Here is a 61,542-nt window from a genome sequence, read left to right on the forward strand (position 1 = left end):
GTGCAGTCGGGGGATTGAAATTTTTTCTTCGTGACAGAGCCGTGTCTCCTCAACATTATTTTCGTGACGTGTCTTCTCAACATTGTTTTCATGACAGAGCGGTGTCTCCTGATTATAAATTTTTTCCTTACCCTTAACATTGTCTATAAAAGCCAAAGAAAATTCAAAGAAAAAGAAGGAAAAAAAAACTAAAATTATTACTATTGATGTTTTTTTTAGTTTTTCTTTGTTCAAGTAAGATATTGATTTTTAAAAAAATAATTTAAAAAATACCAAAAATATCTTAATCATTAGATCTAATAGTATTTAGTTCTGAACCTTTGATTTGATAGGATCTAATAGGGCTTACCACACTGGATTAAAATCCAAATCCATCTCAGCCCTTACAATAATCTGCTATGATCATGTCGTGCCACATAACCCGGCGTACCAAGCTACTGGTATATCTCACCACACTACAACAAAGATCGGTCCATCAAGACCGTTCGATCAACTTTTAGATCAAGTCAACCGCAGTTGAAGAATCAGTTTATCAGTAATCCAGCGATTCCCAATCTTCAGGTGCACTAATTTACCATGCTAATGTCCGCACTCTAGCTGATCTCACAGATTCTCTCTCTCTCTCATCAGATCTTCCATCTCCGATCACTTAAAGACTCCGGAGCACCAAAGACTGATCCCTTTCTTATCCAAGAAAGCTAGCTAGATTTTATGGGCAGCAGCATCAAAACTTGTTCCGGTACCAGAACACTCCTTTCTCGGGGGCTCCGTCGTCTGGCTCAACATACAGGCATTCTTTTGCCTCCCTCCATATGGCTTTGTAAATTGTGTAACCATCAAACTGGTAGAATTACTCACCGAGTATTGGCTTGATTGCTTTAGGAGCCTCCATGGCATGATAATAGGAATAATAGGGAAGAGATGATGAGCTACATGTCTGTCTGTCAGGTGATGGAAGACCTTGAAAGGGAAAATTGTTGGAAATAATGAATTTATTTATATAGAGAATGCTCAAATCACCAATTTCAATTCTACGTACAAACAACTTGTATATTTAATACACACACACACACACACACACGTAGAATCGTCAATTTTTATCGTATATATAATATACTAACAACTGTTTTAATTCATAATATATATAGATATTCATATTGGACAATATTAAAACGATTGAATATTGGTGTGTGTTAGTTTGGTGATTTCACATTGAAACAATTCTTTTGAGAGATACATTAGATATTCTTAATTAGATTTCTTTTATAGAACTATCACAGTGTCAAACATGTATTTAATCTGTGTTGTGTGGTGTGATTGATAAACAAAAAGAAAACAATTTTCCAATTAATAACCTTCGGTTTACTAAAAATTAATTATCCTTCAAACATAATTAAAAGGAAGTTTGAATATATATATATATGTGTATTAGTTTTTTTTATTCAAAGCAGGTAATTCAATTAGCAAATATTTAGTTAATTTTTAATTCAAAGCAAGTAATTCAAATATTTAGTTAAGCTTTCGCATCTGCTTAGCAAGACTGCATTCGTTTTTATCATGAAATAATGATTTCTTTTTGTACTTCTTCAAAGTGAAAAACAAACTCTCCCTAGCCTTGTCTCTAACTCTAAATTTACCATTCACTATATATATAAGAGATTCTGGAAAGCATCTTAACAACTCTCTCCTTTCAATCCCAATCCCTCCTCCTCCCAGCCGGCAATGATGGCAAATAATGTCAACAGTTCTAGGTTTCGTTCAAGTTGAAAGTAAATTAATTTTTAGAAATTAGTTGCGGCTGACCGATTAGGAATATATTGAGCGGTTAAAATTAAATAGTCAATTAAATTAAATAAAGTAATCGACTAGTTGAGAAATGGTCAATCGGTATAATATAATTTCTATTTAAATTAGGATTTTTTTTATGTTTAATTCTTAATTATTTAGGATTTTATGTTTATAAAATGATTTTTAATTTAGTATTATTAAACAGTATAAAAAAAGAAAGAATAACTAAAAAAGCTAAGAGAAAAACATTTAATAAAAATATATTTTTTTCTTAAACTTCTTTTTATTCTAGAGTTTTTTACTTTGTTATAGTTTTTTTTATTATTATTATTTTATATCACACCTATTTTTCTTCGAACAGTCCAAGTTCCCCAGTCTCCCCACCTCATGGCTTTGGATCCACCCAAGAATCGAATCCAACTGAACAGGGAGCTCTTAAGTTAGAGCCTTTGTCGATTCCTCCATTGTGGTTCACCACAAGGACCACTTCTTTAAAAGATGAATTCCTCTACTCATCACAACCCTCGCAGCCACCTTAGCTTGAGAGAAGTCGGTACTAAAGCCAAGAATAAATCTATTGCATCAAATGTAGTGACAGTAACAGTAAGTGGTGAAAACCACACAGGTTGTCTCTTCAAGCCCAAAGCCAAACCTATTGGTCGGGCATGCGGGTCTCCCTGACCTTAATGACTCGGTGTTCATCCGCCACCAGGATCGGTCCTTCCTGCATAGCAGACATTTGTATGCGTCGCACTCCTCAAGTCACTACATAACAGAAAGTACGTATGTCACGGAGAAGGAGAAGAGTTGCAGCAAGAAATAAGAAGAGGTCTCTCCAGCTCGTTCAATCACCAGATGGGTTAACAGTTATGCCTGAAAATCTTTATGGTCAAGGAGTTGGAAGACGGGGCAGACAAAGAACCGTGGCTCCTGGCCAACCAGGTCAAGCTGGGCCGAGCCAACAAGCAACTGCAAATGGTGGTGAGGAGGCTCTGATAGAATTCGAGATCCAGTGGGAGATTATATATAGTGTGGCTTTTTTATGATTATATTTTATTAAAGATTATATATAGTGTGGCTCTAATTATGTTTTTTTTAATTGCATTTATAATTAATTTAAATTTTAGTTATTAAGTATGCATAAATTCAAAATTTTATATTAATAGGTTATATATATAAGTGGCCCTATCCATTATATCTTTACGTTAACTAAAAAAATAGAAATAGAAAAATGACAATGAATAAAAAATTAATATTTTATCATTCTTGACAAGGCAAAAATCAAAATCAAAAATCAAAACAAGATATTAGAATTGTTTGTGGATATATATAATTAATTATTAGTAATTATACCGTTACATCACCATAGTCACCACAACAATCACTAATGAAAACTCCATAAAAATACTTACGGTCACCATATATTACCATCCTACTTTTCTCTTAGTAGAATTCAGTTTGAGAAGGTGAAATTCTATGTAGGGATATTGGTTTTACGGGTGGGGAAACAAGGAAAAAATATTCTTAACTTCTTAAAACTTTCGTTTTCCAAATATTGTTTTGAATAGCAATATCATGAGCTTTTTGTTTTGAACAATAATTTCATGTTTCATATTATAATTTATATTTTACAAGGAATCCTTTTATGTCTGCTTTTTTTTATTATTTCATTTATAAATTTAAATTTTAGTTATGACATTGAATATATAACACTTATGAACATAAATTACGTTCTATACAAATTCAAAAATTTTGTATTGAGTTAATGTTTCTACTATTACAAGAGAGTTACATTAAATTCTTTTCATGTTAAAGTTTTTTTTATGATTTTATTTACAAATTTAAATTTTTGTTATGAAATTAGCACGCACGAATAACGGTAATGAAATTAGTGCGCATAAATAATGATTATGTATAAATTCAAAAATTTTGTTTTAAGTTAATGTTTTTTACTATTAAGAGAGTTACATTAAATTCTTTTCATGTTTAAGTACTTTTTTTCATGATTTCATTTATAAATTTAAATTCTAGTTATGAGATTGGCTCACATTAACAGTTATGTATAAATTCAAACTTACATTTTAAATTAGCAATTCTGACCGTTAGAAGTTTAGATTTTAGTTATGAAGTTGACGCACATGAATAACAGTTATTTACAAATTTAAATTTCTATTAAGTTAACAGCTTTGACAGTTATAAGTTTAAATTTAAATTTTAGTTATGAAATTGACGCGCATGAATAACGATTATGTATAAGTTCAAAAGTCTGTTTTAAGTTAACAGTTCTATCACCGTTATAAGTTTAATTTTTAGTTATAAAATTATCATATGCAAATTATAGTTATTAACGGTTCTTGGCGTAATGATATGAATTTCTATACCTGTATAAAATACCATAATTAAAATGTTCACTTGTGATCTAAATTAGATTTTATAATAAAGATTAGATTTAAATTTCAATTATGTCTTAGCATGCACCTTAGTCATAGATGTTCCTACTCATATTTGATTAAAAATAATGGCATTTAGCTAAATTAATATATATATATATAGCTGACAAACTCTAATTATGAATTTTCATTATTTTTAAAATGAAGAACCCTATATGATTAAAATGTCCACCTCAATAAAAGTTTGGTATTGTTGTGCAAAGTGTTTTTCACTTGGAAATGTATTAAATAATTTTTTTATTTTTTATATTTTATATTAACATATCAAAATCATTGAAAAACTCTAAAAATATCAATTTGATGTTTTTCAAGCTAAATGCATTTTTAAAAAGCACCCATACACGTAACCAAATGGTGCTTTAATTAATATGAAATAACCTTTACAACTAACTTTATAATTTAGTTGCACCTACTATGATTTTAAATTTTTATTTTCATTTTTTAAATAGGAAAAAAATCATAAATAAATATTTGCTCCAGAGATAAAAAATTAATAATAACTGATTGATGTAATTAGTTTGGTGATTTCTCATGTAATTAAACAATCCTTTCCTTCATTTGGAGAGTTACACCTTAAGTTCTTGGTCACAAAAGGATACACAGTATATATCTCACAAAAGGATATGTATATCTCACAAAATCCAGCAATACCTCAAAGCATTAAATAGTTTTTCGTTTTGCAATAAATGTTTTGCCATCTATTTCGAAATGGCTAGATAGTCTTCCTTATTTGATGACTAATTTTTAGTCATTTTGCTTAGACGAATCTGAAGTTCGTATAGCGCGGCATGCTCGTGGCACGACTTACCAGTGTTTGGTTCTTGAAGATAACATATATTTTCCTATATAATGGACTTATAGTTTGATGAGCCTAATGCACCCCGCAAATTGAGCCTTTCGATCACTCCTTGTAATCTTCTTCTTGAATTTCATTGCCCTCACATAGCTTTCTCAGCCCTCCCCTTATGGCGAACAACAACTTCAATGTTTCAAGCAGTTCCATCGTTCATGAGAACAGTCTTGTTCTCTCCCTCAACTCCAATTTAGCTCAAGATCATGTGAATGGGCACGGCAGAATCATCCCACAGAGCCTTGCTCCAACCATTGGTACTGTCCAACCAAACAACCTTTTTGTCCCTCAAAGAGCTGGTCTTGGCCAAATTGCACTGGGCCAAAGGTTGAGTGAAGTAAGGAGAACTCATGTTTCTTCGTTGAGTGTAAGGATTCATACTATCATTGAATACCTCCCAACTGAACAGAATCAAATTGAAGCTCTTCCCCTTCACCCAACAAGTGACTATACTGTTACTGAAATTCCAAGAACTACGTATACCCAGTTTCTTCCCCCAGCCTCACCTAGGGAGCTTCTTTTTACTCCAAATCACAACAACATCCATCTCCAAAGCCTGAATCCAAATGATGGTTTTCGCATTCAAGGCCAACCCAATTTCCAAAACCACAACCTAACCATGTCCAATCAAGTGAATCAACACAATGCTTATCGTCCATATAGCCCCCCAAACCGACAAATGATCAATTTTATGAACCTTGATCATCTTAATCATAGTCATGGAAACAATGACGGAGTTGTTTTGAATCCTGAACCTTTGAGTGTCTATGCACCACCTGGAATATCTAGGGCTCAAAACCCTAACCTAAATCTTGGCCAGAACCATAATCTTGAAACCAGCCAACTTGATATTGATCAGGTGAGAATAAATCCAAGGGACGAAGCGAGAGACATCCCTAACAACCAAAGCAGCACAAGTTCTGAGGATGAAGAAGAAATGGGGCTTAATGATGGAGTAACTCATAGCCTTCCTCATCAGAAATACGGGCCATACATTTGCCCTAGATGCAAGAAAATATGCGAAACTTCACAAACTTTCGCGGCTCATATGCTAACACACTACAGAGTGGAAAACAAGGAACAAAGGAAGAGAAGGCTAGCAGCCAAAAACAAGAAGAAGAATCTTCACCAAATTCATTCACGTGGCAATGGACTGACAATATCGCCTGCGGGTACTGAAAATCTTCAGGAGGTTCATTCACGTGGCATTGGACTGACAATATCGCCTGTGGGTACTAAAGGCAAGGTTCCATCGAAGGTGTATGTGAGGAGAAAGAAGGCTGCAGGTGGGAAGGCAGAAATGGCGACTAGCAAGAGGGTTGTGGAGGATAAGGTCCAAAAAGAAGGACAAGGAAATACTGTCCTTGACGAAGCAAGCAGCTCGTCTCCCGTCGGTGTGGTGAACAAGGGGTTAACCATGTAAGCCTTCACCAAAAAAGTCAGCTTTCTAAAGCAATATATTTATATATATGGAATGCAATAGTGTTCTGTACTCCTTTGAATTCAAAAAATAAACTTTGGATTTTCATTTATCATTTTGAAAGATGAATGTTTATTAAGCAATTTAAAATTTCAAGGATAAAATAAATTGGTGATGATTAATTTTGATGTTTATCAATGAACATACTGGAATTTTGGTGCCAAAATTTTTAAATGTATGTCTTAAAAATTAGATTCTATATTTTATTTTTGTAAATTAAATTATAAATTTGATGAGTTAGATTTATAATAGGCTCAAAACATATATAGCTATAATCAACAATAGCAGCACGGTTTACAATTTTAGAGGTCAATTCCTTTGAGAATAAAATAATATATACCTTAGGGATAGTTTAAAATTCAGTTATTATATATAATGATTCTGTGCAATTTAAATTATTATTAATTATCATATTTCTACCAAACAAAAAATATATAAAAAGGTAATTAATGAATTATTAGCAACTAGTTTTTTTAAAAAAAGTTGTTGAAATTAATTTGGATTAATATATATTTCTAATCAATCCATAAAAAAAAATTTATATGTATATATAGACAAAGAAATGATATTAGTTAAAGTCTTTAAACAATTATTTAATTCTAAAAAAAAAATTGGATGTCAATTTTGATTGTTTCCGAGATTGATTAATTCTTACAGTGCACTAAATCCTTCATATATATTTTGTTCATTGTAAAGAGATTTTCTGACGGAAATTATTTTTTATTTTTGTAATTAAAAAATATAAATTAAAAAATTTCTGGCGGAATTACCGTTTTTAAGTTCCACCACTATTCTGTTCGTCGCTAATTACTAATGAAACTAATTTAGCGGTCGAATTTTTCCGGAATTTAGCGACAAAGGTAGTTCTAATTCTGTCACTAATGATACTTCCTTTTATTTTGGTAACCACAGTGTTGGAAATGGTATTGTCAATCACATTCCACTTTACTGCCTCTATGTATGGGAAGACTTGATATGGGAGCTGACTGCAGCAAACGTCTAGGTTGCGAGAATCAACGAGTTGAGAATTTGGTTTTGATCAAATCAATAGATTAATCTAAGATTTTATTTTTTCAACCTAAACCGGTTTAAGTCCATAGTTAATTAGGCTTTGTGTTGATATATTGAACCGGTTCAGACTTTATCACTAGATCTCAAGATATATAAAACTCAATATTTTCTTGAGAATATGTGAAGACTTTAGTTTGAAAAGTTTTGAAAATCTTTTGAGACACAATTGAGATTTAAAAAAAAAACTTTGAGAACTGTATTAGCCTCTTTGTATTATAGTTTGAGGGCTAATTTGAAGTTTGCTCAAAGAATAATCACTGAGATTTTTTGAGAACTGAGTAATACATACCAAGACCAGACATCAGAATTATTTTATATCAAGTATCGAACAATGTCCCCCAATATTGAAGAGCTAGTGTTAGCATCATGTGATCAGTCTTTTTATATTTAAGAGAGAAGTAGGCAAGTCACAGTTCCTGAACCTTCAATCCCTTTGGAAACAAGAGAACAATGTGAACTCTCCAAGTTTAAATGGCTGTATCAGAAATGAAGCAGGTTCAGAATATATTTACAGGGGATGAATTCATGCCAAGCATTCATAAGACAGAAAGGTTTTTGGCTTCTGATAACTTGACTGTTTAAAATGGCATTGGCTTGCCTTGAGGTTTTCTCGGTATGATGCTCTGCCAGCTCCCTCCAGGTTTTGATGACAACAATCAGAGTATCTGACCCTTTGACAAGTTTTCTTGCTTCGGTGCTCAACTATCAGCAACTAAGTGGAGACCAGAATGTTGCTACTAACCACTGAAGTTTCTGACGTGTATGCGAATAAGGAATTCGAAAGCCGGAAAAATTGTGAAATTTTGATGAAAGTGGATGGATTTTTTTCCTAACAAGCTAAGGATCTTCTCCAGAAATGATGGCATGTAGCTCTTTTGCTGTCCATGTTACTTCAGCTAGGCTTTGTAGTGGAACCGAAATTTCTTCTGCAATTATCATTAGCAGACTCCCGCATTCTGCAGCAGAAAAAAGCATGTTATATCATACTTAAACTCACTATTCTAAGAACAGGAAATCACAAGGTGATGGAGCATCATCTGTCATGATATGCCTGAGAATCCAAAAAGAAACACTGGAAGTGGAAAATATCAGTAACTTCTTCCAGGGCTTTGAACTTTAGGGAGCAACTTTTAAGCTTGTAAATGATAGCCTCATAGTTTACCATATCGATGGAATGGATAAAATATCCAAAGGAAAGTTACTGACCTGGATTTTTACTGAGATTTAACAAGGACATTGAAGCAAGAACTTGGTGCTCAATCTGCTCATCATCTTCCAAGATTTCCTTGAGCCCAGAGATGAGAGTGGGGAAGCCAAAGAGCTGGAGCTCCGAATCCGGTAGCAAAGAGATTCCACAGCTTAACCATGCAATTGTGGTTAGGCATGCCCTCACTAAATCCAAGATTCCTGAACTTAAACACTTTGATATGGTCTCTAAAATTGACATTTTGCCATTAGCAAGCAATGATTCTGACAAGTTCCTCAACCATTCTTCACTGGACTCTTCTTCATCTTCCTGTTTTTCATAATAAATAAAAACAACTATAAATAACATCAAAAACTTCGTGTTTGTACTAAACTTAATAAACTCAGATACCGAATATATAATCAATATAAGAAGATCATTCAGGAGAACCAACGTACCGGCGAAAGAGGATCATCGAGAAGTAAATTATCTTCTCGAGAATTTACTTCATGATTTTTATCAAACCCTGCTTGCTTTAGGATCCAACTTTCTGTTGATGAGTTCCCAGAAGCAGAAAAAATCCCCCCCAAGACATTAAGTGCTCTGCAAGACTGTTCCCGGACCTTCTCATCAGTTAAGCTACTTTCCAAGGCCATTGAAATGGCATCAACGGCTTCCTTTCTGTAGATGCTATACTTCCGAGGTTCAACCTGCAAAAATAAAATCATCAGTAAAAACATAGTCAAAGTTCTGAAGTGGCTGTCCGGATGGAGGAAAGGGTTCGAGGAGCACACCAGAAGATCCAAGTGTAAGATCAGAACAGCCACCAAGGGTTCCTCAGCTGGAGAACTCTGAAGATAGACGAGTAGAATGTCCATCGCATGCACTATTGTCTCACTAGGTAAGCCACTTATAAATTGTGTAACCCCTTTCCTCCTGTAAATAATATCTGTTAAATGTCTTTGATCTTGCTAATAACCAAGATTAAAGAAGGAGCAGATGATTCAAAAAAAAAATCAATGGCAAACCAGGTCATAAAATATGTATAGAAACCCACTTTCCCCTTCATTGAAAAATTACTCAGATAATTGCAAATGCACAAGTACACACACATGCACAAATCAAAAGAAAAAAACAAAGAAGGGAAAGATTGTCTCTTCATCACTTCCATAGTTCATCTACAAATGTTTAAACTGCGCAAAGTAGCACAGGAAGTGAAAAAGGCAGCTCAAGTAGAAATCATTACCAACCTGCTCAGACAAACTAACTCAATCAACAGACCTACAACATTTCTTGCAGACTTAGATTGGTTGCCGTGGAGTAACTCGAAGAGACATTGTTTATCAATCTTTATAGCTATATGGTTTCTGCAGCTTGACTCTGCCTCAATACAACATGATAAGAGAGCTGCAACCAGAGTTTTCTCTTCCAAACTACCAAATTCAAACCTTTTAATAAGAAATTCCAGGACTCCAAGAGAAATGAGGTGTTTGGCATTTGTTAATCTTTCCTCCCTACTGGAAGAAGCAAGAAGCTTCTCAAGTATGAATAAAGCATCTTCATTCCTTTGTCTTGAATCATATGCCTCAGAGTTCTTGAATATTTGAGATGCAAAAGACAATAGGTGATTACATCGCTCCAACTTCCAACTATCGATCATACGCTTCAAAATAAAGTTGGTGAGTGGTATAGTTGGACATTCTAAAGTTTTTCCTGTTAAGGGACATGTTCTGTTTCCCTGATTAAACCATTTCCTGATGGCTTCTCTCTCAAAGGTTTGACCAGTCTCCAGTGTCACTGGATCCTCAAACAACTGTCTAGTGAGAGGGCAAACAAAGTCCTGTGGAATGCTTTCAAAAATGGATCCTTCATCAAAAGATTCATGACTTCCATTTAACCCTGCACTGGGAGAGTGCAATATGAGCATTCAATCAACATTTTGTAAAGGGAGAATTAATCTTAAGATGTTCTGACTCACCTTCGATAGAAGCGCTTGCGTTGATTGCCTGCACTTAACATGATAGTCAAAGAAACTATTAGAGAAATTTGTAGGCACATAGTAAAATGCAGAACAGTCAGGAATTCAGTATATTTTGCCAAGAAAAGTGAGATCACACCTTTTTGGGATGTAAAAGGTCTGAAACAGTGAGATCACCAGAATCCTCAGTTCGTTGAATTTTGAAAACAGATTTTGCTAGGGTCTTGAGGGTTAGCTCATTTTCTTTTGTATGTGAAGATGAATTTAGCATATGAGTGTCTCCAGCAGATACTTGCCCTGCACTGGATTTGCGATTGTCATCTTTCAGATCTGTGTCTGGTGAAACACTCACATTAACCAGCTTCCATTCTTCGTCAGACGCTGATAAGAGCCCATTATCCTGCAGAAATGTTAAAATTCTTGAGAGCATGAAAAAAAAATTGCAGAGAGAAGGTGAGAGGAATAAATTTAAGGACTACCATTTTCTCATCCAAATGTTAATTATCAATAAATACCATCCAAATATGTTAGATATATGCAACTCATAAAATTGAATTGAAGTGACTAACAAAGCAAATAATTAAAATAAATCATGTAAGGAAACGTTATAGAGATACGGAAAATCGCACGAAAATACTCACAAGAATGGACGTGTTATCATGTAAATTCTCAGGGGAATGGTTTTCTATATCTTGACCAGGATATTTGACCATTTCGGAAGAGCTTGTCAGTGTTTGTTTGACTTGAATAGGAGATGAACCAGAGCTGTTTGCACCATTATTGAAGTTATCTGCCTTCCAATTTTCTTCAGCATCATAAACTCTAGGTTTACTTGAATGGCCAAATACAGCATCGTATAATTTCTTACTCACCATTGGCTGGGGTAAGAAAGGAGCAGCCGGACTAGCTGGTCCTGAAGAATGATCTTGCGTGCCTCCCTGCTGTGAAATGAAAGGGATGTTGACTGAAGGAATAGAAGGAGCTTCCACCCCCTCTGCGAGCCAATCCTTGTAGTAAACTGCAAATTGGTAAGTACAAGAATCCAGAACTTCATTATAAACTTTGTCAAGAAACTTAAGTTTCGTAATCTTGCTTGCCGTGTTGAATAAAGGATCTGCCTCTTTTTTGTACCAAGTCTTCAAATGCGAAAGATGAGGGAAGAATAGATAGTCCCACAGTTCAGACAACAGAAGTGTTCTTGCCAGAAAAGGAGAATCACAGAACACTTGCAAAAGATGCTTAGCTGAAACCTTATCCTTCTTTCGTAGCTTGTATATCACACTAAGGTAGATGTGAGCACAAGCTGACAACCTAGAATTTGGAGTTCCTGATGTGTAGTCATCTTTCAGATCATTTGAGTTCAAACTTGTGATCACACTAAGTAGCAAAGCAGCTGTTTTCAAATCCTTTGTCCCTGCAGCTGCCTCAACAGCCTTTTCCACTGTTTCAATAGCTTGTTCAAGATTGGCCTTGGCCTTGATCTCAATGCTGTTGCCTTCTTCTATTTCGATAGAAGCAAGTGAAGAGAAACAATTCTGGCGAAGCGTGGTTCGGAATTCTGCATCTTTGAAAAAACGCTTGATATAGCCATTTAAGATGGAGATTACAGCTTTAACAGCAACTTCATCAAGAGCAATTTCAGGAACTGCTGGTGCCCTTTTCTGATTCTTTGGTCTCTGATCATCTTCAAAGCCATTGCCAATCTTTGAGCCTCTAACCGAACTTTCATAAACCGCCTCAGACTGGTCCACACTTCTCCTGTTGTCATTGCTAAATTCTGAGTGTTTTTCCAAATTTTCATTAGAAATGCTGTGATGCCTCTCAGGAACTTTCTTATCCTTTCCTTTCCCCTCTCTCTGCCTCTCCTTGCTCCCATTACCTTTCGATGATCGTTCAGTTCTCTCTGAATAATATGCTATATCAGAGTGTATATCCTTAAACGTCTCATTTTCTTCTACACCAACCTCAACAATCTCACTACCCTTGACATCTTCCAATGTTTCAACTTTCAGGGTCTTATCTTCCTTCACATCTTTCGAACCTCTGCCGCGATGTTCTGCCTTCAATCTTGAATCTAATTTTTCTCGTTTAACCAAGTCATCCCTAGGTCTCCTACTCAAACTACTATTACTTCCTGGTGATTCACCTCTCAAGGTATACCGAGTGACATCAGACCTTGTCCTTTCGGTCTTGATTCTCCGCATAGATGGACCAGATGGAGAGTCTCTTTTGCCTTGGTCACCAAAAGGGTAACGAGGCATACTTGCAGCTTCTGCTTTGAATGAAGGTCTTGCCCTTGTCCCTGATCTCCCTCCTCTAAACCCTTCCTTTGCAAGAAGCTCCTCCAAAGATGTTGCCATTTTCTTGATAATATGATCCCCTCCCTGCACAGAACTTCATAGAAGAAAAAAAAGGGATAGAAAACAAAGTAGAGTCCATCACAGATATCAAAAGAAAAGAAAAAAATCAGTGTTTATCTTACCTCCAAAATCCAACTTGCTCGAAATCTAGAAGCACAACATTTCTATCAAGAATTAAAATCCAGGCTCAATCACTTTACGATGATAACTGAGAAATGAGTGGAATATTGCAAGAATATTGGGGAATCTTGGGGGGAGAAAAAAAGGGGAGATAAAGAAGATGCTTGACAAGCAAAAGCCATGAAGAGTTTCTGGATTGCCTAATATAAAGGACAGCAATAGCAAGGAAAAAACAAGGAAAAAAAATAAACATGGAGCTTGGAGGGGTCATTGCAATAGGCAACAAGGGAAAGAAGCAAGGCTGAAGAATGACAAATGCAAGACGACAAATGTGAAAGTTGTTGTTCCTTGTGAAATGGAGGTTTGTGATTCAATCCCATAAATATATACATGTGATCAATGTAATGTGAGTTCTATATGTTACAAGACTGATTCAAGGTGGTTTCTTCTATTATGAACTACCTAATATACAAAAAGGCTAAAATCATGAGTGGTCACTTTACTTTGTACATCTATTCAAATCAGACCTTCTACTTTAAATTTAGACAATTTCATATTATCTTGCTAATCTTGTTATTCTTCCGAAGTTCACTTTGCAATGAAGTTGATAAAAGCAAAGTTGTCGAATCTAATTTAGATTCTGACTTAATAAAATCTTGTATCATTAGATTAATTCTTAAACATTAATTTAATTAATTTTTTTAATTAATTTTTAAATAAAAACTTTAAACACCGTTGTTTTTATTTATTTTTTTATATATCTCACAATTGATATGATTTGGTTTGGATTAAGATAAGCTAGGTTGATTAGGTTTTGATTTAGCTGATCGAGTTTAATTGAATCAACTCCTTACTTGATTTAACTTTTAAATTAGTGTTAGATTCTGGGTTAATTTATCGAGTCAAACTGGTCTCGACAAATATAGATAAAAGAGCTCTAGTAACAATTTAATGGGATGGAAGAGGGATTGATTTGAACAAATTTAAAGTAGAGAATTTGGTTTGATGAAACTTGAAAATTATAGGGACAACATAAATAAGGCAAAACTATGTTGAGGTGGTTTTTGCAGGCGCGAGGTAGACAGGCTTTTCAATATCGTAACTGTTTCAACGGCCGCCCTCCCGCTCTCTTCTTCGCCAGTTGGCTATTGGCTGCTTGGTTTCCATATTTGTTTTTCTAAAAAGAAAGGGGACGCTTTTTTATTTAGGAGTGCAATTGTATTCATAGTAAAGATATTTTGTAAGTTACAAAAAGAAAAAATTTTAAAATCCGAATTATCGTAATTATTTATTTAATAGATTAAACTTTTAAAGTAAATTTTTTTTTTGAATATGGTATCAGATTTTGAATAATAGATAGTTTTTATTTAACTAATCTTGAATTGTAAATCTAATTTCAATATAATAAAATTAGTAAAAAATATAATTTAATGGTAATTTTGTTTAATATAGTTGGAATAATTAGATAAATTGAAATTTTCTTATCATGAATTGACCATCATTTATCAAGTTCTACAATTAATGTGTAGCATTGTAGTAGTTTTTGTGATTATAATTTCAAAAAATTAGATTAAAAAAAAACTATAAACTATAGCTTTTTCTTAATTAATATTTTAAGAGAGGTTTTTAACGAAATTCATACAAAACTATGATATATATTAATTAACTAAATATTTTTAAATTTATAATTAGAATAAAACCACATTTCACTGTATAAACAAAGGAATCCATACACCATGCAGTACATGCAAGAAGTAGAAAAGATGAGACCAGGGGCGGAGTTCGGTGCATTTCACAGGGGAGGCTAAAATTAATATAATAATATATATTATTAAAAAGTTTATTTATTTAAATTAAAAAAATATTAAATAAAAAAAATTAAAATGTTTTGTAGGGCCGGGCCCTGTTTGCCTCGCCTAGTTCCGCCCCTGGATGAGACCACTGCCTGAATTTGCCACTAATCATGGACTTGGCAATTTAATTTCCTTTTCTTTTTTTTTTCAAAAACTTAAAAGTTCACCGTATCTGCAACTTACTGTAAGTGTCGTTCTTGGTCAAATTCCTAATAATCTCTTATTTTCCAAGAAGACAAAGGCTTGATGGGAAATGCCAATTTCTTTGGTTTTAGTGGGCACTTTCCTTGTGAAGAGAGAGTCTTTTAGGCCTACAAGGACAAGAAAAGGGGGGAAGTGGACTCAAGCCTGGATCAGCGTGGAGGGAAGAGAGGATGGAATTGCCGCACAACCAAATCCAGCTACTATCCTTGGCCCTTGAAGAGATCAACATTCAGAACCATGACAAAACATGCAAAATATAATAAAAATGAAAGAATAAATTTGGATCTCTCTCTCTCTCTCTCTCTCTCTCTCTCTCTCTCTCTCTCTCTCTCTCTCTCTCTCTCTCTCTCTCTCTCTCTCTCTCTATATATATATATATATATATATATATATATATATATATCATGGATACATTTACACCACTCACAGTAAACAGCTATTTTTAAGAACCAAACAACGAGGAAAAAAATTCACTAACTCGAGATCCTATTAACGATCACATACTTACATGTCAGTTAAGATACACAATGATTCTCATGAGATTATCTATTTTGATACTGCTTTAATTCAATCACGTTTAATTTTAAAATTCTTATAGGATATAAAAAAAATATTATGTTAAATATACAAATGTAGATTTAGATACTTGTGAATCTTAGTTTTGCTAAATCAATTGTCATCATGTATTTTTTATTATTATAAAAAATGGATGTAAAAATAAAATTACCCTTTTTATTTTCATATTTATATATATATAAGAATATTGTTTGTTTGTTTATGTTAACAACTACAATGTAAGATTTTTTTTTGGTGAATAGAGTTAATCATATGTGAATAGGTTGTTTTTAAAGAACTCGGTAATTAAACGTGGACATAAAACTTTTGGATTAAATAATTTTTTTATTGGATTTGAACTAGCTTACTATCATCTTAAACTTATAAAATTCTTTTTATCTCGTAATGTTTTATTTAAAAAAAAAAAAAAAAGATGTTGAACTTGTAAATGACCATTAAGTCCATCTAGATGTTGCTAAAATTAAATTAATTTTCTTATTAATAAAAAATTGTCATTGCTCTAAACCATTCAAATCTTTGATGTTAATGACATCTACATCTACCTATATAAGGCCAAATTAGTCGTATTAATTTACAATTATTATATATTAGATTAGAACACTTGGCAACATCGAAACAAGTTATAGGAATGTCCGGCAAAGCTTGTACATCTCTGTCATTTCTTATAAAATATTAAAATTTGTTATTTTTAATTAATCTATGATTAAAATTATCCATTCTATTATTTTGGACAAGAACAAATTTCATGTCATCAGGGTGAAGTGAGAGAGATGAGTGTGTAGTGTAGGCTTATGGAATTGGGAAAGTTTCTACATAAAAATTAAAAAATTATGGAAAAAGAGGTAAAGCTTTGAGAGAAAATGAAATGGACCAAACTAAATATTAAAGTAAACTAATTCGAAATGTTTTTGATTTGTAATTTAATGTGTAAGCAGTTGTGGAATCCTTTAAACTAATCCATTATCTTGTTTTGTGGTTTCATCGTGAATTCTATGTTGGATTTACTTAATGGATAGTGGGTTTTTTTTTTTTTTTTAATCTTTGGACTAGTGATTGAGGTTAAGATTAAGGTTTAATATTATGTTTAAGATATTTTTAAAATATTTATTGTTTGGAAAAACTTATTGAATTGATTTTTTTAAAGTATTTTTCAAGTGTATTGACATAATAAAAATAAAAAATACAATAAAAAAATTCTTATATCAAAATATTCTAATATAAGAACACCCTCGTGTTAAAATTATATATAAAAACAAATCTAAGAAATCTATCAAAATTATAAAAAACCAATTGATGTTTTTTTAGATGAAAAATATTTTGAAAAAAAAATACCTTAAAAATATCATCATATTAGAATCAAATTATATCATCCTATTAGAACCATAGAAAATTATCTAATATTTTTTTTAGAATAAAACCATTTTGATAAAAAAAAAAAAACACCCTTCCTCTTATCAAAACTATCAAAAATCATTTAAAATTTTATTTTTTGTGATAAAAAAATATTTTAAAATGATAATTCCAATCTCATTATTAAACACATGAATTTTGTTTTTCCAATCTTTCTCAGAAAACAAGATCAGAGGGGTTTTTTTTTTTTCTTTAACATTCAACATTGGAGATTTTTGTCCTGTTTTGTGGAACACAAACAAAATGGGCTTGCAATGCTGCTGCGTGAAATGGGCCTTGGCATGAGTCTTACTGTCCACTAGCTATGCTGAACAGGCCTTCTTCAGTTCAAAATATCTAAGGCCATGTTTGTTTCCCGGAATTCATTTTCCGGGAAACCACTTTCCAAACTTTCCTGTGTTTGTTTGCCATTAGGAAAGTTGGTCAACAGAAAACACTTTCCGGTCAACGGAAACACTTTTCAGTCAACGAAAAACACTTTCCAGTCAAAGAAAAATTTGGTTTGATTTCTAGGAAAGTGTTTTCCTTTTTGGCTGTGTTTGTTTTCCGGAAAGTGGTTTCCGGGAAACCACTTTCCAAACTTTCCTGTGTTTGTTTGCCATTGGAAAAGTTGGTCAACGGAAAACACTTTCCAGTTAAAGGAAAATTTGGCTTGGTTTTCAGGAAAGTGTTTTCCTGAAAAATTTGGGCGGAAAACACTTTCCGGAAGTTGTGAAAAATTTAGAAATGTCATTATTTGCTGATTATATCAAATTTGATCCTCAAACTTTTGATTGCTATATATAATTTGTTTTGAATATTTATTTTTCAATTTCATCTCTTAAAATTTAATTTTTATATTAATTTTGGTCCTTATTTTTATAATTGCTATTTGCTTTTTCCTTATCATTTTTTTATTGAAATTTTTTATCTATCAAATTTGGTCCTCATTCTTTTGATTTTTACTTATTTTATTTGAAATAATTTATGAAATGTTAATTATTATTATTTTAATTTCTTCACCTTTTATTTTTTTTAATTTTTTAGATTTGATCTCTATTATTTTGATTATTATTTATTTTATTTGAGATAATTTATGAAATTATATTTTTTTTCAATTTAATTCTCATTCAACTTTTTAATTTGTAAGATTTGTTCCTTATTATTTTAATAAACTTGAAAAAATAAAACATTAATAAGTTATTTTCCAGCTCATTTTCCATAACATAACCAAACACTGGAAAGTGTTTTCCAACTTATTTTCCATTACACTACCAAACATCGGAAAATACTTTCCCGGAATTCACTTTCCCCGGAATTCACTTTCCAAAAAAAAACTACTTTCCTGCAAACAAACGGGGTCTGCGTTACCACTAACAAGCCGATATTGAATCTCACAGGCCAATCCTTCCATCATCTGTCAAAGATTCAATTTTTAAAAAATAAATTATGATTTTTTTTTAGAATAAATTAAAAAATCCTTCAAATTTAAAAAATTAATTAATATTTTTTAAATACTGTTGAATATATTTTATTTAGTATCTGATTCAACAAAATGTATTCTTTTCTTATTGTTTTTTCCATATTATCTTTTTTATTTTTCCTTTTTCTAGAAAAATAAAAAAATAGTTAAAAAACATAAAATAGATAAAACAAATTACATTATAAATGGACCCGAAACATAGGCATAAAATATATAATTTTTAAAACCATGAGAACCAATCAATTAGTTTTGATAAATTATAAAAAATAAATTACAATTAACTCATTTTCCCAGTAAGATAACATTTGAAAAAAAACATGAAAAATACAATCAAGCTAACTAAGTGGCAAGCAAATTATCATTGTTTTTGTTTTTTTAAATTTAACTTAAAACTCAATTTAGATTAGATTTCGAATTATAATTTTTTAAATTAATTTATTGAGTTGATTCAAATTTAATAAATATAAATTTAGCTAGACTATCATGATGATGTGGTTATAATTGTAGATATTCGAGATTCTAAGCAATTATATAAAGATTTGCTCAAATTAGGCCATGTAAAAGGTTTAGCACGTGCTTTCATGAACTATTGGGACATTGTAAGGCTCAAGATTAGGTCTATTTACACCAAAATATGATAGTGACTTTAAACGGCCAAATCATTTCATCAAGCTTGTATTTTTGCATGATATCCTACAAGTTGTTTTCTTGTTAAAAGTAACTCATCAAATCATTTCATCTCTCCAAATTAAACTTATAAGTTGTTATTTAAGTTAATTTTATTATTTTTATTAGGTATTTTGAGATTTATCATTTATTTTCAAGTTTTGCATTAATTTCCCCTGCTGAGTTTTGAATTTGTTTCTTAGTTTAAATAAACGGTTTTTTTAACCTATAAAGAACACTGGAAGTCTTTTTAGAAAACACACCTGGTTATATTATTGTTTCAAAAATAAAATAAATTTTTAAAGTTTTTTTTGTATTCTAACGCTAAACCAATTTATTTTCTGTCTTTATGGAATTGCTGTTATTTTATGCTTCCGTGTACATCACATGCTTAGGGCAATTTTGTAGAATGTTGTATTGAATTTTTTCCCCTTCTCTCTTACTTTTTTTTCTTCTGAACGAAGGAATAGCATGTCAACGACCTTAATTATTTTTTGTTCCTTGTTTTTTTCCCTTCAATTTCTGAATAATAAATATATCTAATTTTCCAGAAAGAGAGAGAGAAGATTGAACATGGAATCTACAGAGACTATCCACCATTCTGTCAATGCCACGTCACGAGGGGGTCTTCCTATGGATTGCGGAAGAATGAATCAATACCCTTGTCAGTGGCGGGCAGCGACTGTGTAGGTCCCACTAAAGAGAGATTTCGGACAAAACAAACTGACATTTGTCCCAGGATTATTAACTCGCCAAAAGTCTGTATTACCCTCAATTTTCGAAAAATGACTAGACTGCCCTCGTTGCACGTTCATTTCCTGTTAATTTACTAATATCGCCCGTGTTAAATGAATCTGGCGAGGGCATGGTCGTTCTTTGATGTTTACAGAACGGCTACTTTATGGCTCGATATACCCAGCTTTAAGATCACTAAGAATCTTGCCCTTTTGAATTTTGAATAACTTTCCTAGAATGCCCACGTTTCCCACCGCCTTTAGACGCTGGGACGGATATACCCCCTAACACCAAGGATATCACCATTTTAAAATATTCTAATTAATGGAAATTGATATACTTATTATCATGACAAGTATTCACGGTAGCCATGAACTCATTATACTCGGTGATTGTGTTGCAAGTATTTATTGAATGTGATGCTGTGGTATATAATATTTTTTAAAAGTATTTTTTATTTATAAATATATTAAAATTATTATAAAGTATTAAAAATTAATTTACTTGATTTTTAAAGTGAAATACATTTTTAAAATATATTTAAAATTAAAAACTACCACCCTCTCGAATATTAAAAAAATCTAATACTAAATCACATTTCATTAATATTATACAAATCTATTTAGCAATGTAAAAGATTTATAGTTAAAATAATAACAACAACATTATTATTGTGGTTTTGATTGAGAAATGATACCTAATACTTGCAATTATAAATCAAAAGATCCATTCAATAGAATTTAAGGGTATGATATTTTTCCTAAGTTTATCTAAAATCTTAAGTAAACATGAACAATCATAAAATCTACTCATTATCATATCTATTGATATTAATAGTTCAATGGTGCTAAATCATTCACTTCACAAAATCTCATTATAAAACAAAAAACTATTTATAAAAAACAATTCTCTCACGTAAAAGAGCAAGATTCTTTCAAAAATCTATTATGATTTTAATTTAAATCTTCATTTTATTAAACAAATATATTTTAAGGTATTTACTTTATTTTTACTATATACTCATAGTTTTTAAATTTGACTCGAAAATCAACTCGAAGCATGACTAGATTTTTTTTTAAAAATAAAACAATATTATTTTGATAAAAAAATTAAAAATAAACATCATGTTAATGACGAGCTTTACTTGATTGAGTCCGGGTTCGCTGAGTCACCAGATTAATTAAAATTTTATCTTTTATTTTATTTTTTTCCTCCCTGAACCATTCTAATTCTAAGATAATTCAAGTTATGGACTGATGCACTCAGCTGATCAAGATTTTGATAGATCGCAAAAGCTTTTGTAGGAAAACGGGGGCTGGAGCCAGGCAGACACTGAATCTTTTGCGAGGGTACTCTGGTAATCAAACCAATCCCAGCTCAAAAACAAGAATGGCAATCTCGTAATAACCCAAAACACGAACCCCGTTTTCGCACTAACAAATCTCGAGTCCCTCGCAAACCAATAGAAGTAAACAAACGGTTACGTTCTCTCTCTTTATTTTACCAACCCTTCCATCTCTCCAGCAGCTCACTCACTAAAAAAACACTTCTTCTTTAGCTTCCTTCCCTGCTAAGTAGCTTCCACTTTTTAGTCTCTCTCTTTCTCTCTAACTTTCTCGCTCTAAACATTTCCATTTTCTCTATCATAGGGTTTCTTGTAAGCTTCCTCATCTCTCACATTATAAAAATCCACTGAGTTTTATTTTTATTTTTCATAATAATGTACTTTCTATTTTTATTTTTCTTCCAGATATGCTAGATTCATAGTTATTGCTCACTTCTCTTAAATCTTCTGGTAAATTGCTTTCCTTTTTGGAATTTTTTGAATTTCTTTCCCTTTTTAGGTTTTTGATTCTTATTTATTGTTTTGAGGGAAGGAGAGAGATGGCGTCGACGTCGAGAGGAGGAGGAGGAATGGGGATGGATCAGGCGGCGGCGGGGGTAGGGACTGGAGCGACGCCACCGCCGACGCAACGGAGGATAACGAGGACGCAGACTGCGGGGAATCTGGGAGAGTCGGTATTTGATAGCGAAATAGTGCCTTCTTCGCTTTTTGAGATAGCGCCGATTCTTCGTGTTGCAAATGAAGTTGAAACTAGCAATCCTAGAGTTGCTTATCTTTGTATGTTGTTAGAAAATTAAGTTTCAATTTTTTTTGTGAATTTTCTATTATTTTTAAGTTATGGATTTTTAATTTTTATGCAATGTAGGCTTGATTATATTTTATTTTTATTCATATCTATTGTTTTTTGAAATTAATGTAGGTCGATTTTATGCCTTTGAGAAGGCTCATAGGTTGGATCCTACTTCGAGTGGACGAGGTGTTCGTCAATTTAAAACCGCGCTTCTTCAGCGTTTGGAAAGGGTAAGAGTCATAATACTTTAATGTTTTGATGCTATGGACAAAGATGGGTAGAAAAATCACAAAGTGGATGTCTCCTAGGATGAGCGTGCCATGAGAAACTCCCCTGTCAAGTTGTGAATTGTAATGTTTAGTTTCATATTTTTTATAAATTTGACCTGAAGTTTTAGTGACAGCTTGTTTTCCTACGTAACCATTTATGAGTAAATCTTCACACTGCAACAACCGTTTGTAAGAAAAATAAGGGAGGAGACTTAGTTTCAGCTAACGCACAAGTTGGTTTGAGGACACCTCATACCATCCAACAAAAAAATGTTCCCAGGGTTTGCTCACACACACAGTATGCATAGTTTAGGAGAAATTTTGTATGAAGAGGTGGCAAAACAAGCATGACGTATAGAAAACATAAATAATATTGAAGCTAGATGTTCTCGTCTCAAATAAGCCCTCCAATCCTTCAAAACTCGGTGTAGCATTCAGAGATTGGGCATCAAGATAAGCTTTCCACACTAAATATGCATCTTTTACTAAAAGTATTAATGCCAAAATGATGAAAAAGGGTCTGCATGGAGTTACATACTGAAAGACTTCTACGCGGGCCTATTTTTGTTTCAAAGTGGAGAAAAGATCTAGGTATCTCTTGGAGCAGGCTGAGATAGGCCTTTGGGACTCTGGAATGGGCACTTCAATTCCACCACAAAACTCTTCAGTGCCCTGGTTAGGGAGAGGAGAGTGTACAATGTAGTTTTCTCCTCAAGTATTCTAGGTCAAACATGTTTAATTTGTTACTTTGTATCAACAACAATGTTGTTTTCCTTTAGGAAACCTTGTGGCAGTTGTTGTATTCAATCGTTTCTTCCTTGTGATTCGGTTTATGCACTTGGTCTTTTCCTCAAATGCTCTTGCGTTTGCTCTTGGCATTTTGGTAAAGAAGCTTTGTTTACATTGTTCAGGAGAATGATCCAACCTTGATGGGAAGGGTTAAAAAAAGTGATGCACGAGAAATGCAGGGTTTTTATCAGCATTACTACAAAAAATACATCCAAGCATTGCACAATGCTGCTGATAAAGCTGACCGGTAAATTCTTTTGAAATGAGAGATTTTTTGAAGCTATATCTTATACCAAGTTTCTTTAGATCATACGCTTTGAAGTTGCTGCTTGACTGATACTATTGTGTTTAAATGCAGCGCCCAGCTTACCAAGGCTTATCAGACTGCCAATGTGCTCTTTGAGGTTTTAAAGGCCGTTAATATGACACAATCCATTGAAGTTGATCGCGAGGTGAAACCATGTGACATTTGTAATCTTCTTTCTAGTCACATTAGCACAGTGTGAACGTGTAATCTGACAATATCTGATCGTAAATTCTATTTGCTAGTTGAATTAAGAACTTACATTGCTCGATGCTTGTTATTAGCACTAAATTATTTGTAATCGTGTATCAACTTTGTTCACAGATTTTAGAAGCTCAAGATGAAGTTGCAGAAAAAACTCAGATCTATCTCCCTTACAATATTCTGCCACTTGATCCAGATAGTGCAGATCAAGCGATTATGAGATATCCTGAAGTATCTTTCCTTTATATACTTTATCTTTTGACCTACAACTTAGCTGTTTCTCTTCTATCACTTGAGCATATACGATTTTTGTGTTGATTCACAGATCCAAGCTGCTGTTTTGGCTCTGCGTAACACAAGGGGTCTTCCATGGCCCAAGGACTACAAGAAGAAAACGGACGAAGATGTTTTGGATTGGCTTCAAGCGATGTTTGGGTTTCAGGTGAAACAAATTGAGAAGAATTATTTTCTTTTCTTCAATTGGCTCTTGCAATTTTTCCAGTGATGTGGAACTATTTTATCTGAATATAATTAATTTAAGTGCCATTTAATGATTTTGCAGAAGGATAATGTGGCAAATCAAAGAGAGCACTTAATCTTATTACTTGCTAATGTGCACATGCGACAATTTGTCAAGCCAGATCAACAACCGAAGGTTTGTTAATTGACTCAATTTTAGCGAGAACAGGGTTTTCTCCCTATAAAAAGTGACTGGTTAAAGATTAAATTACCACTTTTTCCAGAAAAAGGATATGCTGTTGGGTATTGTGTCAGCATATTTCTTAATAATAACTTAAACCAATCATAAATGCAGAGGATATACTTTGTTGTGTTTTTGTTCCTCTTTTCTTTCTGTCAATAGTTGCTTTTAGTTGCATTTGTCTTAAATTCTTACTGAAGCTGAAAATCCTCTGTGCATGTTTCTTTGTTAGTTGGATGAGCGTGCATTGACTGAAGTGATGAAGAAACTTTTTAAGAACTACAAAAAATGGTGCAAGTACTTGGACAGAAAAAGTAGCCTTTGGTAAGTGGCCCAATTCTGTTTCATGTGAATAACATGGTAACTTTGCATCTTCCAGTTGGTTAAATGATTTTAGTAATTTGTTCAAGGAAGGATCCAAAATCTTTTAAGAAAAGTGATTAAGAAAACCATGGAAAAGATTGAACTGCTAGCATTGTCATAAATATACAAACCACAACATTGACATGATTATGATTTTAATATCATGGAAATAAGTTGGCTGATACATCATGCATTAAACTCTTTTTGGTTCATTGTGGGTTGCCAAAAAATGAGGGGAAGAGGACAGTTCCAGGGAAAAAAAGAGGATCACAGATTTCCATTCTATGCTCATATTAATGTTGCTATTCGTTGTGGGTTTCTGAATTTGTAGGTTACCGACCATACAGCAGGAGGTGCAGCAGCGTAAATTATTGTACATGGGTTTGTATCTTTTGATATGGGGGGAAGCTGCGAACCTCAGATTCATGCCGGAATGCCTTTGCTATATCTATCATCATGTATGTTTTAAGATAGCTCCATTTTTATCTCATTACTTTTGTTTGGCATTTCTTTCCCTTGAGGGAAACTGGAAACATGGTTTTAGATTTTTAGATTTTTACTCTCTATCTTTAACCTTGTCAGATAAACACCTGATGCCAAGAAATTCTGATAAGTTGATTGACTCTGGTAGAAATAGTGCAGAGGGAGGAATGAGTCTAGTTATGGTTTCAACCTGGATACCGTATTAGAATAGATGGAGCCTTTTCTCATGATAACTCATCCAATGCTCTGCCTACCGTTTATCTTTGGGGCAAGGACACCAACTATAGAAGGGTTGTCATTAAAATTCTTAGTTCCAAACTGGCTTTGGTTTGCATATTTTATACATCCGTGGACACACCCATGAGTGCATGACAATCTCTTAAAGTGACTGTTTTTCATCCTTATTTCAGTGCTTTTTACCTTTGCAATTTCACTACAGATTTGCAAATATGTAATTTCATGAACTTGGTCTTGTTTGTTGGCTGTTATGTGTAACTGGGTGCTTAATTATTTTGCTATTTCCAGATGGCATTTGAGTTATATGGCATGCTAGCTGGAAATGTCAGTCCTATGACTGGAGAAAATGTAAAGCCAGCCTATGGAGGTGAAGAAGAGGCTTTCTTGAGGAAAGTTGTTACTCCTATATACAATGTGATTGCGAAGGTGCTGCTTGCAAAAACTTTCCTTTTATTTTCTAGTCGTGTTAATTTGAGTGCTATAATTTATTTTTGGTTTAACACCTGTCAATATAATTGCACCACATGACAGGAAGCTGAAAGGAGTAAAAAAGGGAAGTCAAAGCATTCTCAATGGAGGAACTATGACGATATAAATGAGTACTTCTGGTATTTTTCTTATGGTTTAATACTGTTCCTTTGAGCTATGTCTGTGTATATCATTCTTTTTAAAAAATTTCATGATCAGCGTGCTCGTGCATAATTTCTCAAAAAAAAAAAAAAAAAACTTACCCTTACATAATTTGTAGGTCAGTTGATTGTTTCCGCTTAGGCTGGCCAATGCGTGCAGATGCTGATTTCTTTTGCCTGTCTTCTGAACAGCTCCGTTTTGTACAAAATGGGGTAAGCAATGAATTACTAGCTTCGCTTGGTTTTCTTTCACCTTTCTTAGAGCTGGTAGCCTAATAATTAAATATGAAAATTGTTGTCACTTTTCACATGTTACTTGTACAGACATGCATGAAATTACCGGACATGATGATATGACCAAATGCTCCTTATCTAATCGAGGGTACAAGTTATTATATGCTGCATTGCACTAGAAGTGTATGGAATGGCAGTTGGATTTCTCTTGCCTGGTTACTGTAATTGGGTTCTTACACTGCAAAAGGGACATTATGTTGATGTGTTAAGCTGTTATGATGTGTAGGATGATAAACCAGCCTATAGAGATCGATGGGTAGGAAAAGTTAATTTCGTGGAGATACGAACATTCTGGCATGTCTTTAGAAGCTTTGATCGAATGTGGAGTTTTTTTATTCTGTGCTTACAGGTACATGTTCTTTCCTTTAATGCACCTGATTTGCTTTATGTTTCTTTATTAACTTTATGCTGATGTGATGCTGGTGCTGATGCTGCCTCATGTGAAGGCTATGATTATTGTTGCTTGGAAATGTTCTTTCCTTTAATGCACCTGATTTGCTTTATGTTTCTTTATTAACTTTATGCTGATGTGATGCTGTTGCTGATGCCATGTGAAGGCTATGATTATTGTTGCTTGGAATGGTTCGGGGAAACTGAGTGCTATCTTTAGTGGTGATGTATTTAAGAAAGTATTGAGTGTCTTCATCACTGCTGCCATATTAAAGCTTGGGCAAGGTAAGAAAGAATGGAGCTGTACTTCTCTTCATTGTCCTTCCAGTCTAAGTTACATCAATATTCTGTTTGTATCAGTTTAAAATGTTAATTTAAGTTCTTCAATTTGGCAATGGATGCACTCTTTTATTTTATTCTTTAATGGTTTTTAATTTCATCCAATCACTTTGCCTTTGTTTTCTCGCTTTTAACATGAGTATGAGTTCAAATTCTGTGACCTTTATTCGGTATGTCCAGAACATTCTCAATTCAATGATTTGTTTACTGAATGAATAGTGTAATCTACATCATGCTCTCCATTTGATGAAATTTCTGAGGAATCTACTCTCTTTTTTCAAGCTATTCCTTTTAGTCATGCTGTATTTTCCGGATTTCTATGAATTGGAAGTTATTAAGTGAGATATGTTCTGAGATCTATTTTAACTGATGCAGCTATCCTTGATGTCATCCTTAGTTGGAAAGCACGGCAGATAATGTCATTTCATGTCAAGTTGAGATATATTTTGAAGGTTGTTTCAGCTGCTGCATGGGTGGTTGTTTTACCAGTAACTTATGCTTACACTTGGAAGGAGAATCCCCCAGGATTTGCTCAAACCATCAAAGGTTGGTTTGGCAACAGTTCAAGCTCGTCTTCCTTGTTTGTATTGGCTGTAGTTATCTACTTGGCACCAAATATGCTGGCAGCATTATTGTTTCTTTTTCCCTTCATACGTCGATTCCTTGAGAGGTCCGACTATAGGATTGTGATGTTTATGATGTGGTGGTCGCAGGTAAAGAAACATTTTTTGTTCTTCATCCTTTCCTTTACTTTTTAAAGGTCATGCAAGGTTATTGCTGTGGATATTTTAACTATTATTCATATAAATCATACTTAGCTTTCATGCCTGCATCTGACACATTGCAGCCTCGGCTCTATGTTGGGAGGGGAATGCATGAGAGTACAATTTCTCTCTTCAAGTAAGGGACACTATTTGAAAGATAAATTAGTGTACTGTAACTTTGCAACTTTTATGACTAATGCCTTCATTGAATGTTCAGGTATACAATGTTTTGGGTTCTTCTTATAGTAACAAAGTTGGCATTTAGTTATTACATAGAGGTGTGTCTTTCTCTCATTTTTAATCTCCTGGTGCTTATTGAACAACACTGAATACAAAGGCAGAGAAAATGAGGCTGTCCTTTGCATGATAAATTCATCTGAATCCTGATCTGTCATGTTAGAAAGAAATTCTTTACCTTTTTACTTCTAAATGTCATTTCTTGGTTGCAGATTAAGCCTTTAGTTGATCCAACAAAAGCCATAATGGATGTCCATATAACGGCTTTCCAGTGGCATGAATTCTTTCCACAAGGTAATAAACTTGAAGACCGTGGTAACATAAGATTTTGTTGCGCTTACATTATGTTGTTCATAAGAAAATTCATGATGTACCTGTTTATATGCAGCAAAGAACAATATTGGTGTGGTGATTGCGCTCTGGGCTCCAATCATTCTTGTACGAGTTGTTCCTTTTCATCTCTAAATTCTATCTGATTCTATTTCAGCAAAATACGATTCTAATGTAGCTAATTTTGCAGGTGTATTTTATGGATGCCCAGATTTGGTATGCAATATTTTCCACATTATTTGGAGGAATTTATGGTGCATTTCGACGTCTTGGAGAGGTTAGCAACATCTTTTTCTTTGTTCTCTTGATAATAGTCTGCAATGAAAATCATCCAGCTTTGTTTGTTTCTCATTTTCCCAATGAACTAAGAGTCTTTTCATAAATCTTGGTGCTGAACATATTCCTGGATGTCAACAATGTTGGCTATCTTCTTCAATATAATCATGCAGGGTACCCTTTTGCTTAGTGAACATAACGATCTGATTTTGCTTTATGCTTAACTTCTAGAGCTAGTATGGCTGCCATTTTTATGCTTTCTACTTTCAATATCTTTAAGACCAATTGACATCTTGGTTTTTGAGTTTTTGTTGTTTAGTCCTTGACTTATTTTATTTCTTTTAGATTCGAACATTGGGAATGCTTAGATCTTGTCTCCAATTATTGACTGATTTTGTGGATGTCAACCATGTTGGCTATCTTCTTCAATATAATCAAGCAGGGTAGTACCCTTTTGCTTAGTGAACATAACAATCTGATTTTGCTTTATGCTTAACTTCTAGAACTAGTATGGCTGCAATTTTTATGCTTTCCACTTTTGATATCTTTAAGACCAATTGACATCTTGGTTTTTGAGTTTTTGTTGTTTAGTCCTTGACTTACTTTGTTTCTTATAGATTCGAACATTGGGAATGCTTAGATCTCGTTTCCAATCATTACCTGGTGCTTTCAATGCCTGTTTAATTCCAGACGAAAAGAGTGAGCGAAAGAAGAAAAGCTTGAAGGCAAGGTTTTCTCGCAATTTTAATGAGGTTAGATTTCGCTACTAGTATTTTTGGGTCAAATATTTCTGACCTTTGTAAATTTTGTAATGCAATCATTACAAAAGATAATCCTCATCTGGAGGTACCAATCTGGGCTGATCACTGCAGAACCCCCCCAACAAAGATACAGAGGCACCAAGGTTTGCACAGCTTTGGAATAAAATCATCAGTAGTTTTAGAGAAGAAGATCTTATAAGCAATAGGTAAGGATGCTGCTCTGAAGAATGTAGTGTTTTTTCTAGTTCCTTACTGACCTTTCCATTCTTACCGTTTCATTTTACTTGATCTGTATATCTCATTCCAGGGAAATGGATTTGTTGCTTGTTCCATATTGGGCTGACCGTGATTTGGGTGTTTTGGGCCTTACACAATGGCCTCCATTTTTGCTCGCTAGCAAGGTGTCTTTCAGCCCATTTTTGTAAATTTGTATAATCTGCGTGCCGAGATATTTAACTCTCTGTCTCCTTTTAGATCCCAATAGCATTAGACATGGCTAAGGACAGTAATGGTAAGGATAAAGAGCTGAAAAAGAGAATCGAGGCTGACAACTACATGTCTTGTGCTGTTTGTGAATGCTATGCTTCTTTTAAGAACATCATCAAGTTTTTGGTTCAAGGGAGACCTGAGACAGAGTGAGTTCCAGTGAATTGCGATGGTTTAGGAAATTTTATATGAAAATCCAAAAGAAATTCAACTTTCTTCGCCACTGTTTACTTTCACTAGGATTTGACATTAGTAACTTTGAGAGCATTTTGTTGATGTGTCTTGATGCATTCCTGATAATTATTTTTTCAGGGTGATTGATTCCATATTTGTTGATGTTGAGAATCACATAAAGCAAGGTGATCTGATAAAAGATTACAAAATGAGTGCTCTTCCTTTACTATACGATCACCTTGTGAAGCTTATCAAATGCTTGGTAATATTCCACATCCTTTCTAGACCAAATGTTGACACAACTATGAATAACCAGAAGCCCTAACCTATGCTCATGAGATTTGCAGGTGGATAATAGGCCAGAGGACAGGGATCAAGTTGTGATTCTCTTCCAGGACATGCTGGAGGTTGTGACAAGAGACATAATGGAGGATCAAATATCCAGGTGTGGACATAGCAGTAATTGTCTCTTCAAATTTGCATCAAAGTTTCTAAGTTGTTGTCTTGAAAACATTATATAGTCGTGTCTTTTTTACATGTTTGCATCCAAGTTTCTAATTTATTTGTTTTTTCCTTGTAAGCCTGGTGGACTCTATCCCTGATGGATCTGGATATGAGGGAATGAAACCCCTTGAACAACAATATCAGTTATTTGCATCTGCTGGAGCTATCAAGTTTCCAATTGAGCCAGAAACAGAAGCATGGAAAGAGAAGGTTTGTGTCGTCAATTGAAATATATTATCATGAAATTGGATGAGCACGCTAATTTATATACCTCTTCTTACCTGTCTTTGCAGATCAAGAGGCTTTATCTTTTGCTTACCACAAAAGAATCTGCTATGGATGTACCATCCAACTTAGAAGCTAGGAGGCGTATTTCTTTCTTCTCAAACTCATTGTTTATGGACATGCCTGCGGCACCTAAAGTTCACAATATGCTTTCTTTCTCGTAAGGCTTTTATGTCATCATAATTATGATTTCATGTTTTACTGTTCTTGAACTGACAACAATCCAAAACCAAATTTGATGTTGCTTATTATTCGAATCTGCTATTGATCACATGCAATCCTTGATGATGTCTTTCCTCACAGTCAACATGTATGATTTGGGCAGTGTAACTAAGATAGTATGACACAAAATAAAAGTTATTAGGATATACTACTTGTCTAAAATAAAGGTTTGACAGAGTTGTCAAAACTTTTGTGGGCAACTTAAGAAAGGCCATGAAATGTTGCATGCCTCTTCCTCTTTTTACCCATATTACTTATTATTTAAAGTAAAACACAATGGACAGGGAGTTCATCGTGATAAAATTCCCTAGGAAAAAGTTTCTTGACAATAAGCCTTTTCTTTTGCTTACCACAAAAGAATCGGCTATGGATGTACCATCCAACTTCAAAGCTAGGAGGCGTATTTCTTTCTTCTCGAACTCATTGTTTATGGACATGCCTACGGAACCTAAAGTTTGCAATATGCTATCTTTCTCGTAAGGCTTTTATGTCATCATAATTGTGATTTCATGTTTCACTGTTCTTGAACTGACAACAATCCAAAACCAAATTTGATGTTGCTTCTTACTCCAATCTGCTATTGATCACATGCAATCCTTGATGAATCTGTCTTTCCTCACAGTCAACATGTATGATTTGGGCAGTGTAACTAAGATAGTATGACACAAAATAAAAGTGATTAGGATATACTAGTCTAAAATAAAGGTTTGACAGAGTTGTCAAAACTTTTGTGGGCAACTTAAGAAAGGCCATGAAATGTTGCATACCCTTCCTTTTTTTACCCACATTACTTATTATTTAAGTAAAATGCAATGGACAGGGAATTGATCGTGATAAAATTCCCTAGGAAAAAGTTTCTTGACAATCTTACTCTTTCAGAGGCTTGCTTTTGATACCCCATTTTTTGTAGAAATTTTCTTCCAGAACCCAGGACAGTTAGTGAAAAAATTAACACTCTGCTGACAACTATACAGAATCAAATTCTTTTTCCTAATGTGATAACTTATCTTGCAGTGTTTTAACTCCTTACTATACAGAGGAGGTACTTTTCTCCTTGCATGATTTGGAAGAGCCAAATGAAGATGGTGTTTCCATCCTCTTTTACTTGCAAAAGATCTTTCCAGGTAATCTTCTTTCCTTTTCTTTTCTGCCAATTGGTGCTGTATCAAATTCCAGATTTATGTCTATGTTTTAACCTTATATCTTCCATTGGTACCTAATAGTCATACATTAATGGACAGATGAGTGGAACCACTTTCTTGAACGAGTGAACTGCACTGGTGAAGAAGAACTTAAAGAAAGAGATGACTTGGAAGAACTTCGATTATGGGCATCATATAGGGGTCAGACTTTGACTAGAACAGGTACTCACTCAATTCCTCTGTTCAGTATTTCTGTTCTGTTTGTTCGCTTTTCCCATTTTATTTATTAATTTATCCTTTGACTATAACATTATCAATGGCAGTGAGAGGTATGATGTACTATCGGCATGCTTTGGAGCTTCAGGCATTCCTTGATATAGCCAAACATGAAGGTGACTCTTGAAAATCTTGGATTCATTGATTGTTAATGATAAGATGTTATAATTATAACCTACATATAATTTTCTTTGTCCTGTTATTACTCTTTTTCAGATTTGATGGAGGGATATAAGGCAATTGAATTAAATACTGAAGATCAGTCAAAGGGGGGAAGCTCACTGTTGGCAGAGTGTCAAGCAGTAGCTGATATGAAATTCACATATGTAGTATCATGCCAGCAATATGGGATTCACAAGCGTTCTGGTGATCTTCGTGCACAGGATATTCTGAGGCTCATGACAACGTAAGCATTCAGGTTTAGCTTTGTTGTTGAGCTTCAGATTTTAACTCTTTTACATGCTGATATATTTCCAATTGGTAGATATCCGTCTCTCCGTGTGGCATACATTGATGAGGTTGAAGAAACTAATCCAGACAAATCCAAGAAGGTCATCCAAAAAGTTTACTATTCATCTCTAGTGAAAGCTGCCTTGCCCAAGTCCATTGATTCTTCTGAGCCAGTGCAAAACTTGGACCAGGTAAAGTTAACTTTTTCAAAAGTTAGGCATATCTTAAAAAGTTAGGTATTGATTCTCATTGTGTGCACTGTAGCAATTATCAACCAAAAACAATAATAAATCACTGTAGCAATTATTAACAAAAAACAATAATATATCACTCTTATTCTAAAGGGTAGCATAAATTTGAGATGAGTATGCTATCTTGAAGCATTCGTTGCACAATTGCTTTTGATAACCTGGACAAACTGCACTCAACAAAGTGATGTCTACAAAGATACATGTCTACTTTCACTGAATAAGTATATTGCCAAAACTTGTATAGATGCTTTTTGCCTGAAAAGGACTCTGGTATCTTCATTCATGATGCTTCTCCTGGAAAGCTCATGGTTGCTCCTCGATTTCTCAGCAAGCACAAGAATTTTAAAAATTAATAAAATAATAATGATAAAAGTGAACTTGGGCAATCTCTTGATTAGACTGAATGAGTATCATAATACTTGCATTGGATTATATTGCTGTCCAAATGCAGGTCATTTACCGGATAAAACTTCCAGGACCAGCTATCTTGGGTGAAGGAAAACCTGAAAACCAGAACCATGCTATTATCTTTACACGTGGAGAAGGCTTGCAAACAATAGATATGAACCAGGTATAATAATGGTGAAATCTAAATAAACATTACCATTAACTTCTGGTTTTGTCCATTGGTTGATGTTTTCACTTCTAAAGGATAACTACATGGAAGAAGCCTTAAAAATGAGGAATTTGCTGCAAGAATTTCTTAAGAAGCCTGATGGTGTGAGGCATCCTTCGATACTAGGACTTAGAGAGCATATATTTACTGGAAGGTAATGTGTTGTTCTTTGTGCTTGGTGCCTTCTCCAGATTATTTTACTGTGATTATGATCACTGGATTTTCTTTCATTGCTTGGTGCAGTGTGTCATCTCTTGCTTGGTTTATGTCAAATCAGGAAACCAGTTTTGTGACTATTGGTCAGAGGCTACTGGCCAACCCTCTGAAGTAAGTTAGAATTGCTTGGAATTACTGTACTCCAAAACTCTCATTTTCCTGTTTCAAGAGAGAGTTAATTAAAAGCTTTAATTCATCACCACATAATCCAGCTTCAATTTTCCAAAAGGAAATTAGTAATGTAGGATAACTAATTGAAGAACATGGCAAAGTTTGTTTGGTCATCAACTGCAGTTCACATTAGCATGTATTATGATGGGCACGGCAATTTTGGAATTTCTGTAGACTTTATTCCGTAGCACTTTTAATGATAGAAACAGGAATTAAGATGGGTTTTTTATTCAGTGAATGATGTATAATATATTTATGGAATAGGATAGATGACATCATGTGAGCAAAAATTCTTGGAGTGGCGCTATTTCCAAGTTAAATTTTACAGAAACTCCTACTTGATTTTGCAATGAGCATGTCAAGAATAAAATTAATTTGGTTCATTTAGATGAACCAATGAAGGATTGGATAATTGGATTTGTTGGCTGCTGACGTTGTTGATAAACAGCCACCACAATTTTGACCTGTGAAACATGTCTTGATCCAGCTGAAGAATTTTCTTTGCTACCCTTACAGGCCTTGGCTGCATATTTGTAATTAATATTTGTCTATTTTGTTTCTTGTTCAACATGGATATCATTCCTTTTTTACTGTTTATTAAATTTCCTTCTTGTCTGTTTTCTTTTCATACAAGGGTGCGGTTCCACTATGGTCATCCAGATGTATTTGATAGGCTTTTCCATCTCACTAGAGGGGGTGTTAGTAAAGCATCTAAGGTTATCAATCTGAGTGAAGATATATTTGCTGGTTTGTATTTGCTTTGGACTTTCTGTTGTCATCTTGGTTTTTGCAGGTTATCCATGCTTTTACTGATTAATGTTTTCAATATGCAACTGCAGGCTTCAATTCCACACTACGTGAAGGGAATGTTACCCATCATGAATATATACAAGTTGGGAAGGGGAGAGATGTGGGCCTTAATCAAATTTCCATGTTCGAGGCCAAAATAGCTAATGGCAATGGAGAGCAGACTCTGAGTCGTGATATCTACCGGCTTGGACACCGTTTTGACTTCTTCCGAATGTTGTCTTGCTATTTCACCACAGTTGGTTTCTACTTCAGTACTCTGGTATGTTACAAATTTCTGTTCATTTGTTCAAAGATGTTATCATGTTATTTTTATATGGGAAACGCTGAAGGTACTAAACATTTTTTCTCACAGATTACAGTGCTCACAGTGTATGTATTCCTTTATGGCCGCCTATACCTTGTTCTCAGTGGGCTTGAAGAAGGTTTGAGTACTCAGAAAGCAATTCGAGACAACAAACCTCTTCAAGTGGCTCTTGCTTCTCAATCTTTTGTTCAAATAGGATTTTTGATGGCATTGCCTATGTTGATGGAAATTGGCTTGGAAAGGGGTTTCCGCACTGCACTAAGTGAATTTTTATTGATGCAATTACAACTAGCACCTGTATTTTTCACATTTTCTCTTGGCACAAAGACCCACTACTATGGAAGGACATTGCTGCATGGTGGGGCAAAATATAGGTCCACTGGTAGAGGTTTTGTGGTCTTCCATGCCAAATTTGCTGACAACTATAGGCTTTATTCCCGCAGTCACTTTGTCAAGGGTATTGAGATGATGATTTTGCTTGTTGTTTATCAAATATTTGGTCAGCCATACAGAAGTGCAGTCGCCTATGTCCTAATAACTATATCTATGTGGTTTATGGTTGGTACCTGGCTTTTTGCTCCATTCCTCTTCAATCCTTCTGGTTTTGAGTGGCAGAAGATTGTTGATGATTGGTCTGATTGGAACAAGTGGATAAGTAACCGTGGAGGAATAGGTGTCCCACCAGAAAAGAGTTGGGAATCATGGTGGGAAGAAGAACAGGAGCATCTTCGTCACTCGGGAAAGCGTGGTATTGTAGCGGAGATACTGTTATCTCTACGATTCTTTATCTATCAATATGGTTTAGTATATCATTTAACGATTACAAAGAAGATGAAAGACAGAAGTTTTTTGGTATGTCCTCAGCTGATCATATTTACTTCTCTTTCCACATTTTTTTTCTCTCATAAGAACTTAAACTGGATGTTGCTAAATCAATGTGGTACCCTTTTTTGCTTGTTCATAGATCTATGGGATATCATGGCTGGTGATCCTTCTAATATTGTTTGTGATGAAGGTGAGCCACTTATCTCTCATAATTTTCTGCATATTTTTCTTAAATGCATTTCTAGCTATTGACTGCTATGTACTGATCTCACTTTATTGGCAATCTGGTTGAAAACCATCAATGCTTCTCGTTCTTCTTCCTTTTCTTCTCCAGTCTTTCACTATTAACAACATTAGGTGCTCAAGATCTTATTTACCAATTCTTTTAGAAGTGAATTTGATTCTTCCAACTTGTAACTACTTTCTGGGAAGGAAAGAAATAATAATAATAATAATAATAAAAAGTATAGTAAACAAAAAGTTAAATCTGTTTCTGCATCTGCTTAATGGAATTGATTATCATCACACGTGAGAATGAATGTTTTGTTTTCCTTGAAATAACATGAACTTCGAGTTGTTGTTATGTGTGGATTTTGTGTATGATTTGACTTCTCTCTTTTTTGCTCAGACTGTATCTGTTGGACGACGAAAGTTCAGTGCTAACTTCCAGCTTGTGTTTCGTCTAATCAAGGGAATGATATTCCTAACTTTTGTGTCCATTCTTGTCACTTTGATTGCACTGCCTCATATGACGGTGCAGGATGTCATTGTATGCATTCTCGCTTTCATGCCAACCGGTTGGGGAATGCTCTTGGTAAGTGGCACGTTTATTTGCTTCCGCGCTAATTTATGCCATTGTTCCAGACATCTTCTTCACTTGAGTCTCAACCATGGTGCATACTTGTGAAGTTTCAAAAAATGCTTAGTGCACACATGGATGCTGCACTCACCACGGGTGCAGATGAGCTCGGCTCTGCCTGTATCTGACTGTCACTCTGTTGAGTTTGTTGATTTAGGTTTAATCCTGTCAAGCATGTACTTGAGAGTAGCACTGCTTTGTTGCATTTGGTTTCAGATCTTTATCACACCCATGTTAATCAACCTTCTGTTTATGTTCCCTTCGATTTTTTCCAGATTGCTCAAGCTTGTAAACCTGTTGTTCAACGAGCCGGGTTTTGGGGATCAGTTCGGACACTTGCACGTGGGTATGAAATCGTTATGGGCTTGCTCCTGTTCACTCCAGTTGCATTCCTCGCCTGGTTCCCTTTTGTGTCTGAATTCCAGACTCGTATGCTGTTCAACCAAGCATTCAGTAGAGGTCTGCAAATTTCTCGCATTCTTGGCGGCCATAGGAAGGATCGCTCCTCAAGGAACAAGGAGTAATCTCAGTACCAATTCAACACTAGTGTGTGTGTATCTATTCTGTCAGTCACACTAGCCTGCCTGTGAAAATTCTGTTCATATCTATTCTAACCTTGTAATTATGGAAGAGCCAGGAATACTAGCTGTTGAGTTCTTGGCATTTTTATTAAACAATATAGAGGAGTTTAAAAATTTATTATTTAAAGATTTGATTTTTTTTATTTGAATAATTTTTTAAAGACTGATTTGTTGCAAATTATATGCTGTTTAATTGTCCAATCTTTGATGGTAATTTACATGAACAACCAATGATAAATCTTCTAAATAGAAACCACCAATATTTTGTCTAACAAATAACCTTAAAAAAATAAGAAATATAACTTTATGTTTAAAAAAAATTCTAAAAGTCATATAAATACTATCTATTTGTCTTTTAAATAATATTTATTTATTATTTAAGGATAATTTTAGAAATTTAATCAATCAAGTTTCTACGTGATTATTCTAAAACTAGAATTATAATCACTGAATTAAATATATTTTAATATTTAATTTTTAAAATTATTTTCAATCAAGTTATATTTTATTAATTATTTTAATGTAATTTATGATAAATAGTACTTAATATGTGATTCATTAGGTTTTTAATATGTTGATCCAAATATAAATTATAATTTTAAATAAATAGAATTAAATAAATCAAACAATTTAATTTTATTATCAATTCAATAATTGATTAATTTATATTTGAAGATCTAGTGCACTATTTAATAATGTGTCATGATCCCCTAAATATTAAGAAAGTCATAAGTGATTTGACTTAACCTTTTAGTGGCCGACTGATTTTTTAGTGTAATTATTATTCCTTCATCAATAATGTTTCGATTTAGATATTTTAGCATGGAGTGTCTGTCATGTCAAATCATATTTATTCGCAACATTATAATCATTAATCCTTTAAATAAGATTTGAAACTCTTTTTAAATCTTATTTCACATTACACAAGGATTTAACAACAAATACTATTTGAGAATATGTGAAACATTTTTTCTAATTCACCTAGGGTGATGAATCCTCTCTTGATCACTCAAATATCTTCATATAGTTTACGTTATATCCAATGTCTACCTATTTGTTACATTTACCAAGATAACGTGCAACAAGATCAAACACACTTTCTATATAAGATAACTTAGTGATCTCAAGTCCAATGATTACTTACACATTCGTCAAATGAGCCTTTTCATAAATACAAATGATATCTCCATAAGAAATTCTCATGCAGGTCAGTTCAGTGTAAATGTCTTATGACAAGCACCTACATAGTAGTTCTAGGTATCCCTTATACCTTAGCTTATGAGAACAATTGTTTCCTTTCATAAATGAAAGAAAATAAGTGAAAAATATACATATATTTTTATTCCTTACGATATATATTTTTTAATGTGTTTGAGAGTTTAATTATTGTTCGTTGATGACATTGTATTTTTGACATTCGAAAAGTAAATTTGAAATTTTACCCAAGGACATGCAAAGACTAAGTGTGAGGGAATCTGATAAGTGCGAAATATAAATATGTTTTTATTCCTTTCACACTATGCTTTTTAATGTGTTTTGAACTTATTAAAAGTTATTTTTATGAGTTTGGTATGCTTAAGAGACTTTGTGAATTAATTGCTAAAATATAAGAATTTTTATATTTTATATTTTGGATCTTGCTTTTTGTGATAGGTTTTTCACCAAGTTATAATTTTAGAATGTGAATATTAGCTGAATCAAAGTTAAAGTACACATATCAAGCTTTTCATAAAGGGATTATGGGTAGAAATATGAGATCATTTGGACCTTTAATTAGACCTGCAAAACCAGGTCGAAATCCTACTTGCAGTAGAATTCTCTACTTTGGTATTACAAACTCAAATTGACATATTTTGAGCCTCACATATTGAAATCATGCGATTCAATAGCTCAAAATCATCTACACACCCAAAACTACAACTTTTATGAAGGATGTCAGGTCAAATCTTTTTGAAGGCAACAATCTGGACGCAAGTTGAAAGACGAGATTAGTTTCTTAATCTGATGAGGAAACTAACGGTACCGAGCATCCCATTACGGCTGAGAGTCTGACATAGAAATGGTGGGCCTTATGATCCAAGAAAGGTGAAAATCAAGCCTCTAACATTCCATAAAGGAAAGAATACAGCTAGAATGGTCGGATATTGCAAGAAATCAAGTGAGAAACAAAGTCTAAGTTGTAGCAGAGTCGAAATTACAATAGAATTTTGACAACTGTAGAGTCAGTTTTCAACACAAATTTTGAGGAATTTAACAAACCTTGATGACCAGATAAAAAAGAAAGAATTAAGTAACATTAAAGACTCCTAATTAGAAGAAGAATCCTAATGAAAAACAATAGCTGAGAGTAGGGGTAAAAGAAGCAAATCACAGCAGAAACAACTCTCTTCTTCTTGTTCTTCTCTGCATCGTTCTTTTCTATTTGTTTTTGTTATTTTTTTAGCAGCTATGAACTAAACTTTAGCTCTTGGTTCTGAGGAGTTTTGTTCTATTATTGTTTGAGATTATGAAAAGAGATATCTTCAACTTTATTTTTGGACATTCAAGTACTTATTTTTGCCTAATTTGGTATGTAATATATTGTTTTCATTCAAGCTTTTTAAATGGTTTTTACGATAAGTATGCTTTATTTTTTTGTGAGTTTTTCAATCCATAATTATTGATTTGGATTAAGAAAGAAGCAAAATAAATGAATTAGATTAATTTAACTTTCAGGTTAAAAGAATAAGACAAGTAAAAAATTGTTAAGCTTTTTAACGATAATTTAGAATACTTGATTGCTTTTCACTCTTAAAACTTTCATCACCGAATATAAAAATTTCTTTTCAATCTTTAATTCGATTGATGATAAGGAATTAATTAGGGGATTTTGTTTATATATATATATATATATATATATATATATATATATATATATATATATATATATATTCCTTGCTTAAAGGAATTTAAGTATTTGCTTGAATTAAAAAAATATTTGTTTTACTTTGATGATCAATCTAATTTGTTGAATGGACAATTTCTTTGTACTGAACATATAAACACTGAATTATCTTTTGTCTTCTTTTCAAAATCTTAATTTTCTTTAGTTTTCTTATTAATCCTCAATCTTTTATTTCAATTTCTTGTAAGAGGAATTAGAACAATTTCTCTTAGAGGTTCAACTTAATTTTCACAATCATACTATAAATTTATTTTGTTTGTGATAGTAAAGTTAGAAATATATTTTGGAGGTTCGATGACCAATCAAATTTTAGTGCCGTTGTCAGGGAAGTTTTTATTTAATTTTCCTTTAAATAGTAAACTAATTTATGTCAAGATCTTCTTGCACAAATGAACTTGTTTTTGATCCAGAAGTTGAGATCAGAACCACAAGAGCAAATAGAAAGAAAAAAAAGACAAGAGGATAACCTGCTAACCTTAACAATTTCAACCAGCAATTTTGAAAGCAAAAGAGAAGCAGAACTTTCTGAAAACATGGCAGAATATAGAATATTAATTTCAATTATTCAATAAAATAAAAATACAGGAAAATCCGACATAAAACTTAAGCAGAATCCGACATAAAAATCACTATAAAATCATAAAAATAAAAATAATTTTTTTTTTAAAATGGAATTTAGGATCCTGTAAGGAGGTAATTTACGTCGTTTTAATACTCATAGCAAAAGTTATGAACAAAATATCCTAAAACGAACCCCAGCTACAATCTATGTGAATTGTGATGATCTGACAAGTCAGTTCCTCCAAAATCTCCTATATCAGCAAATTTGTGATGAAAAGATGGGATTATGAAAATCCATCCGTTCAATTATCCGACTGCATGGTGCTGGGTTCGGGATGCTGATCTTCATCCCTATAGCATTAATTCTTTTCTTTGTTCCCGTTCCTGTCAACCTTCCAAACTCGACTCAGCCGAGGATTGGGAATTCTTGCAGCAGCTCCGAACGAGAACGTAACCAGTTCACTTTCATTTCCCTTAATTTGCATCTTTGTCATCAAATAGCACCTTATTTAGCCCAGTTCAAGCACAATTTCCAATTCTCAAAGGATTCGTTTAATCCAATCGATGTGGTTGGGGCTGCTAGAAGTTGATTGCTGTAATTTTGAATGTGTTTGATAATAATTACAATTTTATTTACTATTCACCAGGTAATAATTCAAACAAAAACTATTCTAAAAAAGACATATATTTGGATTGGTTTTGATGGGTATTTGATACAAAAACAGGCAATTTCTTGTTCTCTTTCTTCTTCTCTCTCTCTCTGTCTTTTTGAAGGAAGATTCCATTCTTTTGTGCAACGATGTTCTATCTTATCATGCAAAGTCTCATACGTGTTGTGAACTGATCGAAGGTGTTCACGTGAGTGACATTGACAAATCAAAGAGGAAGGTGAGGTTCGATCAGTTACCAATCCGTATGGAGATTCGAGATCACCAGATGGGATCAGTGGCCACTATCATCAACTCCATTTCTCCAATTATCATACACAGTACCAGTCCATTTTCTGTAAAATCAAGCCAATATTCTTGTTTTCTTTTCTCCAGAATCATTCTTTATCCGGTAAATTAAACAGTGTTAGAATTGATTACATGTTCTACAATCATGTTACGTTCTTACACGCGTACAGGGTTGGCAGTGAAGTTATATTTCTTGGATATCTTTAACACTCTGATACCATAGTCGAGTACGATTTTTATTCTGAAAACTCAAATTTTATGGTGGATGATTTATTCTCATTCGTTTATATTCATATTATCATTTTATTTGATAATAAAGTTGACGGTATAAGAAAGAAATTTGCTAGTAGAAAAAAGATAAATTAATTAAGGTGTGACAGGGAAGTGAAAAGGATGCCAAGAGAGAAAAAGGAAGAGAATCCATGGCTTCTTCTTCTTCTTTTTTTTTAGATGCTGGTGTTCGTGTTTTAAAAGGTAGCTCTGTTGTTACAAATATTGTGAAATGGAATATTCTACCACTTTTTTTTTTCTTTAACTTGATAATAAATGTATATTTTTATATTAGTTTATATGTTAATCGAGACTTTTTTTTTTTAATGATTTTAAAGACATATCTTGTATTTAGGGGTGATTATTTTCGGTTTGGTTTGGTTTTTTCGGTTAATTTTTTTTGGTTTTCTCGGTTAAATCGGTTTTTCGACTTTTTTGCTCACCTTGTATCGATTGATGTATTTCAAAATATTTAATAATTTTTTGTAGATGATAACTTCAAATTTCAAACCTAAAAAATAAATAAAAATACATTTTTAATCTCTAGCTTAATTTTTTAAAATTATTACCATATATCTAAATCTAGTAAAGTACAAAGTTTCTTGCACCAGTGAGTCCATCCTTCACACTCCAACTTGAATGCCCAAGATATGGATATATACTTTATTATACAAATTCATAGCATTGCTTTCGACTAGCATGAACTTTAATTTTTAGGCTCCTTGATTGAAAAGTATATGTTAAAAACTTATCATGATTTAAATCTCACTGTCCACAAAATATACAGATATCCTCTTTTTCTTTACTTTAATTTTTATAAGTCACCGTCACCGTCTAGAATTATAAATATTATTCTAGTTGAGCTAACTATGAGTTAAGTTATTTATTGTAAAAAAATTAAAATTAGCATGAATATTTTTTTTTGATTCATGTGGAGTGTTCGGGTTAACTTTCACTTACCTCGACTAATTTTTATGGGCCCTAAAGTTAATAACCAGATAAGTCTCCAGTGGCCATCAATATTAGCAACCTCAAAACTCGAACTTGAGACCACAGAGGGAGTAAACTTCTTGGTTCCAAACTCTTACCACTAGACCATTTACTAAATGGTTCATGAACATTTCATTGCTCACTATGTCATAGTATTTTTTGAATATGGAGTCAATTTTCACTAAGTTCTGTTTAATACAACAATAATTTATATATAACAATTCCTTTCCTTTTGTTTTACCTTTACTAGAGAAACAGATCTTTTGAATGCTAAGTACAACAAAATGAGATAGAACGTTTGGTGATTATCAGAAAATTTGTTGCTTATTGCGTAGATTAGGTTAGATTCTGATTAAGGTTAGGTAGTCATCTATGGTTACAATATATATATATATATATATATATATATATATATATATATATATATATATATATATATATATATATATATATATATATGGAAATACAAGAAAAAGAAAAAAAAAGGGGCTTAGACCGACAGGTATACCATCTTCATGGGTTTGTTAAAATGCCTAAAACATTCATCACATGTGCTGGATATCACAGAAGAAGTGAGAAAATACTTATTCCCTTTCTAGCACCATCGATCGTTTTAGGAATGGTGTGTTTTTAAATAGTATATGGTTATGGACTCACAATAAAAAAGATAAATACAATAAAAAAAATCATATATATATTTTTATAGATTTTTTGTATTGAAAATATATATATTCATTTTAAAATTATTTCAGAGATAAATTTATTTTATGTTTTTGTCTATGTTTCTTTAGCAAAATATATTTATGTTGAAGAAATATAGATAAAAATATTTATGTTTTTTTTTTATCTGAAATATTTATAATTTATATTTGCAATCATTTTTTTATTTTAATTTTAACCCTAATTTTTTTTATAAAAAAGTTATATTTATTTTATTCGTATATAGAAACATGCATAAAAAGAAAAGTTATTACCATCAATGATTGATATTATTAAAAAATAAAAAAAAAACCCTAATTCTTCATAAAACTATTGTTTTAATTGAATTTCATACACAACTATTCCAAAACCCAAAAGGACCAAATTGCAACTTCCCCTGATTCCTCCCAAGCAAATACCAACACATCAAAACCTACAGCCTAAATCCATAAAGAATCAGGGCTAACCTGCAATTCTCCCCCGAATCCCAATCCAGCAGTCAAATCAAAACACCCATGAACCGACACGTTCTCTCATCTCTACCGTCCTTAAGGAAATCCCCAAATCCAACAGTCATAAATCCCCCTCAACCCCTATATAACCAACCCCTACCCCCTACCCTACTTTCTCACTATTAACGGTCCTAAAAAATTAGCCAGAAAGACGAAATCTCCAGATCTCTAAAAATAAAATAAAAATAAATCAAAAATTTAAAAACCCTAAAAAATCAAATAAAAAATCAATCTTTTTAGGGTTTCTTGATCCGATCTTCAATCGTCGAAATCTGGTTTTGATTGCAATTGTGATTTTCTTTTTAAAAATCAAAATCAAGAATTTTAGGTTTTTTTTTTTTTTTTTTCATTTTTGTTAGGGTTTGTTTGTTTGTTTGAATAATGAACGATCAGCCACCGGCGACGATCATGAACCAGCAGCCACCGCAATTGATGAGTCAGGCACCGCCTATTCCGGTCATGAATCCGGCACAACCTCCTCCTCCGCCGATTTCTATTCAGTCACAGATGTTGAGTCACAGTCAAGCCATGAATCAACCACAGCCGTTGATGATGATGAACCAGAGACCGTACAAGAAGTTTCAAAATCAGCAGCAGAATCCGTTGAAGTTCAATAACAATTTTGTCCCTTCGAAGCCTCGAAGCAGCAGCCACAACAACAACTGGAAGGGTAAAAATGTCAACAACAACAAAAGAATGGAGAATTCCAATAATAACCCTGCCTTATCCGGTGGTGGAGGGTATAAGCCGCCGAGCTTGAATGATTTGCAAACACAAAACAGAATGAAAGCGCGGAAATATTATCATCCAAAGAAGAAATTTAATAACCGTTTTGCGCCTTATGCGCCGAGGAATACGACGTCGTTTATTATCCGTGCGAAAAAGTCTGGTGGGATTGCATCGTTGGTTTCGCCGTGTCCGGTGACTCCGGCGGTGTTGCCGACTCCGATATTTTCGCCATCGAGGGAGGTGTTGGGGGATATGGCGAAGGAGGAGTGGGGTGTTGATGGGTATGGATCGATGAAGGGGTTGATTAGGTTGAGATCGCCGGGGAACGAAGCGAATGAGGATGAGGAAGATGAAGAGGGAAATGGATCGAGTGAGAGTGATGTAGAGGAGCATGTGGAAGTGGAGAGGAGATTGGATCATGATTTGAGTAGGTTTGAGATGATTTATCCGAGCGGCGGAGGAGGGGAGTATAGTTATAATAATGTTTTGGAGAATAGGGTTGATGATCAGGACACCCACATAGCGCAATTGGAAGAGGAGAATTTGACTTTGAAAGAAAGATTGTTTTTGATGGAGAGGGAGTTGGGGGATTTGAGGAGGAGGTTGCAGTTTTTAGAGAGGCAGCAGCATCATCATCATGGGCAGAGCAGTAGTGCTATGGTTGTGGAGGATGTTAATGAGGAGGTTGTGGAGAATGTTTCGGAGAATGATGAGAATGAGAGTGATGGAGTATCTGATATTGGTGGGAATACTGGAGGTGACGGTAACGAGGAGGTGATGGAGTATGTAGGTGGAAATGGAGAGAGAAGGAATGTTAGAGATGGTGGTAAGGAGGAGAGTAATGATGTTTGTATGGAAGAGAATGTACCTGATGATCACCTTATTGTGAAGCATAAGGTTAAGGATGAGAACGCAACTAGTGGATATGTAGACGAAGTGATTATTAAGGAAAATGAAGTTAAGGGTGGAGAAAGAGGAGACTGGTTTGTACCTACTGATGCAGAAACGGGGAAGGATGATGGAGCAAAGGATGAAGAAAGGGGAATTGAAGTTTTACTAGACAGGGTGGTTGCAAAGGAGGAGGAGGAGCCTGTCCAAGGGTGATTATGATATTGGTGACAACAGGATTGTGCAAGACAATTGTTTCAAAGAAGGAAGTCCATTGATGAACAATTGCACTTAGAGAAGAGCATTGGCGGTGGTGACTAATCTTTTGTCCCGCGTTAATGTAAGTCTCTTCTCTGAAAAAATGGAATATTTTGCTCATGCCTTTACGCAAAGGATAAACGTGATCTTTGTAGATGTAGTTTAATTTTCCCTTTTCTTTTATGTTTTTATGGTCTGAAAGGAGGAAATAGGGAGAGTTTGTTTGACTCCCTGGTTTTTCCTTATTCAGTTTAAGAAATGTAGGAAGTAAGTTGCATCTTGTTATCCTTTTTAGGGCTGCGGGTGTTATTTGGGTGGTAAGGTTCAGGGTAATTGGGGGCTATCTGAAGGTGTCGTTCTGTTAAAAGCAAATCTGTATGTTGCGTTTTATGGCTTTGGAGATGGATGTAACCTGGAATGTGTAACGTAAATCTTTAACCATGATGTCCATGATGTACTTAGCTTTTCTTTTGTCTAATGCCATAATCATTTCCACCATGTTATTTCTTTTTCCATGGAATGCCTTTCTGAATGTTTTATACAAATTATCAGTACTTGTATGTCTATTACCTTCTAGTATTATTTCAATTCTTCATTGCATGGAAGGGAGGCCTGCTATTCTGATCTGTGCACATGTACCTTTGTAATTGTTATCATTTCGTTTATGTTTCTATATTTGGTTAGCGATATTTTTTTGTATTCTTTATGGCTGTATCTTCATGTTCTTTGTGGTGGTTTTGTCAGGAGATCTGAAACTTGTGAGCCTGAAGAGTTCACCCTCCGAAATCCCAGATTGTTATGACATTTAGCCATAAAAATTATACATGATTGAGTGATTTCTGTGACTTAATAGTGGATGGTAGGTTTATCTCCTTACGATTCCAGACATGAATAGAAGTAGAATACAAGCTGTTGGAGATTTCAATAAGACTTTCCTATCTGAGAGTACCTGATTAACACTTTACAATTTGAGAATGCTGGGAGATTTGGTTGCAGGGTTGCTCTTGGAACTTTGCTTATCAGTGCTAAACTTTTACCTGTGATGCCTGCAACTATTGCTGCTAATTGTGGTCTGTGGTCCAGTAACTGTTGGAGTGACAACCAGTGGCCAAAATTGGAAAGTAAATGGTCTCTAAAATGCTCTTTGTCCCTTGGTATTTCTGTTACAGGATTGTTCAGAGAGGGCTATAGTGCAACATGTTGCATGAGAACATAAAGTATCTCACCATATCACCATATGCGGTTAATGCAGTTTGACTTGTAATTGCGGACAGATAGTTACTTAAAATTGCTTTTGAGCTTTGGATGGTCCAATTGATCATAAAAATAACTGTCCTATGTTTGAGCCACTGTAGCCCCTGAGATTCATATGTTACCCATAAATGTGATGCTTGTGTTTTCTAGAGATGCAGCATTAATTTTTTTTTGCTGCCTTTTATAGGTGTGTGAAGTAGCAGGCTGATGTTGCTTTCACACAAGTGATTGTACTGGTGGATGATGCAAAAAATCGTGGACTTGATGATGCTAATGAGCTTGACAGTAAGTTTTGACTTGCAAATGAGGTGGGTCGGAATCTGGTGCATTTGTGGGGATTTTTGTCTATAAGTTCATTATCTCTTCATATTGCATTTGAATATTGTATTGAAAGAATGGGACGATGACCTTGGATGAATCTTTTCCCAAATTGTCAGTTGTTAGAATGAGTTTCAAAATTTGTTTTATTACTTGATTGACTAGGTTTGTTTCCTTTTGAATTTAAAGAATGCGAAACCCTCCTAATGACATTTTAACATATTCTGGCTTGATTATATTTATTTTTTTGGGACTCTTTGTGGAGGTAAATAATTTGACTCTCTTACTGGCCACACAGACCAGCTACCAATCCACCCAACAGTGGATTGGTTGCTTGATCAGACTGAGTCATGGCTTATGCATGTCTATCTTTCAGTTGCATAACTTGGTCTTTTGTCTGTCAACGAGGATGATTCCAATCATTGGTGCAAGTGAGAACATTCTTGAGCTGAAACTGATTCATCCACATGGGATTTTAAAGATGGGGGTGAGTGGGGTACATGGGTCTCAGCCAAGGAAGCAGAGTGATTGATGGTATCAGCCACTCTGCAGCAGCAGCATCATCCTATGCAGTGGCCAAATGTGCAATAAGCCTTTGTCTGGCGAATGCTGTTATTGACCTGAACACGGGATGGTGAGATGAGAAGTACTCACTTTTGATAGCTTATAAGATGCTGTATTAAATTAGTTTTCGTAGTTGAGATCAATTATTCTGCGCATTCTGGCATTAAATTGTTTTTGGTTGCATCACATGTTTCTGAAATCTTCTCTTCTGTGCTAGCTACCGAGGATATGATTTCAGTGATACATCGATCAGCATTCCAGGAGATGAGGTTTATGAGAACATTACACTTTGGTCTCTCTCCATCTTCCTTGTCCCGTGTTCCTGCATTCTCCTGCCCGACATGAAGCTATGCCAACCATTGTTTGTCTGCCGCATCAGGTTTATTATTGATGCAATTCCATTAGTTGAATCTGGACAGAATTCATTCTCATGGTAATACTAGCTTGTGTTTGTAATCTAGTCATGAATTGAGTGAGCATCATTCAAATTACAGGACAAACACTTGTTTCCTGTGTGGTTGACCCTTAAAAGGCAGCTTCCAAGATGGATGTTTGTGGTGGTGGGATTAGCCTGCTAAATGCTTTAAGCTCATCTCAATTTGTCCTCTAATTTGGATATGAATTTATGTGGGTGATGTTGAGACTGGGTCAATGTCGACTGGCCATGTGGTTCTTGCACATCCTTAAATGGTTAATGGTGATGTACGAGTGGAAGTCCTCCACTGGTGATGCTGACCATGACCTCCACCCGTGTTAAAGATTGCTGCTGAGGATAAGGCAATGTGTCACGCATGCAACAATGCCTTATGGGTATGGGTTTTGCCTTTAGCTCACACGTTGCCTTCCTTGTTGTAATTTGTATTTACGTTTACTTTTTGACAGACGAATTTTCCAAAGTGGAATAGAAACCCATTATTTATTCCTTCCTTCCTATCACAGCCTCTTTCAATCCTGACCTTTCCTTGGGTCCTGATTTCAATGGCTGGCTGGCTGGCTGCTGCTGCTGCTGTAAGCTGTTACGAATATTTAGAAGAAACTTCATGTTCAAAGATAAAAAGAACATTTAGGATTTTACTTTTTCGATCGCGAAGGTTGTTTCTCGGAGGATCTTTATTTGAATAGTCAAGAAAATCAATCGTGAAAATTGACCTGAGATATCAAATGAAAAAACTAATTAGAAAATAAAATAAAAACAGATTTGAATTGAATTTTTCAAATAAAGAACCAAAAGTGCTCAGAATATCAAAGCCTATCGAAAAGCTCAAAAAAAAAAAAAAAACTAAATGAAAATATCTGTGGACTGATTTGGTTTTTCATTTAGTATAAACTTGGTTTGGTTTAAATGAAAATATAATTAAGGGAATGAGAACTATAATTAACATAAAAAAACGGGAGGACTTTTTTTTTTATTGTGGCTGGGATAGCGTGAATCTCGAGAATAAGAGAGAGAATAGGAGGAGAAAGAAAAATCCCACTACCGCCATGAACCACCATGCATACAGCATCCCATTAGAAGCGCCTCCACTCAATGGTGCCCCAGCCCATGGACCATCAAAATTGTGTGCTTGATGTTGGAAGCCTGTATGACCTGGAATTTGTGGTCTAAAAGCAAACTGAAATGGTTGTGTTCATGCTTAATCGTGGGCTTGATGTTGGAAGCTTGATCAACATTCATAGGCTATAGCACAGTCCTTGGACCATCAACCCACATTTACTTACCTGTCGATTTGGTTATATTTAGAACGTAGATAATAAGTTTAATGGTTAAAGTTTTTCTTTTTTTACTAAATTTAAACCTAGAGACAAACGTTGATGAAGATTTTTCCTTCGAGACTTTTAAGATCGTCTTGTTTCGAGGATAATTTGAGCTTTGGCAAAATTATAAGAACATGTGATGTTGCCGGGTTTGTAGACATAAGTGGTCTGAATATTCAAGTAAAAATTTAATATTATTAAATAAGAATTTAATCCAGGTTATATTTATCACCTGTTTAGGTAGAAGAAAAGTTCTAGGAAGATTAGGCCTCATTAGCTATTTAAAACTTCAATAGTAATAAAAGATTTGATTGTTGAATCGAGTTTAAATCTTTATAGGTGATTCTACAAGAAAATTTATCTAGAGCAACCATTATATTGTTTGTTGTTGAACAGACCATCAAATCTTTTATAATTACATTTTGAGACATGATGCTCCTGTTTAGGTTGATTTTATTATTTTTCCAATTTTTTTTGATTCTAAGTTTAGTTTGGATTTTTTTTTGTTTATTTTCTTTATGTTTTTGAATATTTAGTTGTTTCCTAGTAGAGGGATGATTTTTTGACTTATTTAGAAGTCTTGGAAACCTTTTAAGGGGCAACAAACATATATTTTATTTTTTTTAAAAATAAAACTGTGAATTCATAGTTTATATATTCAACTGTCTTTGCTTATTAAATCTTCTATATTTTTTTTGTGATTTTTTGTGTTATTTCTGTCCTACTCATCTTGTGCGACATTAGCATGTTTATTGAAACTTGCTTTTCAAATTATAATGTTTTTTTTAAATAAAAAAACCATGTTTCTAATCAAACAAACAATATATTTATTTGAACTGACTTCAATATCCACTGGTAAAAAAATACTGCAATACGCAACCAAAATTGCCAAGTTTTCTTTAACCAATCCGTTTTTGATGTTGTGCAAAAATATGATCCAAATGAAAGGAATAGTGTCATATGTACATTCTGAATTATGCGACGATAGAAACTTCAGATTTACTGGGACCAAACATGCCTAAAGTAGGTGCAAGTATGCTACTTCGAATTGCCAAATGCTATAGAAATTAATCTGTCTGACAAAGTCACAAAGGAGTGAAATCTTGCCTGGAAGACCACATTTTCCATAATCATAATATTGATTCGTTATCGTTGGCAATAGATTAAGGCTTTAAGGATGGTCATATGCAGCATACAATGATTTGAATGCCAGATTTTAAACAATCACCATATATAATATTTTCAGTTTAATATGTTGCCAAAATCAACATTTTTTCCTGTTAATCATAGCTAAAGATAGTTTTATGTTTTTATTATTTCTTATTTGTCGTTTTTCTAACTTAACAAGTACGAGTACAATTTGAGCTGCATGATATTGCAATTTAGAAAGGCGGAGAGAAGACAGGTATTCCATCAGAATATATAAAACCCACCTCATTATGAATTTATTCATGGGCTAAAACAAGACCTGTAGTGAATGACTTCACTGACCATACAGCTTCGATAGAGAGCAATAAACTCTTGCACACTCCTTACCTATCAAACCCTACTTTAATGAATTTCGTCTCACGAATTAACCACACTACATTTTTTCCTGATCTCTCCACTAGACCCTGTTAGCGGGCTTATATTCCCCATTTTGATCATGGAATTAGCAAAGTCATTTAAGAAAAGATTTTGATTAGTGCTATAGGTCTGAACCAGAGCTTTGGTTGTCAAATTGGTACTTGAAAATAGTTCTTGGTCAGAAGAGAGAAGACCCTTATTGTTTAGCAAGTTCTGGAAATAGTGGATGTCAAATAGATCAGTGGAGTTCCGATCAAGAACTGTAGTCTTGTTGCCATCATCAGTTAGTGGACATAGATTTTGCAGATCAGACACCATACTTGATTCCATTGTACTGTCCGGAGCACCGGTTCCCGAGAAGTTGAACAATCTGTTGTTGAAGGTGGCACATCTTGCTTGTCCAATTGTGTGAGCACCTACATGAAATTACATGATATCCAATCTTCAGCATAATGCAATTATTTATGAAATTCACAATTTCTGATGAGAATACACAAGCACTGAATGACACGCAATACGGGGGCATTTCTTATCAAAGTTGACCACAGAGCATCATGCCGTCCATGAATATGTGATGCATTACCGGATAAGGCGACTACGTCTATGATATTTAATCCTACTGCAGCAAACTTGTTGATGATCGTATCCACATCTTCAAACGGGGAAGGAAGTTTAGCATTTGCTCCAGTCTGGTTAGCCACTAGTCCATCTCTTCTTCCGAGCAGAACTCTCCATGATTTCCCCCCACTCTGCAGCAATATTTTCATTCAAAGTCATCTATAAATACTTCATATTCACTTGATAAACATATTATATTGGACTAACACTTGAATGGTTGTGATAATGCAACTCAAGAAAGAAAGTGAATTAGATATGTAGTTTCAGGAAGGAACTCTTTTATCAGAGTCAGTCATATATTTGTCATGAGGAAATTCTTCAATAAACATTTGCTTTGATATATATTAAGCTCATCATCTGCTGTAAGAAGTTATTATTAGTCCTCTCTGCAAAGTTTATTCAGATCATTAACTTGCAAAATGTTTTATCTCAGGATACCTGATGTGTTCGGAAACGAGCTAGGATCTAAAGAGTAAACTTACAAGGAGGACCGAATCTCGGGCAGCTATGGTTAGTATATCAGCACAAGATACAACGCCACTACATTGACTTTCCACAGCAGTTTTTATTGCATCCACAACTTCAAATCCCCTTGCCGAGTTTATGTTAGGCAAAGCAAACTTCTCACCATCATTTCCATCCAGCAGAACTGATGCATCACAACCCTATCAAGAAGAAGACATTGTTTTTATGTCAATTATGACCTAATGATGCTTTAGAAAAGTTGATTGCAAAATATATCTAAGAAATGAAAAGTTAGTGTGGCTAAAAAGCACAAGGTACAAGTGGAATAATTCTTAAACTCATCAATCTGAAGTCATAAAAGACTATAGGAAATCATATTGCAACCACTCAATCCTCCAGCAATAAATTTGTTAGATGTTTAGCACAGGCTTATGAGCATGGGTCTGCTTAAACTCACATTGACAAAGCAGTCATGAAAATGAAGCCGAATCAAAGAGGCTGCCATACGTGTTTCGAACTTGATAGCTTTCTGAACTTCTCTACGGACAATTTGGAGAAGGTTAGGACATGTTGTCGAATAGAAATCGGTAGTCAGTTGGGACCTGGCAACTACACATAACATCAATATTGTCAGAAACAACGAATAACCGTTATAGCAGCTCGACCTCTTCATGGCTACTAGCTACGAAAGTTCTCTCACAAGACGTGTTGAAAGAAAACTTGTTCTAACAAGATTAAGGATCAGATACTTAAGCATTGAAAAAAACTTGAAGTTCTATTTATAACCAACATCATGGAAAAAGTTAATCTCAACTTGTCTACACTAATATAGCACACGGTTCTATTTAGTATTAGTGCTGGTGATGTATGGCGGCTGCGGCTGGTTTCTGTGCTCAAAAGGCTGTACTAAGCTTTACCATTTGCATAGATTTTACAGACTTGAATATTTAAAATTACCGACAAACAATTTGAATGAAATAAAGTGGGTGCATTGCTATCAGATTCAATGTAATTTAAGCATTTATTTGCAAGTTCATGAATCAAAGCATCCTTAAGAGCACTAGTGTCATATTAAAATCGAAGGTACTGAGATTAAGAAGAATTCTAATTTTGTCTGCACCTGACAGATTAGCCACGCGAATACGGACATGTTTTTATAATTTAATGGCAGCAACTAAAGATGATTAGGATAATTTCTCAATTCTGATATCTAATTAGAGAGTAGCAGCTGGAGCTGACTTCTGCTTGATTAAATAACTGGCAATTGCCATGAACATTAAGTGTATGGCAGCTTCACTTCAACTACGGCTATTAATTATGAGGAATAATATGGAAGTGGACTGATGACAGAGCCACCTTACAACCTCTAACATTATCCAGCCACTAGAAACCATAAATTATAGCCTTTCTGCAATACCTTTTTTGGTCTTGGATCAGCTAGCTAGTGCTAGCTAGCCACATAACGAGGTACTCGAGCATATTCCTTATGATGCAAGAGATGTTTTGCGTCATCAGAAACATCTTGGCATGATAATGCTAGCCAGCCACATTTCAATGTGTTCTGAAGTGAATGGTTGGAGCTCTTCTATTTTACTTCTTCGAAAGCAAAACCAGAAGGCCAGACCTGCAGCAAGTCAACAGGACAAACCATAAAAAGAACAAGCTAAAGTAAGCAGCTGTCTAGCACCAAGCAGTGCACCTCAAAGCCAGACCAACACTTGCATGCTTTAAATGCACAACCATAAGATGAAGATCAATACAAATCTTTGCAGGGAAATCTGAAGAACATCTCAGATTATCAATGCAACACAAAGATGAAAATTATAGAATTAAATCCTTAGAAACCAACAACTGAAACTCGAATATTAACGTGCCTGTCCTTAAGGATAGCACCAATGCTTATATTTCCATGTCTGCATGTCCATTCTAAACATCAGCAGCTATCTGATAGATATTACAGCTTCAACAGAGAAGCTGTTAGTCTCTTTCTTCAAACTATTTATTGATTTTATTTATTAGGTCCCTCATATTTTATCAGTTCCTCAATTGGGTCCCTTCATCAACATCCATCGACTGTCAGTTAATGTTATCTGATCGAGGTAACTAGGACCTAATTGACTGGCCCCTTTTTCCACCCTTACATCAGAATATCATAGCGATCCAAATGGGAAACAATGAAGGATGGTGGAACACGATTGAGAATATCAGTATTTAAACTCCATTGAGAAAAACCCTAACAGGGGGATTAATTTGAAGTGTTCTATGAAAAATCAGGATCTTCAAACAGACGACACGTAACTGAATAAGAACAAACCACGTGTCACAAACCCCATAAAGACATTTTTCTCCTTTTGGTTCCTTAAAGACCACGAACTAACTTAACTGAACCAAAACTCAAGCCTTACTCCAGATTCTTGTTCCAACAAAATATCACCAAAAAAATGGTTATAAAATCGAATGCTGCCATTAATTTAAGCTTGCAATTGAGCCCTTCTCCTACGTTATTTGTACCATCATTTTTAAGCCTCAAAAACTCTTCAAATCATCAGAAAAAAATGCTCATGTTTGTCAATCCTCTCTAGTTGATGAACAACAACAGCAATTTTCATTCAATGAGCTAGAAAATCAGCTGATCATAAATGCCCTTATTGGAATCCAAGGCAGAGGAAAATCAGCATCACCCCAGTAACTCAATGTACATTTTTTTTACAATCAATATTTTACAATTAAGAACAGCATAAAAACAGGCAAACAAAACGCGAAACAGAAGCTAGCTCAAGTAATTACAGAAACGGCCTAATTTTGTCGAAGAAGGCTGGGCTTTTGTGTTCCTTAGGCTATTTTTAGTGGACCGTACCATTTTTAATGCATTCTTGTAGCCTAAACCTAATGCCTTCTGCTGTTTTGCATTTAAATTTGGGCCTAATTGTTATACAGAATTGCCTGCACCAAGTCTTCAAATGCCCGCAGCTCCAACACACACACAACGACCACACTAAATCTACAGAATTCTATGGAATGTAGGCAAAGATATATAGAGCCCTTTTGGGTTTTGGCATTACTTTAAACCTCCCTGCATCTTAGGCCGTTCTTAGGGGTTGGAAATAAATCCATCTTTCACTTTTTTTTTTTCCTGGAAAAATAAGTAAGGTTTCTGTTAGGAACTTGCACTTGAATATCAATAGACATGCAGAAAAGCTCAATCAGAATCGAAATTTTTTTAATTTTTTTATTAATAGTACCATTTTAAGAGTAGATTGCAAACTTTAATACATTATAATCGACTTCATATTTAAATATTATTCACTCTTCGACAACGAGTCCTCACTTCCCCCTCCATCCCAGTTAGAACACTAATATAACTGATCATCTTAATCATGGAAGCTACAAAGCTTTCAAAGAAAGCTGTCTGGTTGGCACTGAATTGGTTAACCATCTCCACTGTATTTGACTTTGGAGTTGAAAACAGCTCCTGATCACTTTGAAGCAGGCCTGCACTTGCTTGCAGGTTGGAGAAGTATCTGTTGTCAAATGTATTCACTGTTGTTGGGTCTAGGTTGGTGAGAGCTGTCCTATTTCCACCTCGAGGACATGATTTCTGGAGTATCTTCAGTTGTGTTCTGCTCAAAGTGGGATCAGGCTTCCTGGTTTTGTTGAAATCATAAAGCCGGGGAGTCAAAAACAGACTCCGAGGCCAAATGAATGGGCACCTAGCAAAAAAGTTATTAGACATCAGTAATTAAATTCGTTCACGTTACTTGAAAATATATGCTTATATATCAAGATTTAATTACCAGACAACGCCACGAGGTCTCTACTGTCTAGTCCAACAGCAGCAAATTTGGATGCAATCGCAATGAGGGGATCAAATGCACTTGGAAGGGCCTTATTTGCACCAGTTTGGCTAGCTGTGAGGCCATCCTTTCTTCCTAGAAAGCTCCCCCAAGAAGGGCCTCCAAACTTGCAATTAATAAACAAAGAAGAATGATAAATTTAGATCTTTGTTTTGAAAAAAATTGGCAGAAAATAATAGATATTCAAACTAAGCGGTAGTTACATACCAGGGCAACTGATTGTTGGGCTGCAACCGTACGTAGTTCAGGAATTATTCTTGTGATTGGTTACCCATATGCATATATATGTTACAACATGTAATTATTTCTTTCCGATATGTACACCTTGAATTAATAGTGAAGGGGAAAAAACTCCTAATCTGTCACCCATGAGATATATAATTAAGAACAAAATAATTATACACAACCACCAAGCTCAGAATCTTTCCAATTCAGTAATACAAATATGATGGGTTTATACACACACACACACACACACACCCCTTATATAGACAATTAATGAAGTTCTTTCTGCCCTAAAATGACTATCGTATAAAATGGTAACGCGTTGAATTCAGTATAGGTAGCAATCAATTTCAATGGATGATTACTTAAGAGTATATATATACATTTTCGTCGTCACATACAGTTTTTGGATTGCAACCAGAAATGTTTCCCTTGAAAGGACCAGTACGTACCACAACATGCATGCATGCCACCTTAATCTCCTTGAAACCCTCACAAAATTTAAATGAAATGCTGACAATTAGAACACACGTAGGAAGCTCTATGCAAGCTATAGTAGAGAAACCATGAGGTGTTTATGTGTTCTGGCTGCAATCCAAAAACTGTATGTGACGATGACAGTGTTACCATTTTATACGATAGGTTTTTTAGAATGACCCTCGGTAGAAATGTCTAGTATCTTGAATAGTTTTTTCTTTTTTAATTTTCCAAAGAAGAGATTTCAAAAAGAACACTAATTTTGATTTGACTACAAATCATCATTTATTTATTGTCTATGATATTTTTATTCAAGAAATTAGCCACTGCTAATTTGCTTAAGGTGGTGATGGGAATGGAACGAGACTCCCATGCGATGGTAGATCCTTTTTGTGATTGACACAGCAACAACCTGAACTAGGAATATGAAGACCATCAAAGACGACACAAGTGCCTGTACTAAACCCATATTGTGGTCGGCATCTTGAATCGCAATCCGCTGGTACGTAGCAAGCATCAGTGGTAATATGTCCACACTTGTATCCTTCAATACTGTCGATGCCTACCAAAAAAAAAAAAAAAAGTCACTAAAAATAACACACACAAGTATTAGTAGGGAGTTTATGCAAATTACCAAAACACTAGGAAGAGATTGAATATGAGAACTGCCTAAGAAAGTAATTTCTTGGAAGCCATTGCCAAGATAATACTTTGAAAGAATAAAGAACATAATGTTTAGAGAGGCTATATATTTATATTTGATTTCTCCTTCTTTTTTTTTTTTTGAAGATCCTAATGTTGTTTCTATTTTGAATAGTATAAATTTGAATTTGAATAATTTGTTACCATAAAATATTTTTTACCATAAAAAAATTTGAATAAATTATAAGAAGTCTTAATATCAAAATCTAATTAAAACCACTCTTTTAAAACTAAACTCAACCTGACTATATAATTTAACTATGACTTGGATAATTTGAAACCTAAATCACGCTGGGATTCAATAAAGATAAAAAAAAATTAATCGAATATAACCTAGTTAAAAATTTAGGTTGACCTACAATTTAATCAGCTCATGGAAAATATAGTCAAAATTCATTGATTTTTTTAATTTTTTTTAAATGATAAAATTTTCCACTTTTTTTATTTATAAAATAAGAAAGTGGTGTTAACTCGGGACTTGTACTGAATTGAACTTAAAAACTATAATTAAAACAATCTTGACTAGTTGTATCTATTGTAAAATAGTCTTTAAAAAAATATTTTAGATAAATATTTTTCTAATTAATATGATTAAAAAAAATACCTTTTCAATTGTGTTTATAAAAGAAACAAAATCTATGAAAATTCCACTGTTAACTTCCCAAAAATCGCTTTCATTTAACCAATGGATCCCTACATTAACAAAAATGGATCCCATAAGAACTAAATTTATAGCACGAAATCACTTGATATATTATAAAATTATACAATATACTAAAATAAACCGGTAACACACATTCTAGAAATAGTAATTTTAGCAGGTATTGTAGTAGTGATATAATTGTAATTTTTTATTTTTTATATTTTTTACTGTAGCTATGACAAAATTATGATTTTTTATTTTTCTTACTATAGCGTTGGCAAATTTAAAATTTTCTATTTTTTTTTTGCCTCCCCTCTCCCCTCTCCCCTTTCTCTTTATATTTGACATATTTATCACTCTATACAAAATCTATTTATCACAATTATTTTTGTTTTTATCTTTATTCTTTTGTAGTTTTTTTTATTCCTTAAAATTTATTTTGAAAAAAAATTATTATTTCTTATTCTCAACACTTAAAATATTTATCACTCTACACTTTACAAGCCCGCACGCTTGGTTCTTTTTTTTTTATTATTATTTGTTAATGGAATAGACAACATGTCATCTATTCATCTAGTAAAGTCTGACCCAAGGTTGTTAAAATCGCGTTTTGACTCGTAAAATCGTACGATTTTACGAGTCAAAACATGCTTTGCGTTTTAAATTGTTTGAAAAAATCGAAAATGGGTGAAATCGGGTTGAAATCGTTAAAATCAGGTGAAATCGCGAAAAATCGCGATTTCAGGACCGATTTCGTGATTTCACCAAAAGTCATGCACTGAAGCAAAATTCCCCCCATGCTCCAGCTGTCTGGCGCCTATTGGTTGTGAAGCAGCACAGTCACGCTGCGTGACAAAGTCTTCACTCTTCTCTCCAGTCACAAAAGCGCAGAACAAATCAGTCCATCTCCTCCTTTTCACCGAACAAATCCCTAATCCCCTTCTCTAATTAACCAACCGGCAACCACAAAAGCGGCGACGATCACGGTCACGGTCACGGTCCAGTCTTCACTCCTTCTCTTTCCTCACTCTAGTCATCACTCTAGTCATCAGTGCTCACAGTCGTGGCTTCCTTTTCATCAACAGCGGTGACGATCTCGTCAACAGCTCACGGCTTCCTCTTCAATCTTCATCAACAGTAGCACGCCGACAACGATCTCTTTTCTTTCCCATCATCAACAGCTGACGGCTTCCTCTTCATCAACAGCAGCAGGCGACATCGCTCCTCTTCACTGGCAGCCATTCAGCCTTCATCATCAACGACTCTTCTTCACCGTAAGTTGATTTTGCCTTCAAAATGTAAAACTGCAATATTTGATTTTGCCCTGTAAGTGTATATTCCCCTGTAATTACAGCTTTTGATTTTGCCCTGTAATTGTATGTTGATTTTGCCGGTCCTGTAATTTGTATATTTATAATGTTTTTCTGTCCCTTGAATTGAATTGATGGAATGAATTAAATGGAATTGATGGAATGATTTTGAATGTTTTTCTGTCCATTTATACTGTGGAGTGTGGAGTCCAAACTTAGTCTCAGATACGTGTTCTTGTAAAGTTTTTCATTATTAATCGTTTGACTGCTGCTATCACATATATATGCCTTATGAAAGGAAAAGGTCTAAAGTTTTAGTTTACAAAAAGGAAAGGTCTGAATTCTTTAGTTTTTCAAAGCGTTAGAAATAATAATCATAAATGACTATAAATAAATAAATTCTATGTCTTTTACCCCTTTTTTCCCTTTGTATTAAACTGTATAGTTAAGTTACAGGCTTACTATAGCACTTATCAAATTTCTTAATATGCAATTTTAATGATATTTACGTGTAACACCATGACGCATGCAATTCCAGTTATCTAAGGAAACAAGAAATTGTTGTTCATCAAAGAGTGGAGGATAATCCTCTAATTATTTTTTAAAGGTGGAAGTCAGGATATTTCTTTTATCTAAACCATGCATATGCGACTAGAACCAGTAGGAGAAGATTTAAAATGAAGGCCATGACTAATTAATCGTATTGAGGATGACTAAGTTTGGATTTGCCCTTCTAACAACTTTTTATGTTGACTTTGATTATTTCTTTCCACACTCACAATATAAATAGACTGTTGAATTGAATTGAATTATTTTTTGTTAATATATTTTAAAATTTCTTACAATTTTATGATTTTACGATCCGTTTTTACGATCCGAGTTTGTTTTGCACTTTCCGTACCGTGTCAAAATCGTGATTTTAACAACCTTGGTCTGACCTCCTTCTTCTTCTTTTTTTAAATTTTTTAATTCATACCTTTTTAATATGTATCTTTTTAATTTTTATTTAAATTAATACTCCTTCCCTTTAATTCTTAAAAATTAAAATTATCCACTATCAAATAAAATAAAATAAAATAAAATATACAATATATCTGCTGCATTTACAGATTTGTACTG

General features: G+C 34.0%; 5 protein-coding genes across 16 annotated transcripts; 2 read left to right on the plus strand and 3 right to left on the minus strand.

Annotated features, from left to right (window-relative positions):
- Positions 1–7,997: 7,997 nt before the first annotated feature.
- Positions 7,998–13,685, minus strand: LOC7463607 (putative E3 ubiquitin-protein ligase LIN-2). Of its 2 annotated transcripts, XM_024596977.2 has the most exons (9): positions 13,286–13,685; positions 11,445–13,197; positions 10,943–11,203; positions 10,804–10,831; positions 10,076–10,724; positions 9,620–9,761; positions 9,284–9,535; positions 8,846–9,155; positions 7,998–8,595 (listed from the first exon to the last, which is right to left on the minus strand). In XM_024596977.2, exons 2-9 carry the CDS (start codon positions 13,161–13,163, stop codon positions 8,477–8,479), a joined length of 3,480 nt encoding a protein of 1,159 aa, XP_024452745.2. In that variant the 5' UTR covers positions 13,164–13,197; positions 13,286–13,685; the 3' UTR covers positions 7,998–8,476. The 2 variants fall into 2 exon arrangements, with proteins under 2 accessions (XP_024452745.2, XP_024452746.2); XM_024596978.2 differs by having other exon boundaries at positions 11,445–13,685.
- Positions 13,686–21,683: 7,998 nt separating this feature from the next.
- LOC7463606 (callose synthase 3) lies at positions 21,684–38,008 on the plus strand. Its single transcript, XM_002304852.4, has 44 exons — positions 21,684–21,846; positions 21,940–21,984; positions 22,067–22,311; positions 22,454–22,554; positions 23,505–23,629; positions 23,741–23,834; positions 24,011–24,121; positions 24,216–24,332; positions 24,453–24,545; positions 24,823–24,914; positions 25,285–25,411; positions 25,962–26,099; positions 26,205–26,281; positions 26,422–26,515; positions 26,823–26,945; positions 27,154–27,271; positions 27,701–28,038; positions 28,173–28,225; positions 28,307–28,367; positions 28,539–28,620; positions 28,715–28,764; positions 28,847–28,933; positions 29,550–29,684; positions 29,805–29,899; positions 30,001–30,094; positions 30,168–30,328; positions 30,492–30,615; positions 30,701–30,798; positions 30,935–31,067; positions 31,151–31,302; positions 32,379–32,488; positions 32,606–32,728; positions 32,830–32,898; positions 32,999–33,188; positions 33,267–33,423; positions 33,935–34,054; positions 34,135–34,253; positions 34,343–34,426; positions 35,121–35,233; positions 35,326–35,555; positions 35,649–36,452; positions 36,565–36,615; positions 37,054–37,239; positions 37,560–38,008. Exons 3-44 carry the CDS (start codon positions 22,074–22,076, stop codon positions 37,806–37,808), a joined length of 5,916 nt encoding a protein of 1,971 aa, XP_002304888.4. The 5' UTR covers positions 21,684–21,846; positions 21,940–21,984; positions 22,067–22,073; the 3' UTR covers positions 37,809–38,008.
- A 6,901-nt stretch (positions 38,009–44,909) lies between these two features.
- LOC18097242 (uncharacterized) lies at positions 44,910–49,739 on the plus strand. Of its 11 annotated transcripts, none has more exons than XM_024596612.2 (4): positions 44,910–46,754; positions 47,417–47,793; positions 48,114–48,234; positions 49,026–49,739. In XM_024596612.2, exon 1 carries the CDS (start codon positions 45,179–45,181, stop codon positions 46,628–46,630), a length of 1,452 nt encoding a protein of 483 aa, XP_024452380.1. In that variant the 5' UTR covers positions 44,910–45,178; the 3' UTR covers positions 46,631–46,754; positions 47,417–47,793; positions 48,114–48,234; positions 49,026–49,739. The 11 variants fall into 11 exon arrangements, with proteins under 11 accessions (XP_024452380.1, XP_024452377.1, XP_024452381.1 ...); XM_024596609.2 differs by having other exon boundaries at positions 48,114–48,211; positions 48,621–49,739; XM_024596613.2 differs by having other exon boundaries at positions 48,114–48,211.
- Positions 49,740–51,984: 2,245 nt separating this feature from the next.
- Positions 51,985–54,013, minus strand: LOC7461384 (peroxidase N). The gene is made up of 4 exons (XM_002303984.4): positions 53,670–54,013; positions 53,230–53,412; positions 52,713–52,878; positions 51,985–52,545 (listed from the first exon to the last, which is right to left on the minus strand). Exons 1-4 carry the CDS (start codon positions 53,883–53,885, stop codon positions 52,130–52,132), a joined length of 981 nt encoding a protein of 326 aa, XP_002304020.2. The 5' UTR covers positions 53,886–54,013; the 3' UTR covers positions 51,985–52,129.
- Positions 54,014–56,504: 2,491 nt separating this feature from the next.
- On the minus strand, positions 56,505–57,755 carry LOC7461383 (peroxidase 15-like). Its single transcript, XM_052451804.1, has 3 exons — positions 57,675–57,755; positions 57,012–57,172; positions 56,505–56,922 (listed from the first exon to the last, which is right to left on the minus strand). Exons 1-3 carry the CDS (start codon positions 57,753–57,755, stop codon positions 56,505–56,507), a joined length of 660 nt encoding a protein of 219 aa, XP_052307764.1.
- Positions 57,756–61,542: the final 3,787 nt, after the last annotated feature.

This window comes from Populus trichocarpa, chromosome 3 (assembly GCF_000002775.5).
Source record: "Populus trichocarpa isolate Nisqually-1 chromosome 3, P.trichocarpa_v4.1, whole genome shotgun sequence".
Lineage (NCBI taxonomy): Eukaryota > Viridiplantae > Streptophyta > Magnoliopsida > Malpighiales > Salicaceae > Populus > Populus trichocarpa.

Bases quoted from the DNA above. Each gene is read 5' to 3' on its own strand.
- LOC7463607 (XM_024596977.2), bottom strand. From the start codon at position 13,163: ATGGCAACATCTTTGGAGGAGCTTCTTGCAAAGGAAGGGTTTAGAGGA. The intron at 10,832-10,942 runs GTGTGATCTCAC...TGTTAAGTGCAG, and splicing joins ACCTTTTACATCCCAAAAAG to GCAATCAACGCAAGCGCTTC. The intron at 10,725-10,803 runs GTGAGTCAGAAC...CTCCCAGTGCAG, and splicing joins CGCAAGCGCTTCTATCGAAG to GGTTAAATGGAAGTCATGAA.
- LOC7461383 (XM_052451804.1), bottom strand. From the start codon at position 57,755: ATGCATGTTGTGGTACGTACTGGTCCTTTCAAGGGAAACATTTCTGGT. The intron at 57,173-57,674 runs GTATATATATAC...ATTAATTGCAAG, and splicing joins CTGTATGTGACGACGAAAAT to TTTGGAGGCCCTTCTTGGGG. The intron at 56,923-57,011 runs GTCTGGTAATTA...CTTTTTTGCTAG, and splicing joins AGTAGAGACCTCGTGGCGTT to GTGCCCATTCATTTGGCCTC.
- LOC7461384 (XM_002303984.4), bottom strand. From the start codon at position 53,885: ATGAAGAGGTCGAGCTGCTATAACGGTTATTCGTTGTTTCTGACAATA. The intron at 53,413-53,669 runs GTGAGTTTAAGC...TCTTCTTGATAG, and splicing joins TTCATGACTGCTTTGTCAAT to GGTTGTGATGCATCAGTTCT. The intron at 52,879-53,229 runs GTAAGTTTACTC...ATATTGCTGCAG, and splicing joins CCCGAGATTCGGTCCTCCTT to AGTGGGGGGAAATCATGGAG.
- LOC18097242 (XM_024596601.2), top strand. From the start codon at position 45,179: ATGAACGATCAGCCACCGGCGACGATCATGAACCAGCAGCCACCGCAA.
- LOC7463606 (XM_002304852.4), top strand. From the start codon at position 22,074: ATGGCGTCGACGTCGAGAGGAGGAGGAGGAATGGGGATGGATCAGGCG. The intron at 26,516-26,822 runs GTAAGCAATGAA...TATGATGTGTAG, and splicing joins TCCGTTTTGTACAAAATGGG to GATGATAAACCAGCCTATAG. The intron at 30,095-30,167 runs GTGTCTTTCAGC...GTCTCCTTTTAG, and splicing joins CATTTTTGCTCGCTAGCAAG to ATCCCAATAGCATTAGACAT.